This window comes from Dromiciops gliroides, chromosome 1 (genome assembly GCF_019393635.1).
Source record: "Dromiciops gliroides isolate mDroGli1 chromosome 1, mDroGli1.pri, whole genome shotgun sequence".
NCBI classification, from domain to species: Eukaryota; Metazoa; Chordata; class Mammalia; order Microbiotheria; family Microbiotheriidae; genus Dromiciops; species Dromiciops gliroides.
The window spans coordinates 585,724,910-585,796,998 of record NC_057861.1 but is presented as its reverse complement, the minus strand read 5'-3'; positions in this window follow the sequence as shown (position 1 = coordinate 585,796,998).

The window sequence follows — 72,089 nt, the reverse complement described above, 5'->3', positions numbered from 1 at the left end:
AGAGAGTTATTTGCATTTTGGCTCTAATCCTTACCCTCAGAATTTATGACTGAAGCTCTTTGTACCCTTATCATGGTTACTCTATAATCTTCCTATAAAGTTGATCCTATTCTTGCCCTTTTCCCCCTTAGAATTCCTACCATGGGAAAAATGATTCCCTTAATGCAGACTTGGTCCAACTCTTGGCAGGGTCCCATTTTCAGCACCCTTGCTGTGGCTCAGATAAAAAAAATGTTCTAGGTTATGTTTATCCACCCAGCAGTATAGCAAAGTATCCAGCCTTCATGGGATATTTTGTTCCTTATAATTTGCTTATTTATGGAGATCTAGATGTGCTCAGCTGTTAAATTGCAAAACAAATGACAAAAGCACACTGAAAATTTTTCTCTGGTTACTTCTTAAGACAAAAATCCATCCTTTACTGTCTGGTATGTTCTGGGAACAAATCTTCTTAGCGGCAGGATGGTAAACCATGGTATATGGGTCATAAACTATGGTATAAACAAACCCTGGCCATCTCTGCCTACTGGAGAATCATATGATTGTAAGAGTCTTAAGGAGCAAGAAGTAGATTTGGTTTTATCAAAGATTTTTCAGTTTATTTCTTCTTAAAGTGAACAGGATCATTGTGGTAACCTATGAAGAGCTAAAAATGGTGTCTGCTCTAAAATATTAATCCTACTATGTAACATTGTGCCATTATAGTTTCAATCCTCTGAGCCTAATGATTTTTGATTTTCAGGAATCTCCTCTGGATAGTGGATAGTATGTTATACTTGAAGTCAGGAAGACCTGAGGATAAATTCTGAGATGGACAAGTCACTTAACCTATCTCATCCTCCTTTTTCTTATCTGCAAAATAAGGGCATGGATTTGATGGTCTCTAAGGTCTCTTGCATGTCAAAATCTATGATCTTTTAAAATGCAAACACCCCTGCATTTGCTGTGCAAAATTGGTACAGAAGGGGTTCTTGAACTTGATAGTGCCTCCAAGCCAGGAACTATCTGAGAAGAGGTGTGGGAAATGAGGTTAAACATTACTCTACCAGTTTAGTGATTCATCAGTAGCTATGGTAAAAGATTTTGTGAGAGTTTCAGTAAAGGAGATGAGAAATAGTGAGTATTCATGATTTCCCAGTCCCGTATAAACATAATTATAGTCAATAAAGTTATTTCATTCAAAAGTTGCATTAACAGAAACATATCATCAAGCATGAGGGAGGCAATAATTTTATTTCACTTTGTTCTGGCTAGAACACAACTGGATTATTATTGTAGTTAGCCCTGGGGGACATTTTAGGAAAAATCCTGATAAGCTGAAACATGTCTGGAGGGGGATGAACAAGATGGTGAGAAAACGCTAAACCAGATTGTACAAAAAATAGTTGAAGAAATTGGGAATAATTATAGGATCCATAGATTTAGAGATAGAAGAGATCTTAGAGGTAAATCTCTTCATTTTGTGAATGAGGAAAGTGAGATCCAGAGAGAATATTAAACTTGTTCAAGGTCATACAAGTAATCCCAGGGTTGGGAATAATAAGAATAATAGCTATAATTTATTAACTATGACACATTATAAGTAATATTACATATTGATAGGCATTATATAGAATTTATAAATATAATATATTAAATATAAACAAAGGTTTGCACTTTAAGGTTTGCAAAGCAATACACAAATTACTATCTCATTAGATCGTACAACATCCCTTGGAGATAGTAATATCATTATCCCCATTTTAAAGGTGAGAAGGTCTAATGTAAATAAAGATTAGTGACTTGTCTATGGTCATATAGCTAGTAGGTGTCTAAAGTGACATTTTAATTCAGGTCTTCCTGACTCCAAGCACAGTGCTCCATCCACTGCCACACCAACTACCTAACAAGCTTTCTGTCTGCATATCCAGCACTCTCACCTCAGCACTCTCAGCTACTCTAGAGATGTTTAGCTTGGAGAAGAGCAGGCGTGGGGAGGAGCTGAAAGGGAGATAAGGCAGACTGTTGCTGATTAAATTGGACTTTCTCATACAGCAGAGCCTACTTTCCTCCTCTAAAAATGTAGGAGCCTTGTGTTCTCTTCTACAGCTGTGCGACTTGAAGGAAGAAGAAGAAGGACAGGGAGAGAGAGAGGTGGAGACACAAAGGGAAAGGGAAGAGAAGGGAGAGAAGGAAAGGAGAGAAAGAGAGGGAGGAGAAGAGAGAGAGGGAGGGAGTGAGGGAGGGAGAGAGGGAGAGGGAGAGGGAGAGGGGGCGGGGAGAGAGAGAGAGAGAGAGAGAGAGAGAGAGAGAGAGAGAGAGAGAGAGAGAGAGAGAGTAAGAGAGGAGTACATGGGAAAAGGACCCACATGTACAAAAATATTTGTAGCTGCTCTTTTTGTGGTGGCAAAGAATTGGAATCCTCCTACTCATCATTTCTTACAGCACAATAGTATTCCATTACATTCATATACCATAACTTATTTAGCCATTCCCCAATTGATGGGCATTCCCTTGACTAAAAATGGCTTATTTCTTAAAAAAAGAAATTATGAGGCAGGCAGATTTCAGAAAAACATGGAAAAACTTATATGAACTGATAGTGAGTGAAGTGAGTAGAACCAGAACATTGACCACAGTAACAGCAATGTTTTGTGATGATCAACTGACATAGACTTAGCTCTTACCAATACAATGATGCAAGACAATTCCAAAAGACTCATGATGGGAAAGTCTCTCCACATCCAGAAAAAGAACTATGGAGTCTCAATGCAAATTGAAGCATACTGCTTTCACTTTTTTTGTTGGGTTTTGTTTGTTTGTTCTTTCATGTGGTTTCCCCTTTTTTGTTCTGATTCTTCTTTCACAACATGACTAATGTGAAAATATATTTAACATGATTTTAATGTACAACCTATATCCTATTGCTTGCTATCTTGAGGATGGAGGAGGTGGGAGGGAAGGCAGGGAAGGAGAAAAATTTGGAACTCAAAATCTTACAAAAATGAATGTTAAACTATCTTTACATGTAATTGGAAAATACTATTAAAAAAAGAGAGGAGTACATGATGGCTTTCTTTGAGTAGGTGCAAAGTTAGAAAGATGTAGAAAGATTACACTTATTCCACTTGGTTGCTGTGGGCAGAACAAAGAACAACAGGTTACAGTTGCAGAAAGGTAAATTTCAGTTTCATTGAAGGAACTTGGCACTTAACAATTAGAGTTGTTCTAAAATAAAATAGCCTTGGGAGCTAGCATGTTCCACCTCGTTGGAGATCTTCAATTGGAAGGTGCCTGAGTCCTTTTAAGAGATGTTTGTAATAGGGAAATTCTTTTTGTTTCTTTTGAGACTGATGGTTTAAAATGTTTATTGTGCCTTTTATTTCTTAAAATTAATATTTATATATTTAATAATCTTATATTTAATGTAATTTAAAATATTTTAATCAGCAACAGTCTGCCTTATCTCCCTTTCAGCTCCTCCCCACTGCAATTGAAAAATAAAGAAAAATAAAGCTTCTGTTACAAACATGTATCGTCAAGCAAAGCAAATTTCCACATTGGCCATTTCCCCCTCTCCCAAAGTCATATTTGAGGTCCCTTTTTAACTTTAGGATCACAGAACCATAGCTTTAGAGCTGGAAGGGATCTTATCAGTCACTTAATCCAATTCCTTCATTTCATATATGAGAAAATTCCAAAGATGTTAAGTGACTTGCTCAAAGTTACACAGAACAGAGCTTGGATTTGAATTTGGAGTCCCCAGACTGTAAATCCAGAGCACTTCCCATTATAATACACTCATAATGTTCTATAGATCCATAAAATAGGTGGTTGGATTAAATAGAGCTGTTTGTATGACTGAAGTAAATCTCTCCCTTCTCCCCTTTACCCAATATTTTAGTTTGGATTATTGTCATAGGTTAGGTTCTAAGAAAGAGCTATCCCACAGACAATTTTTTTTTATTGTCTATTTTGCTTAGTTGGTGCTAATAAGGCCTAGGTCTTGGATTTCATCCCAGTGTGGACCAGTTAACTTCACAAAGAGAGAGGTTCTGTTTCCAAACCGTGCATTGAAACACTTGCAGGTCACCCATTTCACAAATGGTTTCATAAAAGAATTGGGGAGGGGAGACCAGAGAAGACAAAAGGTTCAGGGTAAACCCATTCACTCTTAGAAAAACAACTCAAAGTAAATGTCCCACTAATAACAGATTGTAGTATCTTTGTATATAGGGAGGACAAAAATATGACTTATTTGAATTGAGAAAATTTTGTTGTATTTTGTCTTTTTTTTTTTTGGTGTGAGGCAGATGGGGTTAAGTGACTTGCCCAGGGTCACACGGCTAGTAAGTGTTAAGTGTCTAAGGCCAGATTTGAACTCAGGTCCTCCTGATTTCAAGGCCAGTACTCTATCCACTGCACCACCTAGCTGCCCCTGTATTTTGTCTTGTATTTTCTTGACCCTGTGGATATTGATTGGACAAAAATTTCTTTGGATAGTTGAGTCCAAGAGTCAGTTCATTTCCTGACTAATAAATGCCCTTTCCCGAATGCACAGAAAAGAGTGACTTCTGTAATGGATTTAACCTTTGCTGAAGGTGGACAAGAAAGGAACAGATGGGATTCCATAGAACAACAATGGTACTCACCGAATTATGGCTCAGAAAGTAGGAGCCTCACAGTAATACTCTTCGAGGCTGAAAGGAGAAATGAAATAAAAAGCATGGACCAGGTTGGTAGCCACTCTCTTTTTTTGGTGTGATACGGGGAAAAATTGACTCTGAAGTCAGACAACATTAAATTCAAACCCCATTTCAGATGCTTACTGTCTATGTGACCCATAAGTAAGTCACTTTACTTACAATGGGCCTCAGTTTTCTCATCTGTAAAATAAAGAGATTAGGCCAGATGGCTTCTGACGTTCCTTCCAGCTCTATATCTATGAGCCAATGAATAAATGAGAAAAGCATTAGTAAGTGCTTACTAAATGCAGAGACCTGTGGGATTAAAAAAAAAAAAAGCAAAATGGCCTTGAGGAGCAAGATGTTTCGGTCAGCAGAATCATTTACAAGTGATGCTTTCATTGATGCTCTCTCTTTCCTTTACAAATGTTGCATTAGAGATAAAAAATATTTAAAATGTGGCTATACCTGAAAATTCCCAGGGAAAAGAATCCTGTGTTTCTCATCTTTTGCCACAAGATGGTGCTCTCATCTCTGCATTAGAAACCAGGTCAACCTGTTGGTAAGACATTGTTATGCTATAGAAGGCATGAGGATGGAGCTATTTTCTTGATCCATATTTACTTTACATTTCTATGCTAATGTGATGCAGTAATGTTATTTTAAATGATGAGAAGGTATCAAATAAATCTTATTGAATTTGCCAAGAAGTAGGATGAACCTGGGAGAGAAGAATGGTGCCCATTATTTAGAGGGAAATAAGAGGATACCCCACTCCTTTCTTGGGGGGACCCAAAGAATTTGCTTACCAAAGATTGCTTTTACATTTCTTTGGATCTATTTATATATTTTGGTTGTAAGATTTCTCTGGCAATGGGCCTCATTAAAATCTCATTTTCTCATGTCAAGAACATGTCCAGCCAGCTAGTTTGTAGTTCCTGGTAATTTATAAAGAATCCATGCCACCATGAAGAATGCTAGGAGCAGATAGTTGATAATGAGACAGTATGGCACAGTGGAAAGATCACTTGCTCTGAAGTCAGAGGACCTGAGTTTGAATCTTGGATCTGAAACTATCTGAGTATCCTTTGTCAAGTTAAAAAATAGCGGGGGGGGGGGGGGGATAGTGGCTCTAGAAGACCTGTGAGGGTTCTATCCTGCACTAAATATATTTAATCTGTGATTCCTGGGAAATTTACCTTGTGCAAAGCCTGGTTTTTAAAAAGAGGTAGAATGACATAAAGGAGAGAGTGCTGATCTTGGAATTGGGAAGTCCTGGGTTCTAGTTCCACCTATGTCACTTACCACATCTTTTTGTCAGAGCCCTCTGGGGTAGTAGAACTATTACTAACCTGGGTATCTCTATAGAGTAGGGCTAAATATTTACCTATAGATAGTTATTTGCTGTGTGACCATGGAAAAATATGAGCCTCAGTTTCCTCAGCTGTAAAATCGGGGGATTGGGCTAGGTGTTTTCTAAGGTTCCTTCCAGCTCTAAGTCTATGATTTTATGAATTTAATAGCAGATCTTTTACTTACTGATTTCTTAATTACTCACTGATTTTAAATCTTCATTTTGGGTTGGCATGGTGGTGCATACTTGTAATCTCTGCTACTGGGGAGACTGAGGCTGGTGGATTACATGAGCTCTTGAGGGGTCTAATGGATGTGATGTCTGCATTAAGTTAGGGACCAATACAGTGAGACACTGGGACCTGGGGGTGTGGGGGTGGGATTAGAGTTGCCTAAGTTGCAACAAACCAGCCAAGGTCATGAATGGAGCAAGTCAAACCTCCCATGTTGATCAGTAGTGGGATTTGTTCTGTGAGTGGTAGCTATAATTCTAGCATTTACCAAGGTAGGGAGACCAAGTTAAAAAATACTCTTTGGCAGCTAGGTGGCATAGTGGATAAAGCACTGGCCCTAGATTCAGGAGGACTTGAGTTCAAATCCAGTCTCAGACACTTGACACTTATTAGCTGTGTGACCTTGGGCACTTAACCCTCATTGCCCTACCAAAATACTCTTTATATTTCTTCCAAATGATTATTTCGTATTTATTTTTGCAGTAGATCATCCTATCCCTCATATTTCCATATACCAGGCATTCAATTTTTAAAAGGGGAATAAACATTTACTACTCATGCCCCTATTCTTCCTCAACAAATAACCCTACCAACAGACTGCATACTCATTCTCAATGAATATTCTAAACACTTTTACTAAATTCAGTTGTTGGATCGGGGGAAGCACCCAATACAAATACTCCAGAAGGAATATGACCAGGACAAATTATAGAAGGGCCATCACCTGCCTCTCATTGAAGCCTAGTTTTTTTGGCTGATGTGCTATACTGTCATCAATCAGTCAATCAATAAACATCTATTAAGTAAAAAGCCCTGTTCTAGCTGCCAAGGATATAAATACCATAAATGAAAGTATCTCTACTCAAAAGGAGCTTATGTGCTAACATATGAATGGCTATGAAGGAAAGAGAAAGAAGGTAATAAGCATTTATTAAATGCTGCCTATGTGCCAGACACTGTGTTAAGTGCTTTACAAATATCTCTTGATCCTCACAATAACCCTGAGAGATAGATACTATTATTATCCTCATTTTACAGATGAAGAAATCGAGGATGAGAGGCTTAGGTGATTTGCTCAGGGTCACACAGCTAGGAAGAATCTGAGGCATGATTTAAGCCTGGATCTTCCTGATTCCAAGCCCAGCACTTTCTCCACCATGCTACCTAGTTGTAAACATATGTATATCTAGAATAAATATGAAGAGATGTCTATCAGTTGGGGAATGGTTGAACAAATTGTGGTATATTATCATGATGGAATACTACTGTTCTATAAGAAATGATAAGCTTGATGATATCAGAAAAACATGGATGAACTTGCATGAAATAATGAAGAGGAAAATGAGCAGAACCAAGAGAACATTGTATACAGTAACAGCAATGTTGTTCTGAGAACAACTTTGAGTGATTTAGTCATTTTGATTTATAAATACCCAAATAAACTACAAAGGATCTATGAAGGATGACATTATCTACATGTAGAGAAAGAACTTATAAATAGAAGTATGTATAGAATGATCTAACATATATATATTTATACACACACATATATGCATATTTGTGTCTGTAGTTATCTGTAGGGTAGGGGAAGGGAAGAAAAAAGAAAAAAGAAATTTAAATGATAACTTTATTTTATATATATATATATATACATACATATATATGTATATATATATATATTTTTTTTTTTTTGGTGAGGCAATTGGGTTTAAGTGACTTGCCCAGGGTCACACAGCTAGTAAGTGTTAAATGTCTGAGGCTAGATTTGAACTCAGGTCCTCCTGACTCCAGGGCTGGTGCTCTATCCACTGTGGATAGAGCACCTAGCTGCCCTATTATATATTTTAAAACAATAGTAAGTGGTACATAATAGATTTGCAGTTTCATGCCCAATCATCTTTTTAGCATAATGTGCTATAGAAATATTTGCTTTATTCCATAAATAAAAAATAAAATAAATAAAATTTAAAAATGCAAAAAAAGGAGAATAAGTATAATTACATACCCAGCATATTAAGCCAAGAGGGAAGGAGAGGGAACATGGAGAGTAAAAGAGAGTCCAGGGAAGAAGAGAGGAAGCCCCTTGTGGCCCAGTCTTTTTAATCCTCCTTTTGGTAGAGGCAAGTCACCATATGTTGATCTAAGCTGATTGGTTAGCATCATTCAGCTCCATGATATTACTGGGGGCGGGGTGGTGTCTAGAGATCAAATTCCACTCATCTAGGTGTGCTTCTTCCCCTAGTTAATCAAAAGAATTCAATCTGCATTCTTTTTGTTAAACTGAAGGCTCATCCCAGGCTGGATTATGGTGAGGGGGGAGAGAGAGCTAAAACTGATGTCTGGTTTTCTCCTAGAAATCCATTATTAATAATTATTTTCTCACAGTACACCTATACTACTAACCTTATTGTCCCACTAGCTGCCTGACTTATCAGGATCTCCTTTCTAAGATGATGTACATGTTTAGGCCTGTAAGCCTGTGATTAGTGGGGAAGTCAGGAACACAATACTTTAATAATATGTGATATCAATCAATAATAAATGTTTACTGCCAAAAGTGGTACAATAGCCATTAATATATAATTTAGTAATATTTTAGAAAACCCAGCCTAGTCTCCCAATAATTTAATAACACAGTACAGAGGCCCAGAAGCTGCCAAGTAGCACCATGGACAGAGCTCTGGACTTGAGTCAATGGAACAACTGAGTTCATTGCTGGCTTCATACAGTAACTGTGTGATCCTGGTTAAGTCACTTAAATTCCTGTCTGCCTTCAGTTGCCCTCAGCTGCAAACTGGGGATAATAATGGCACCTTTCCTCCAGGGTTATTATGAGTGGCAAATGAGTGATATTTATAAAGTGCTTATCACAGTGTCTAGTACATAATAGGTGCTTAAAATGCTTATTTCCCTTCCTCCCTCCTGCCTCCCCCCACCCCCCAAAGAGAAAGTTTCCCCAGGAGGAGAGGGTGATCAACAATGTTATATTGTTGACTTCATTAACTTACTAAATTGCTAAAACTCTCAGGTAAGGGGCAGCTAGGTGGTGCAGTGGATATAGCATGGGCCCTGAATTCAGGAGAACCTGAGTTTAAATCTGGCCTCAGACACTTGTCACTTACTAGCTGCGTGACCCTGGGCAAGTCACTTAACCCTCATTGCCTTGCAAAAAACAAACAAAAAGCAACAAAATAAACAAAACCCCCTCAGGTGAACAGTTATTTATTGTCTGTTCGTGCCTTGCCCTAACTGGTACTTGTGAAACTGATTTTTGGAAGCCAAGGGTTTACATTTGTTTTTATTCAGTTTTATTTTATTAGGTTCAGCACAACATTCTGGCCTGCCATTTTCTTACATGCCTTCTTGTTGTGTTGTTAATAATGGAAAAATCAGGGCAGCTAGGTGGCGCAGTGGTTGGAACACCGGCCCTGGAGTCAGGAGGACCTGAGTTCAAATCCGGCCTCAGACACTTAACACTTACTAGCTGTGTGACCCTGGGCAAGTCACTTAACCCCAATTGCCTCACTTAAAAAATAATGGAAAAATCATAATCTTTGAATTTTCTTTTGCTTTTTGTTTAGCTTATTTTGATCTAGATCTTTATTTTCATGGATGTAACATTCTTTAGAGGAGGAAACTTCTGCCAATGCAGAATTACAACTTTTCTGTGAGTTATTATTTTAGAGAATTGCTCAGGACATTGAGGTTAATTGTGTCAGTGTGTCAGAGATGGAATTTGATCCCACATTTTTCTGAATTTTTATAGATTTTAAATTAATGCAATTTTATAACATACATTGTGAAGAACTATCCTCATTTGGGTCATTTGGCTCTGTTGTGTCTCATAGCTAACTCACTGTATTTCTAACCCTGCTGACAGAAAATTTGTAGTGTCATATATATGCCTTTTATGGAAAGTAGCATGTCTCTTTTCTCTGGGGTACTCACTCCATGTACTTTGAGTCATTGTATGATTTTAGTTTCTTTTCCCCTTCATTCTATCCTGTATACCACTGTCAGACTAATCTTCCTCCAGAATAATTATTTTTTACAAGAATTCACTAAACCCTTTTTTTTGTTTGTTCAGCACTGTTCAAGGTAGCTATTTTCATAATGTGATTTTACTGTTGCTTTAAATTTTAGTACTGCTGTAATACCTCTAAAGGCTCTCTATTAACTACCACATCAAGTTTAAACAGTCTGGCCTTCATACTGGCCTTATCCTACTTATTCAACCTTAATTTCTAGAACATACGAACATAAATCCTTTACTCCAATTGGAACTATAGCTTTATTATCCTAGGTACATATTCTTAATTTCACATGTTCAATAAGTATTCAGTGAATGAGGTCCTGTGCTATATACTACAGGAATGAACGACATCAGTATTGTCATTTGCAAGTTTAGTATCTGCAATTTAAGTATCTAAAAATCCTTTTCTGGTTCTAGGAGCATGAAGTTTCCTCCACTTGGAATGTTTTGACCCATTTTCTCTTTCTTGTGCCCCAAAATATTTACATTCTCAGGAATCCTTACTCTTCAAAGTGGTGGTGGTTTGTAGCAAGATCAGCTGTCTTAAATTAAATATCTTTTGGCAGACTGACTACATAGTCTGTTTCCCTTTTTTAAAAAAATAATAAACATTTTTATTTAAAGTTTTGAGTTCCAAATTCTATTTCTCCTTTTCTCCTTCCCCTACACCCTCCATGAAGTGGTAAGCAATCAGATATTGATTATACTTGTGAAATTATGTAAAACATTACCATAGTAGTAATTTTGTATAAGAAAACTTAAATTAAAAAATGAACATGAAAAATAACATGTTTCAGTCTGTGTTCAGTTAATATCAATTCTTTCTTTGGAGGTAGTTTGCTTTATCATTAGTCCTTTGGCATTGTCTTGGATCATTGCATTGATGAAAATAGTTGTTATACACAGTTCTTCATCAACAATATGGCTGTCTCTGTGCACAGTGTTTTCCTGGTTCTGCTCACTTCACTCCAAATTCATTCATATAAGTCTTTCAAGGCCTTTATGAAATCAACTTGCTTGTCATTTCTTTTAGCACAGTAATACTCCATCACCATCATATACCACAGCTTGTTTAGCCATTCTCCAATTGATGGGCATTCCTTTGATTTCTTATTCTTAGCTATTACAAAAAGATCTGCTATAAATATTTTTGTATAAATTGGTCTTTTTCTCTTTTTGGGGGATGTCTTTGGGATATAAACCTAGTGGTATTTCTAGATCAAAAGGTATGCACAGTTTTATAGCCCTTTGGGCATAGTTCCAAATTGCTCTCCAGAATGGTTGGATCAATTCACAACTCCCCCAACATTTTTCCCACATCTCCTCAAACACTCAGTATTTTCCTTTTTTGTTATATTTGACACTCTGATAGGTGTGAGGTGATACCTCAGAGTTGTTTTAATTTGCATTTATCTGATCAATGGTGATCTAGAGCATATTTTCATATTATAGATAGCTTTGATTCGTATCCTTTGTCCACTTATCAATTGGGGAATGACTTGTATTTTTGTAAATTTCACTCAGTTCTCTATATATTTGGGAAATGAGGTCTTTATCAGAGACACTTGTTTTAAAAATTCTTTCCCAGTTTTCTGCTTTCCTTATAATCTTGATTGCATTAGTTTTGTTTGTACAAAAGCTTTTTAATTTTATATAATCAAAATTATCTATGTTACATTTTGTATTGCTGTCTATATCTTCATTGGTCCTAAATTCTACCTCTGTCAAAAAATTTGACAGATAAACTATCCTATGCTCTCTTAATCCATTTTCTCTTTATATTCAGTTCCCTCTCATTTTTTGATCTGGTCCTGCAAGGATCTTCACCTTTTCTATGAAGACTTTCCTAATTGTATAACTCATATTGGTTTCGCCCTTCCCTGGACTTCTATTAGTTTTTAATTTCTGCATGATACAATTTAACAATTATATATTTCTAAATTTTAAAATTTATTTTATTCTGAATTTAAGAAATAAAATAAGTATCTCCATAACATAATAGAATAGAAAAAAGATGATTGTACATGATACTCTAAATCTATTGCTTTTAAGTATATAATAAAGTTATCATGTAACTTTCTTTTTTCCCCCTTTTTCCTTCCCTCCCCACCCCCAGAGCTTGTATTTCACTGAACATAGCCTTTGGGGTCACCCTCATACCCCATATCTCTGAACTTTTGTAGACAGCTTTATAACAAATCCCCTTTCAATTAAAAAAAGGCTGGTGTAGGGGCAGCTAGGTGGCACAGTGGATAGAGCACCGGCTCTGGAGTCAGGAGTACCTGAGTTCAAATCCGGCCTCAGACACTTAACACTTACTAGCTGTGTGACCCTGGGCAAGTCATTTAACCCCAATTGCCTCACTAAAAAAAAGGCTGGTGTACTTTTAGGGATCAGGGGAAGGGGAGGAGTTAGTGAAAATCTCTCTGCAGGGGACCAAGGTTTTGGAGATTGATAGTTTCTGGCTTATGTAGTACAAGGAAGTCTCTTATAGTTCAGAGGCAATGAGCTTCGCCAATGGTTTGTAAACTCCGTGGGGTGGGGTGGGGGAGGTCACATTCAAAACTTCTTTAAACCATGACTTCAAACCCCAGATCTGAGTTTAAACAGATTGGGGTAAATCTCAGGGCCTTTAAACCATCATATGTTAATTTCCCCCTCATCCATAGGGAAACCTAAAGTTTCTCCTGGGAGCATCAGAATTAGGCTTGTTTTGCCCCACACAGGGTTTTACCTGGGAATATCAGAATTTGACTTCTATCTGGTTTTCTCGAAAAAAAAAAAGTGGAAAAGAACACTCAGCTCCAATGCAAGCACTCAGGCTAACAATACATCAAATGTAGAACAGGTTTTGTTTAATCCAACAAAAATCCAATTTATACCTAAGCTCATAAATGTGCAATTGATAGAGTACTGGGCCTAGAGTCAGGAAGACGTGCATTCAAATCTGGCCTCAGACATTTAGTAGTTGTGTGATGGGGTAAGTCATTTACCCTCTGTTTGCTTCAGTTTCCTTATTTGTAAAACGAGGATAGTGAGGGTTGTTGTGAGGACGAAATGAGATAATTGTAAAGCATTTAGCAGTGCTTGGCACATAACAAATTCTACATAAATGTTATTATTTTTATTATTATTATTTTATTGTTATTGTTATTAAGCATGCAAGACAACTTTCCTTTCTCCAGTGAGATGTACCTCCCCCAGGGAACTATATATACAGTCCCTCTCATTTACTGAACTCTGCTATGCTATTCCTTTGTTTGAGACTCCTTGAATATGTAAAGAAGTTTATCTTGACAGTTGATTGGCTACTAAAGATTTGTGGGTTTGCTCAGGTTAAATAAAGCTTGTCCTATAGTTGATGTACTGTTACTTTGAATATTTGCAGAGGGTTCTTTTTTCTCCTTTTTAGGAACCCAGTCACATCATGAATTCTGATGTTACCAGGGGAAACAGGTGAACACATGAGCCAAAACTATTGAGAAACCTCTTTTCCTTTTCCCCCAATTGAGTGTTGGCGTGTAAATGAAGATATGAGGTTCTGAATCATGGGTTATACCTTTGGAAGGGAAAGCTGGGTGGTGCAGTGGATAGAGCACTGGCCTTGTAGTTGGGAGGACCTGAGTTCAAATCTCACCTCAGACAATTACTAGCTGTGTGACCCTGGGCAAGTCAATTTACCCCAATTGCCTTAAACATTCATCGCTAGTCCTGATATATATCTTGCCACTAGCCCCAGATGGCTCTACAGGAGAGAGTGAGGTTGGTTATTAGCCCTCCCTTACTTCAATCTACTTCACTGCAAATCATGACATCACCTCCTGATGTCATGGTCCTCTTCCAGATTGAAGGACAGACAACAAACAAACTTTTGGAACTCATCTGTTGTTGATTCAGATTCCTGTAGTTTCCAATGTGGCCCAGGGAACCTTTTGTTTTTGCAAAAATTGCTTCAGTTTTCTTCCATTTCTGGTTCTTCCTTTCCCAGGGTGATGAATACCTCTTCTTTCCATATTTTTCCTTGGAGAGCCACAGGGTCGTATTACTAAGCTCTCTTCCAGGAAAACTGAGTCTTTGTGTGTTCTACCAACTTTCTGACCATCTTTGTTCAGATTCTTGTCATGTGTCTCTCCTTTTCTATAGTTCTACTTTTAAAGGTCTTATCCAAGGGCATAGCTGTAGACATGACTCAATCAACCATGCTTACTTAATATGATGTCAATGGCAAATGAGTAACCAGGGCAAAGCAAGGTCATACCTTTCCAGAAGACCTCATCAATGACAGAGGAAAAAGTTTCATGCATGAACAAGGAGGTAACCTTGACAAGCCGTTACCCTTGTTAAAGGAATCTCACTTTGTTTAGGAGACACACCAGGGATCCTAGAGGGGCTTAATGGACTCCCCTTGGGTATATTCTCTGTACTCCTTTTGTTTTTCCACAACATTCTGCAGAAACTGCTCAATAAGTAGTTGACTGACTGATAGATTGATTAGAGAATCAATCTAACACAGAGAAGCAATCCAATATAACTATGAGCTTAAAACAGCACTAAAGCTTTTGGGACCCCCTGTATATAATGGAAAGAATGTTGAACCTGGAATCAGGAAATAATTGGGCAAGTTACCTAACTTTTTTCATAAATAAAATGGGCATCGTAATACATGTACTATGTACCTTATAGGGTTGTTCTACACAGGCTTGTAAACCTTAAAGCACAATATAAATATGTCATTATTGATTCTAGAGTTTAACATGCAACAGATGTATTAATTGATGGAAAGAAAGGTTTCTCCTAACTGCTTATTTTCACCCAGCTAACTCTGCTTAGAGCTTCTTATTATGGAACCCTGAGTCACAGCATTTTTGGAAAGGAAGAGTCTTTCCCCTGCTCCCCAAATCAATGTCACATGTATTATAGCTTACTTCTCTGCCTCCAAACCCTACATTCTCACTCCCCAACCACTCAGGACCAGAAGAGGAAATTTACAAATAAGAAAGTTTCCAATACCTGGACACATGATTCTTTCAGTTATAGAATTTGTTTTAATCACTTTGGGTGCATGTGTTCAATCTATAGGTATGCATCATACAAGACCAATAAAAGTGTACAGAATAATACATACAAATTATCCTGTGTATAATATAGATTGTGTAAGTATATATAAGTTCAGAGCTGGAATGGACTTTAAAAATCATCTAACCAATCCCCTCTTTTTTCAGCTGAAGAAACTGAAGAACCTAGAGGTTAAGTGACTTGCCCAGAGTCATACAGGTAATGACAGAAGGAGGATAGGAATCCAGGTCCTGACTCTAAAGCCTCTGCTCTTTTCACTGTACCTCACTGTCTCTTTCTAGAGTTGCTGTTGTTGCATGGTCTGGGGACCCTTAGAAGATTCTGAGACCCTTTCAGGGGTCTGAGAGATCAAAACTATATTCCTAATTATTGTTAGACATCTTAATTTCTAATATGGCAAGTATCAATATATATATAACTCGCATAAACAAAAGTCCTTTGGGGGAATCTATAAGAATTTTTAAGAGTTATACTCTTGAGACCAAAAAGTTTGAGAACTTTTTTTTTTGAGAACTCTACGCCATCATATAATACACTTGTATTCAGTAGATCAAATCCATAGATCACACACAGACTAATAGTATGTAACATCACATATTACAATTGCAGATGACCTTATACATATATGTATACAAAGATACATATTTTCATCTGATTATTAAAGATTTAGTTTAGGGAAATGTCTTTTACACAAATTTCAGTAGGTGTAATAACTGAAATTGACTATGTAAACTGAAAACTTAGGATCTTCCAAAGGTTTTTGAGAGGGGTAATCCAGAGGTCTGCAATAAATACCTTGCATAGATAATACATATTTATCAAATTGAACCCCCTCTTCTCTCTCCATCCCTTTGCTTTATTTTTCTATGATTAGGGTACAAGAAGAGATAATGTCCTTGATCAATTCTCCCCAAACACCCGCACCCCAATAAACCAAAATTCTTTTAAAACCAAAATAAAGGACTGTCAAGAGATGACAGCTTGATTTCATCCCTGCTCCAGCCTTTTGAAGTGTGATTTCTTGGCAAAAGTCAAAAGCTATGCATGCCTGTCACTTTAGACATTGCAAAGAAGCTTTATTAAGGGACTTGCTGACAGAAGGAATGGCACAGTTGGGTTTCTAAAGTCTTGGAACATCAAGGATGTCAAAAAGCAGGATACGAACTCGAGTCTTTCTGACTCCAGGTGCAATGCTCCATCCATTGTATATCTTGCTGCTTCTAAACATTTTATTTTTCTTGGAGGAGGGATGTCTGGGCCTATGATTTCATTGGTGTAGGAAATATCTTGTCAGAAAACTCCCTCTTTCAATGTGGAATTGCAATTTATAATTTTGGGGGCAAGGAACAGAACCTGATTTTTTCCAGTATCATATGAGTCAGAAGTAGTATTTGAACCCACATCTTCATGACTCTGAGACCAGCACCTTATCCATTATATCATGCTGCCTCAAGACAGAGATTGAACCAATCTTCCTTAAATATTAATCTTCAGGCCTAAGCCAAGATTTAGTTTTACTCCCCAAATGGTTAGGGTTATTTATGTTATGGTCAACATTGCAGAACTGTGAAGCCTCACTTTGAATTAGACAATTTTAAACTGGTTAGATGTAGAGCACATCAGTGGGTACTACATCTGTGTTTGAAATATGGGGATGAAAATTGCAGCAATTATGCTGGTAAATACAATAAAAATAAATCAACTTGAGTACCTCAGCTGAATCACTGCTTGCTATCCTAGCAAATATTTCTTCCAGCAATCATGTAGAAGGAATGTGAGGACAACTGTCTCTGGAGGAGGAGGCCTTTCTGGACTTTTGGGACAGTTGTATTTTTTCCCCAATAGTATTTTTTTTTTTTGGTGAGGCAATTGGGGTTAAGTGACTTGCTTAGGGTCACACAGCTAGTAATTGTTAAGTGTCTGAGGCTGGATTTGAACTCAGGTCTTCCTGAATCCAGGGCTGGTACTCTATCCACTGTGCCACGTAGCTGCCCCTCCCCATTAGTATTTTAAATGACTCTTTAAAACAAAACCTTATGTGGTAATAATTGCCCACTTCATTTTGGGATTGACTCTCCAAATCTAAGATGTTATAGTATTATAGACTGAGAGATGGTTATCTAGTCTAGCATCCCCCTACTCTCCGCACTTCATTTTTTTTTGTGGGGCAATGGGGGTTTAAGAGACTGCCCAGGGTCACACAGTTAGTAAGTGTCAAGTGTCTGAGGGCCGGATTTGAACTCAGGTCCTCCTGAATCCAGGGTTGGTGCTTTATCTACTTCGCCACCTAGCTGCCCCCTCACTTCATTTTTATAGTTGGAGAAACAGAGGTCCCATAGGTGCTGAAGTTGTTTGCCTTCCAGATACAGTGTAGTGTTCTTTCCAACTATCAAGCCAGTTTCAGACTGGCTCTGAATATATATTTCACACTGGTTATTTTATTTCGGATCACTTTCAGGTTACTTCAGACAAGTTCATATTGGTTTATACAGATCACAACTTCCCTTCTATTCCCTTCTGAGGAAAATTAATATTATGCTGTATTGTTTAATAACCAATATCACTATGTGATCCATCTTTTTTCTCTTATTTTGTCAGACCTCACTTGTGAAGGGCAGGCAATTTCTGAAGGACACGATCCCAACAATGTGATCACTCCAACCCCCAAGGCATCTGATCCTTAAGCAGCTTGGCCTAGGCTCCTTCCAAGTGGGACTCCACTTCTGTTTACCCCACAAACAGAAGCCAGCTTGAGTTAGGCCCTCCCCAGAGGATATGTTCTTCGTCCTTGCTTTTTCTTCATCTAAGTTGTTATTGACCAGGTCTACAAGAGGGAGACCAAACTGGGGAGATCCTGTTGGGGGTGTTTTTTTGTAGCTAGGTGCAAGATACATCTGGTCTCATAAGCAACTAACATTCCTAAAGTGTGAGAGAGGGGTGTAGTCAGCCAATCTAAAGGCAGTCCACTTCCCTAGCTAGCTGCAGACTAATCTTTTGCACTAGGAGGATTAGTGCTATCTCCCTCCCACCCTCATTCCTCCCCTCCCCCCTCACCCCAGTTTGAAGTAATAGGAAGAGCTGAGAAACTATTGGCCCACTTCCTCATTCAAATGGTCCACCAGTTTGGGATTTCTTTGCCTCGTCCAGGGGAGGTCCAAATGATGTACTGTCAGGCCAATCAGGAGAAAACACACCTAGCTTTATGAACCAGTGTTTGGCCCTCACTTTAGGTTTTCTGGCACAAATTGGGAGGGAGGTCAAATACCCTTTTTACTAATAGGGTCAGTAACCCTATTAATAAACTGTTATCTTGCTTGGAGAATTTCCTCAGTTTACCCATTTAAAAATTTAACTTGTGACACTTTTCTATTTTTGTTTATAATAGTGCTATCCTCCAAGTTCCCTAGGCCCTAGAATCACCTTTGGCTCTTCCTGCTCCTTTACCATCTACATTCAATCAGGGGTCCAAGTCCCATGCCAACATTCTATTTTAGAAATGTCTCTCAGTTTCAGGTAACCAGCATTTAGTAAGCACCTACTATGTGCCAGGGAACTATGCTGAATTCTAAGCATACAAAGAAAGGCAAAATTACTATTCCCTGACCTAAAGAAATTAACAGTGTGATGTGGGAGACAACATGCAAATGACCATGTATAAACAAGATATACATGGGATACATTGGAGATAATCTCACAGGGAGAATATTAAGATGAAGGAGGACTGGTAAAGGCTTCTGGTAGATAGTTGAACTTTACCTGAGATTCGAAGGAAACCAGGAAAGCCAGGAGCAGACAGGCATAGGGGACAGCCATTAAACATATTCTGCCAGGAAATAAAGTGCTACAGGTGAGGAATGGTAGGAGCTAGTGTCACTGGATGGTAGAGCATGTTGGGAAGAGTAAGCTGCAAGAAGATTGGAGAAGTAGGAAGGCGCCATGTAGTGAAGACCTTTGACAGCTCTAACAACAAATTTTGCAATATTGCGCCCCCCCCCCCCAACCACTCTAATTCAGGACCTGAATTGGCTCCCAGGATCTATATGCTTGGTAAATTATATAGATAATCTTATTGTTGTATCTGCCAACATGACTCATCTGTGGCATATATCTTGTGTGAATCTTCTCCAGGTCTTCTAATAAGTTCATTACAGGGGGCTTACCCTACATGCCTGTAGGCCTTCCTTGCTTTTCCTGACCCATGGAAATAAACATGAAATGCATGGGACCATTCACCAGTTATTCCTTACTTTCACACCTTTTTTACATCTTTTTTTAGTTCAAACATTTTCTACTGAAATTCTTGTTTTCAGTTCCTTAAAATTTAATTGTTTATGTATTGTAGCTTCCTCACATCCGCCATGTACCTCTCTGCTCCCCTCTCAGGGATATTCATTTTTAATTCTTCATGGACTGTGGTATTCTATGACATCTAGACATATAACAACACTAGTAGAATATTCATATTAAAAAACAGGTCCTTTGTCTTTTGGGAGAAGTTTTGGGTCATTAAAGGAGCTTTTCATTTTCTGAAGACATCCTTTCAGACTGATCTCCTCCTGTTCAAATTTTGGGTCCACTTCATTGTTCACTTTTATAATTTATTGAAGATATGTGTAGTAATGGATAAATACTATAGATGTTGATGTACCTGCAGGCATAACTCAGACAATAGACATTGTTCACCTACTTGGTTTGCCCTATGTGGATGGTTAGTCCTTATCTGATGTTTATGATCACTGAATAAGATTCTCTCTTGTTAGATCTTTCAAGGGGTACCTGTTTTCCATCTTTATTCTCTTGGTTATTTTGGGGGGGCTAAAAGCCTTAATTTTGTTTTGTTTTGTCTTTAAACACTTTTTGTATCTTTTCCTCCTTAAGATGCCATGTGAAACAAGCCTATAAAGACTTCCAAATTATTTTAAGGGATATGGATATTTCTAGGAGGCTTTGTAATTTTCTAGTGCTTGACCGCAAACAGTGAAATGCTATACTCATATGAAAGCAAATAGAAAACCTTGATCATAAGGAATCCCCCTTCACCTTCTACTCTACCCTGAATCTCCTCATTAATAGTAGTGAAACACATTTGTTCATACATATATTTCCATCTTTCCTTTCTCACCTGATGTTCATGAATAGAGAAGATCCTCTCTGTTATATCTTTTAAGCAAAGGAGATGCCTATTTTCTCCATCTATATTATTTTGGCTACCTTATCTGGAATTAATAAGCCTGAGATTTTTTTCCTAGACTTTTGGTATCTTCTCCTCAAGATAACTTGCAATATCTTAAAGTTACCTTAAGATACCGTAAAGTTATTTTAATTGTGTTGCCTCTAGCACTGATCACCTTAATGTACATTTGGTGTCATTCAAATGCTTTTTTTTTTTTTTTTGGTTTCTCTAGTGTCAATAGAGTGCAATTGTGGTAGATCTACTATAAACAGTGATACATTTTAAAAAAATTAAAGTTCTTTGAAGATCTTTTCCATATTTCTTCTCTTTGAGGTCCTCATATTTTTTACCTTCTTGTTTGTCAAACTTCCTTAAACTGGTTTTGCCTTCTTCTGTATGAGGGCTAAAATTTGATATATGGAGTGTTATTTGGGTGACTTGCCTTAATATTGGGGGGACCTTTTAGGTTTACCCTCTCCTTTGAATTGCCCTTTTTAGATATTTCTCCCAGGCCAATAGAAAGGAGCCTCTAAGATTTAGTTCACAAAGGATCAGATTTTATTACTTGGGAATCAATTAAACAACAAAGGTGAAACTAATAAAAATCACAAGATAAGGAAATAGGAAAATAAGAAATACAGATAAATATTCTTAACTCTAAACTTAACCTATGCAACTCCAGACCATTCCAATTAAGCTAGTTCAAAGAAATTTAGGGTTCTTCTGTAATTAACCTCACCAACCCTTGACAATCTACAGTTGCTCACACCACGCTTGAGACAGAACGAACACGCGCCACCTCAAGGGGAGTCGCCAGACAGAGAGACCCGAGAGCGAGCTCGGTGTTCCGGAAGAAGCCTAGCGTTTTGGAAGCAGCCCCTCCCCCTCCCTTCAGGGAGTGTTCAATCTTTCCTTCCCCAAAAGGGGAGGTCCTTCAAAAACTGCCTATGGAGAGTTCTCCTTCTCAGTTCAGTAGCATACATAACCTTGGGGTGGGCCAGGTGTGGCCCCTCCCAAATGAGTTAGCTAAAACTGGAATATTAATCTTCACCACAAATAATTTTTACCACAGCTGTTTCTCTCTGCTTTAGGAGTTGATATTTCTCTAATCTTCTACAAGTCTTATTTATTAGATTTTCTAAAAACATTTATATTTTAAACTAGTATTGCTTTTCATTGTTACATTTTGGTAAAGTAAGTCAGATATGGTTGGGATATGTTTTAGGCTCATTTGGTCTCTTTGTTATGGCACTTGATTTACTGTGCTTAAATTTCTGTATGAAATTATTTTAGTCTATATCTATTTACTTTCTACCATCCACTTTCAATTTTTCATCATTAATAACTTGTTTGACAGTTTAAGATTGAGTTTGTTTCAATTGTACATTTACCTCCTTATTTTTGTTCTTTGCTTCAAGCTTTATTCTAATTTTTATTTTTAAAAAGTCAGTGGTCTGACTGTGCACATATAGATTATTTGTTAATGACTCCTATATTAGGAACAAATTGTTTCCTGTTGATAAAAATATAATTGATTTCATTTTAGAATATTATGCTTTGTTTTTTCATGTCCAACACTTGCCTATTTGTAGTCATGAAGCTTTTGTGTAGCCTACAAGCATTGGTTCTCGTGTTCCCTTATCCATATTATCACTCATCTCCATTTTAATATATATACACTGTAATGGAATGTATTAAATTTGATTATTGACAACGCTATGCTAAGGTTTAGTAAAAAATCCAGCAATTCAAACAGTTTAAAGAAGAGAATCCAGCTTTTCCAGACCAGAATCCAGCTTCCTCCTGATGACACCTTACCACTCCAAGAAGACAAGAGAACTGAAAAAAACTTCCAAAGACTTAATTATTTTTTACTGTTTCATCTAAGAACACCTGTTCCTAGAAGAAAGAAAGAGGGGAGTGTGATGAAATAATGGGATTTAGCAGATACTCAAAGGACCCACCTGAGATTAATTGAGACTGAATTTAATCAAGTGAGAGTGATTGACTGCTGATTAAGCCTACTTCAAGTTAATTGGACTGTAATCAGACCTGCTTAGCCCTTAAGAAGGTATTGTTCTCAGAAACTAGACTGTGAACTCAACTTGAGAACACCTTCAAAGCCAATGGATTTGGATGACACCAACCACTCACCCTTGAAGCAAGTGTGTAAGGACCGCCTCTGTTCCAGAACTATAAAAAAGCTTCCACAGTCAGCTTGAGAAGGAGTTCCTGATTAAAAACAGACTTGTGGGAGAGTTCCTGATTAAGCAGGCTTGTGGAGGAGGACTTCAGGAAGAACCCAACCAAGCTGGAACTCTAGGCTAGGTAGGACTTCTTTTTCATAACCTTCTGAACTCTTTGTAAATATCTGTATGCTTTAATAAATGTTTAATGTCCCCCCCCCAAACAACAACATCACAACACACATACTCATGCACACATATACATATAATACACATATACATGCATGCATGCATACATACTTACATGCATACATATATATCAATTCTCTCATATCGCCACCTGTGCACTGGAGTCACCAAATAGCAAAGTATCTTTGGAGGGTCTTACATAGAGTTCTTCATAGAATTTGTCTTCATCCTTTACAACACATATTTGTACATAAACTTCAGGGTGTTTTTCTCCCAAATACATATCATGGGGGGGGGGGACAGCTAGGTGGCACAGTGGATAAAGCACTGGCCCTGGATTCAGGAGGACCTTAGTTCAAATCTGGCCTCGAACACTTAACCCTCATTGTTCCACAAAAAAATAAAATAAATATCAAAATAAGTTTTAATATTAATTTGGGAAATAGAAAATGATGGTAAATGGCTAGTAGCTAGAATAAAATGGTGGTTGTAGATCATCCACAAATTAGATCACTCTTACTAGGGTAACCGAGCACAATGAATTATATATTTGTTTATGGATGATCTTCTTAAGGTAGGAAATGGACTAATCAGGAAAATTTGATTTCATAAGAGAAGGGAGAAAAGAAAAGGCAAGGGTTTCTGATTATAATATTATTTGGAATTCTCTTTCCCATATCTTTCACTATGAATGGTAATGGGGTAAATGGAAGGCACATATGGATGGTACCTGATAAAACAGGCCAACAAAAGGAAAAGTTTGTGTCAGGAATATCTTCTGAGTTTCACATGTACTGCCTATTTCCCACCAGCTACTCTTTCTTCTTGTCTGCATCATTCAGCTTCTTTTCTCTTGGATCCTGTCTGCCCTCTTGCATTTAGGGGGTTTATGAGGGTTGCAAATTATGCATAATTTTTGCTTATGTTGATCTCTTCTTGCCTGGTTGCATCAATGTTCGTAGTAGGAACTTATAACCAAAGAATACTTGACATTGAGATTATGGATATGAAAGATGTGGAAAGCAAATTAGATGGGTAGACAAAAGGCCTATATTCTAATCCCAGCTCTGCTACTCACCAGCTAGGCAACTACATCTGGAGTATTGTTTCTAGTACAGGTCACTAGAGTGTAAAAAAAGAATCGAAGGAACAGACTGAAACATGCTATTTTTCACTTTCATTTTTTTCTTTTTAATAAAGTTTTCTTGTATAAAATGACAAGTATGGTAATGTTTTACATAATCATACATGTATAACCCACATCTGATTGCTTGCTGCTCAGGAGGGGGAAGGAAGGGAGGGAAGGAAGGATAAAAAGTGGAACCCCAAACTATAAATAAAAATGGTTATTATATTAAAAAATACATTGATAAGCTGAAGACCATAGGGTTCTTACCATATGTTGCCGTTTAGTCATTTCAGTTGTGTCTGACTCTTTCTGACCCCATTTGGGGTTTTCTTGGCAAAGATACAGAATGGTTTGTCATTTCCTCCTCCAGCTCATTTTACAGATGAGGAAACTGAGGCAAACAGAGTTACTTGCCCAGAGTCACACAGCTAGTAAGTATGCTTTAGTTAGCAAAAATAGAGTAGAAAAGGGTAGACTATTGGTGGGAGTGGGCGTCTATATTCCACAAAGCAGTCAAGTACATCAAGCTAACCCAACCAAAATAGACATATTATATAACAACATGCTATTTTTCTATACCTAATTGGTTCCCCAATTCCCTATTATGTTTACAAAACAAAATGTATTTCACTTCTTATGACAAATAAAACAAAACTCATAGCCTTAACAGGCCTGGGATGAATAGGACTTTGGCTGAAGGCTCTGAAATTTTAGAAGCTTGCTTGTGTACTTACCTCCTTTCAGTAGCTAGGAATATATATATATGGCAATGAGGGTTAAGTGATTTGCCCAGGGTTACACAGCTAGTTAAGTGTCAAGTGTCTGAGGCTGGATTTGAACTCAGGTACTCCTGAATCCAGGGCTGGTGCTTTATTCACTGTGCCACCTAACTGCCCCCGCTAGGAAACATCTTAATGGAATACCTACTTATAAGAATAATTAGTTAAATTAAGATGCTATCAGATGACTCACATTCTCTGCAGAACTCCGTGTAAGTGGTCCTCAACCCAGTAGAGTTCTTCTCCTCTACAATTCTATCTTTCTTCTCATAATTTCCAGGGTTTCTTCCCATAGGGGTTGATTCCTTGGCATCTTTGTTTCCAACATATAGTACTCTGTTTTGGATTTCTTTCCCCACAAGCTTTTATGACTGAAGTCTGTCTGAGTCTCTTCCTGAGGTCTTTCCTCTGAAACCCCAACAACTGGATTTGTCTTACTGTTTACCTCAGGCTGATACATTTTATTATTTGCCCCAGGTACCAGGATTAATAATTGTAACTTTCTTTCTTTCTGTTTTTTTAATAATTGTAACTTTCACAAAACTTCCACCTATTCAAGCCAATTGAAAGGGAAGGCTAGTTTGAATTGGTGAAATGCCTGAATTATAACTAGCCTTTTAAAAGAAATGCAATTGTGTCATTCTAGTACAGCAGCATCAGGTACCTAGGTAACAAGATGCTGCCAAGGACAAGTCCTCTAAACTTGTCCTTTGAATAGTTCAGAATCATTCTTAATTAGTCCAGAAGGCATATGTGTACAAATCATCTGTAATATGAAATAGTTGCCCAATTGGATGTGTTGAAGGATATAAATAATTTTCAAAAGAATTCCAAACTATTAACAAGTTTATGAATTTTTTTTCAAATCACTAATAGTAAGAAAAATGCAAATCAAAACAACTTTTAGGTTTCATAACAATTTGGCAAAATGAGAAAAGATGGAAACAGTCGATTTGTGAGGGCCTTTTTTTTTTTTTTAGGGCAGTGGGGGTTAAGTGACTTGCCCAAGGGCGCACAGCTAGTAAGTGTCAAGTGTCTGAGGCCGGATTTGAATTCAGGAACTCCTGAATCCAGGGCCAGTGCCTTATCCACTGCACCACCTAGCCGCCCCTGTGAGGGCCTTTTGAAAGAGAGTCATACCAATACGTTTTCTGTCAAGTTGTAAATTGGTCTAGGCATTTTGGAAAGCAATTTAGAATTATGGTAAGAAAGTAACAAAAATGTCTATGCCTTTTGACCCCAAAAATCCAACTCCTAAGCACAGATCCCAAAGAACCAAAGATAGAAAGAAAGGTCCAATATATACCAAATATTTATAACAACATTCTTTGTAATAGCTAGAATCAAAACAAAGTAGATACTGGTTGATTTGGGAATGGATTAACAAATGTGGTATATGGATACAATGGAATAGTAAAAAATAATGAATATGAAGAATACAGGAAACCACAGGAAAAATTGATGGTAAAAGAAGACACTGGAAAAATACTTCTCTGATAAAGTAATTCTTTCCAGAGGTAAGTTACTATTGCTGTAGAACACATTGAATGTTGAATTTGGTTTTTACTAAGCTGCTCCACCCTTTCCCCTTCTTTCTTTTTTTTGTATTCTTTGTTGTAAAGATGTAGAGAAAAGGGAGAGGACCTTATTGATTAATGAGAGCGATGTAAAAATAAATATGAATATAAAATAATCAAAAATGAAATTGGAATATGTTTAAGAACCTTTCCAACTCTAACATTTGATGAATTTATGAAACTTTGGTTGTTGAAGCTGTTTGTTTCAGTTGTTTCCTACTCTGTGAACAGACTCATATTTCCAATGCATGCTCATCATCTTCATTTCTACTCTCTAAAGGAAAATGAGAATGTTTATCTCCTCCTTTGATTAGGAAGTCATCAGGTTCTCAGGGGTCTGCAGGTCTGTGGACTGCAGCATACCTTGGCATCGTAGGGAGGCTCATCTAGCCTCTTAGCATGGCAAGGCCTCTTTTAGCCTTTTACAGTCTCTAGTTTAATGCCAGCTCATTTTTAGTTTTACCTCATGAGTTTTTTTTTTTTTTTTTTTTTGCGGGGCAATGGGGGTTAAGTGACTTGCCCAGGGTCACACAGCTAGTAAGTGTCAAGTGTCTGAGGCCGGATTTGAACTCAGGTACTCCTGAATCCGGGGCCGGTGCTCTATCCACTGCGCCACCTAGCTGCCCCTACCTCTTTGTGTTTTAAAAAGCAACCAGGAGGTAGTTGGCTTTTTATTATAGAATCATAATCATAGAATTTTATAGTAAGAGACCTCAACAACAATCTAGTATAACCCAAATCTCCCCCAAAATATAAACCTCAACAAGTAGACTTGGAATGTCTTACAGATTGTTGAAGGAAACTTTGTGGAGAAGGAACCAATCATTCTCAACAACTGCTGACAAACTCCAACCTTTGAGGCAGCCAAGTCTGTCTAGCTGAAGCAGCAAAGCACCCTGAGAGATAACCAGGAGGCAGCAGATTCCAGGAAGGTCAAACCACCTTCATCACCACCACCACCAAACTTAGGGCCTATAGGCTCCTACAAAAGTCCAATTAAGCCAGAATCAGGTTAAAATATAATTGGGGGGGGGCAGCTAGGTGGCGCAGTGGATAGAGCACCAGCTCTGGAGTCAGGAGTACCTGAGTTCAAATCCAGCCTCAGACACTTAATACTTTACTAGCTGTGTGACCCTGGGCAAGTCACTTAACCTCAATTGCCTCACAAAAAAAAAATAAAATAAAAAATATATATATATAATTGGGAATTTTATACATGTATGATTATGTAAAGCATTACCATATTTGTCATTTTGTATAAGAAAATTTGATTAAAAGAAAAAAATGAAAGTGAAAAATAGCATGCTTCAATCTGTTCCATCAATATCAGTTTTCTTTGGAGGTGCATAGTATGTTTCATCAATAGTTCTTTAAGATTGTCTTGGATCACTGTATTGTTGAGAATAGTTAAGTCATTCGTAGTTCTTCATCAAACAATATTGCAGTCTTTGTGTACAATGTTCTCTTGGTTCTGCTCACTTTACAATACATCATTTCATACATGTCATTCCAGGCCTTTCTGAAGTCATCCTGCTTTTCATTTCTTAGAGCACAATAATATTCCATCACCATCATATACCACAGTTTGTTTAGCCATACCCCAAGTGATGGGCATTCCTTTGATTTCCAGTATTTATCTACCACAAAAAGAGCTGTGATAAATATTTTTGTACAAATAGGTCTTTTTCTCTTTTTGGGGATATCTTTGGGATATAAACCTAGCAACAGTATTGCTGGATCAAAGCATATGAACTATAGCCCTTAGGGCATAGTTCACAATTGCTCTCCAAAATGGTTGGATCTTTTCACAACTCCACCAACAGTGGATTAGCTTCCCAGCTTTCCCAAATCCACTCCAACATCCAATATTTTCCATTTTTGTTATGTTTGCCACTCTGATAGGTGTGAGATGATACCTCAGAGTTGTTTTAATTTTCATTTCTCTGATCAATAGTGGTCTAGAGCATTTTTTCATATGGTTATAGATAGTTTTGATTTCTTTGCCTGAAAACTGCCTGTTCATATCCTTCGAAATAATAATTAAATAAAACTCAAATAATGAGTTTTTGTTCCAAAAGCATGGATCTTTTGGTTTATCATATACTAAATTACTATAGTCATTTACTATAGTGCGATTTCTATCTATTCTATTTCACTGATCTACCTCTAATTCTTAGCCAGTGCCAGATTGTTTTGATAATTACTGCTTTAAATTACAGTTTGTAATCTGGTACTGCTAAACCACCTTCTTTGATATTTTTTTTTCATTGATTCCCATGATATCCTTGAAGTTTTCTTTTTCCAGATGCATTTTGTTATTATTTTTTCTAGCTCTATAAAATATTTTTGATAGTTTGATTGGTATAGCACTAAATAAATATAGTAACTTAGGTAGAATTGTAATTTTTATTATATTGGCTCTGCCTATCCATGAGCGATTAATATTTTTCCAATTGTTTAGATCTGACTTTATTTCTGTGAAAAGTGTTTTGTAGTGCTGATCATATAGTTGCTATATTTGTCTTGGGAGGTAGACTCCCCAAAATTTTATATTTACCACAGTTATTTTAAATGGACTTTTTCTATCTATCAGTTGTTGCTGGACTTTGCTGGTAATATATAGGAATGCTGATGATTTATGTGGGTTTATTTTGTATTCTCCAACTTTGCTAAAGTTGTTAATAATTTCAAGTACCTTTTTAATTGACTCTCCAGGATTTTCTAAGTATAACATTTTATCATCTGCAAAGAGTGACAGTTTTGTTTCTTGATAACCTATTCTAATTCCTTTAATTTCTTTTTCTTCTCTTATTGCTATAGCTAAACATTTCTTTTTTTAATAGATAACATGTCTAATACAATATTAAATAATAGAGCTGATAATGGGCATCCTTGCTTCAATGGTGATTGTATTGGGAAGGCTTTTAGCTTATTCCCATTACAGATAATGCTTGCTGATGGTTTTAGATAAACAGTACTTATCATTAAAAAAAAATTATTTTTGTGGGGCAATGAGGGTTAAGTGACTTGCCCAGGGTCACACAGCTAATAAGTGTCAAGTGTCTGAGGCTGGATTTGAACTCAGGTCCTCCTGAATTCAGGGCCAGTGCTTTATCCACTGCACCACCTAGCTGCCCTTGGTACTTATCATTTTAAGGTAAGCCCCTTTTATTCCTACCCTCTCTAGTGTTTTAAATATGAATGGGTGTTGTATTTTGTCAAAGTCCTTTTCTGCATCTATTGAGATAATCATATGATTTCTGATGCTTTTGTTATTGATATGGTTATTTATGTTGACAGTTTTCCTAATATTAAACCAGTCCTGGCATTCCTGGTATAAATCCCACACGATCATATTGTGTGATCCTTGATATAAATCCTGTAATCTTTTTGTTAGTATTTTGTTTAAAATTTTTGCATCAATATTCATTAGCGAAATTGGTCTATACTTTTCTTTCTGTATTTTGGCTCTTTTTGCTTTGGGTATCAGCACCATATTTGTTTTATAAAAAGAGTTTGGTAGGACTCCTCTTATTTTTTCAAATAATTTATTTAGTACTTAGATTAATTGTTCTTTAAATGTTTGGTAGTATTCACTTGTGAATCCATCTGGTCCTAGGAATTTTTACTTAGGAAGTTCATTGATGCTATACCAATCAAACAATTTCTTTTTCAAAAATTGGGCTATTTAAATATTTTATTTCTTCTGCTAATCTGGGTAATTTATATATTTTTAGATATTCATCTATTTCATTTAGATTGTCAAATTTATTGGCATATAATTGGGCAAGAGAGTTCCTCATAATTGTCTTAATTTCCTCTTCATTGGTGACGAGTTCACCTCTTTCATTTTTGATACTAGTAATTTGGTTTTCTTCTTTCCTTTTTTTGATCAAATTAACCAATGGTTTATCTATTTCATTGTTTTTAAAAATAAAATCATCCTATAGTTTTGTTTATTAATTCAATGTTTTTTTTTTTACTTTCCATTTTATTAATGTCTCCTTTGCCTTTCAGGATTTCCAATTTGGTGTTTAGTTAGGGATTTTTAACTTTTAAATTTTTTAGTATTTTTTAGTTGCATGCACAATTCATTGAGCTGCTTTTTCCTCTATTTTGTTGATGTAAGTATTTAGGGAGATAAATTTTCCCCTAAGAACTTCTTTGAAAACTGCATCCCACAAATTTTGATATGTTTTCTCATCATTGTCATTTTCTTTAATGAAATCATTGATTGTTTCTATGATTTGTTCTTTGACCCACTTATTTTTTTAGGATCAGATTATTTAATTTACAATTGGTTTTTAATCTCTTTCAATTGTCCATTATTGAATGTAATTTTTATTGCATTATGATCTGAAAAGGATGTATTTATTATTTCTGCTTTTGTGCATCTGGTTGTAAGGTTTTTACATGGTCAATTTTCATGTAGATTGCATACACTGCTGAGAAGGTATGTTCCGTTCTATTACCATTCAGTTTTCTCCAGAGATCTATCATATCCAACTTTTCGAGAATTTTATTCATTTCCTTGACTTCTTTCTTGTTTATTTTTTGGTTAGATTTATTCAATTCTGAGAGGGGAAGGTTAAGGTCCCCTCACTAGGATAGTTTTATTATCTATATCCTCTTGTAACTCAACCTCTTCAAAAATTTAGATGCTATACCTTTGGTGCATATATGTTAAGTAATGATATGACTTAATTGTCTATGGTACCTTTCAGCAAGATATAGTTTCCTTCTTTATCTCTTTTAACTAAATCTATTTTTGCTTTGGCTTAGTGTGAAATCATAATTGTTACCTCTGTTTGCTTTGCTTCAGCTGAAGCATAATAGATTTTGTTCCATCCCCTTACATGTACCCTGTGTGTATCTCTCTGCTTTTAATGTGTTTCTTGTAGACAACATATTGTAGGATTTTGGTTTTTAATCTATCCTGCTATCTGCTTCCATTTAATGGATGAGTTCATCTCATTCACATTTATAGTTATGATAACTAACCCAATATCCCCTTCCTTGTATCTGTTCCCCCTCCCCCTTTTATAATCACTGTCCCTGGTGCTGGTTTGCCCTGGAAACAGTCTCTCTGCTGGGAGGTTACAGGGGTTGGAACTTGCTGTTGACCAGTCTTGGGTGGGGCTTCACTACTGGTCAGTAGTGGGGTCAAAGCTTCCCTGGTGTTCTGTACTACTTTGGGGTACCTGGTGAGGGTTCCTGCTTTGCTGGCCAGACTGCTCACCTGCCCAGGGACCTTCTGGTTTGCAACTTGGTGGAGCCTCACTGGTGGTTTGTCCTAGACTCAGAGCCTGCTTCAGGCTCCCTACTGTGAGCCCAGAAGCTTCTGCTGCTGCTCCTAGACCTCACTTCCCTCCTACCCAGGTAAAACAGACCTTTCCTGCTGGGCTGGTAGTCTATTTACCTGCTCCTGGGATACTTCAGAGGCAGTTTTATGTTGGTTTGGAGGAGAAATCTGGGAGAGCTCCAGTGGGTTGCTTCCTCACACAGCCATCTTGGCTCAGGAAATCTGCGAATTTTAAAAATAAAACAAATAAAAATACAACAAAATACAAATCTTGTTAGTTTTTAATTTTCTAAGTCAATATGTGGCTGCAAGGATTATTTCTCTGGTGTTTGACGCCACTGTTTTTTTTTGTTTTTTGTTTTTTTGCGCGGGGCAATGAGGGTTAAGTGACTTGCCTAGGGTCACACAGCTAGTGTCAAGTGTCTGAGGCTGGATTTGAACTCAGGTCCTCCTGAACTCAAGGCCAGTGCTTTATCCATTGCGCCACCTAGCTGCCCTGATGCCACTATTTTAAAGGGATCAAAACCTCTTCCCAAATCTTTACCTGAGCCACCATTCATCACTTGAGACAAAAATGGGGCAATTACCTGATTTCCTTTGTTTATAAAAAGTCAGGCACAGAGGTGGTACTCTAAAGGTGGGGAATTTGATTGGAAAGTAAACAAGCATAAGTAAGCAATCTCTGGCCACTCTGGCTTCAGGTGGGGCGAGTCAGACTTCTGTCTCTCAATGATCCATTGATTTAAAGTTGGAAGAGACCCTACATCTGGTCCAACCCCCTCATTTTACAGGCAAGAAACTGAGGTCAAGAGAGGTTGTGACTTATCCAAGGTTATATATGCAGTAAATTATAGAGGTGGGATTTGAATCCAGGTCCTTTTCCTTGTAAACCCTAGCATATTTTGAACTATAGTACACTTCTATCTTTTCCTCTCTAATGGAACAGGAAGCAGGATGAGGCTGGTAATGGACCATTAGTCCTGAATGTCACTGTCTTACTATTTCTTACCATTGTCTTGGAAAATGGAGAGGTGATGTCAGAGGAGCCAAAGTCTAGATAGATACCAGATATAGCTTGTCAATAGCACCTTCTTCTGCCTGACTTGAGATGGATGAATTCTTCTCTTCTAATTTTCTTTTTGCAGAAGCCTCCAATGCCAGGTTCAAAGAGATCTCACGAAACCGGTGAATTCTGGGTTATCATATGCTTGAATCTTCCATCTTTGTGGTAAATGCTGTCTTGTGGGGTAGCACTGAAACCTAGGGTTCCACAAAAAAGAGATGAATTTGAGACTGATACTGAATTATTAACTTACCTTTAAATAGAGACTACCATGGCAGTTATAACATTATTTAATAAACCTCACAGAGGAGTTAGTGGAAGTTAGGATGGGAAAACCTAACCAAAATCCAACCAGAAGTGGAAATCAATCTTTGAAATTTAATAAAAATTAGTGAGAAAAAGCTTGGCTTATATCCGATATTTTAATTTGCTATTGGGTGTCTTTATTTATATAACTCTGTGTTAGGTCGGTTGGATAATTTTATCATGATCGAGTTCCTTTCTTTTGTAGCCTTCCAAACTTGTCTTTGATCTAGAGTTTTTTGAATGTTTCCTATCCTAAATATGTTTAAAGGAATCCTAGAAGTGGGTCTGCTTTAAAGCTGCAGAGCCTAATGTAGAAAGCCTGAGTGAATTTTAATTTAGTATTCTCCCAGAACTTCAGGTTGGTGAATTACAGATGACTTCCTCCATTCCTTCTACTTCTTTCACCCAGGTATGCTCTCAGATGATCTTTGCAGTTGATGAAAAGTGGACCTTTGGATTGTAACAGCCTCGATGATAGGATTGTCTTAAAATCTAGCTGAGCATTTTGGTTTTATTTAGACCTGTGACTCCATTGATGTAGAGAACTCTCAGTAAAGAAGCTCCTTCTACCAATGCAGACTGAAACCCTTTAAATGTTTAAAGTTAAACAAATATTTCAAAACCTCCAAGACTTGCTGCATTTACACACATATCAAAGGATGAAAGCTTTGCTGCAGGGTTAGCTGACCCTATCAGAGGAAAATTCTAAATTTAGTTTTTCTAGCTCTTAGCTTTCTTTATTCTCAAGATCTGGCTTGCTCTCTCTGATCCTTTGTACTTTCTGGAAGTCTCTGTTTTAAGTATCAGAATACCCACTGAAGGTCTAATTAGCAGCCCTTTAAGGGTAAGAATGCTAAATCTCTGGGAGGCCATGGAATCCATACTTACCAAATAATACATATTACCCAGGGCCCCAAATAACTTAATAAACTTCCAGTTTGGTGCTTTACATTCCATGTAGTCTTAGACACTGAGATGCTTTGAGTTGGATCCATGCAGGGAAACACCAAATCAGAGGCTTGACAAGCATCCTGATATCAGAGTTGTAAGTAGGGTGGAGTGACTGGAATTTTATTTCAGGGTACTAGATTTAGAGGCCACTCTAATTACAGCCCCTTAAACATTGTAGGAATGACAGAGCTTAAAAAAAAAAAAGAAAGAAATGACAGAGCTTAGCACCTAATTGCCAAGAATGCTTAGATGGCATCTGGAAAGGGTTCCTCCTCTGTCCTGCCCTATTTTCTTCCTATCTTCCATTAAAGGATTTCTGTTTCTATTACAATGTGCTATCTCTCCTTCCTTCATGCCCCCATGAAGGCTTCTTTGTACTATTGTTTTTATAGGCAGAAGAATTTCTCATGTCATGATAACTGGTATCTGGAAACAGAGACCAAATTCTGGTCCCGCTAGTTATTGCCTGTATGACTCTGGACAGATCACTTAAACTTTCTTGGCTTTTGTAAAGAATCAATTGTTATTTGAGGTTTTTATGCCTCAGCGCACACTGGCCTGGGGCTCCGCAAACCGCACAGTGCTTCACCCACTGGTTGTAGCTGTTGCCAGGGCTCTGGCACCTCACGTCATCACCACTCGCTGAAGCCTACATGAACCTGGCAAAATTATAATGATTGGAAGCCTAGTGAGGGCAGTCATGTGACTGTCAGAGCGGCCATCCCATTGGCTGGGGCTGTGTGGGGTGCTTCTAGGTTTGGGGGAGGAGAATTGGGCATTCTAGGTGGAAGCTGGAAAGCAATAGGTGTTCTGCTGCGTATTTTCAGCAGATTCCTGGGAGGTGGTATTTTTTTCAGGTATTTTAATTTCCCTTTCCCCATTTTATTTCCTTTCCCTTGATCCTACTGACCCTGTTTGTATTTTGTTTTGTTTTTTTTTTAAGTTTGTTCTTGTTAAAATAAATCTTGTTCTGTTTTGAGGGAGGCTGCCGGTCTCCTTCCTTGCCCCAATATTGCGGTGAGCCGCTAAGCTAGCACTCCCCAATTAAAAATTGGTCCCCACACTTTGGTTTCCTTATCTATAAAATCGTTATGTTCTCTTAGGTTCCTTTCACCTTCAAGGCCTGTGGTACTAAAGTGAAAGAGTCTTTTTTCCCCTTAAACTTTTAAAATTGTGAACTTAAATGCCAAAAAAAGATTATTTCCATATACCTAACACTAAACAAGAGGACTATATATAAAATTGAGTTTCCTTTTCAGACCAATAGTTCTATTAAGGGGCTAAAATTCTAGCTAGTCTGTCTAAAATAGCTAATGAGTGGTCACCAATAAATTATAAGCTTTAGCAAGAGTTAGACTTTTAAGCATTTATTAAGGAGAATAAGAATTTGGTAAAGAGAGAGAGAAAGGCCTAGATTCTTCTATTAAAGGAAGAGAGCATTCCAACCTCCGTTCTCTGCCAGAGTCCACATGAAAGAGAAAGTCAGAGTGCCAGGCTCCCCCTTCTTCCTCCTACAAGCAAACGTCACGCATGGTCTTGCCCTCAGAGACCTTTACCTCATGGTGGAGCTTTTCTACAGTATATCTCCAGCAGGTGGCATCATTCCAGTTGTTACATTTGGAAAAAAAAAGTATATAATGTGTTTCAAAATTGTTCTGTCAACTTTGTACTTATCTGTACATCCTTCTGAACTGCCTTCAGTTCTCTTTAGTTCATTTACAAATGCTTAAATGGTTATCTCTTTTTTTTTTTGAGCATTACTATTGCTAATCTCTACCTTCCCCTGAAAACCCTTTCAATGGAAAACTGAAAGGGGGAGAGAAACACATGAGTATAGTAAAGCAAAACAAATTCACACATTGGCCATCTCCAAAAATGTATGTCTCTTTCTACAACTTGAGCCTGTTATCTTTCAGGTAACATGTTTTATCATAGTTGATGATTGAAAGGATCAATGTTTGAGTCTTTCAAAGTTATTTTTCTTTAAAATGTTGTTGTCCTGGTGGCACAGTGGATAAAGCCCTGGCCCTGGATTCAGGAGGACCTGAGTTCAAATCTGGCCTCAGACACTTGACACTTACTAGCTGTGTGACCCTGGGAAAATCACTTAACCTTCATTGCCCTGCCCCCCCCCAATGTTGTTGTCCTTGTATAAATCATTCTCAATGTTCTACTCACTTCACTATGACTATAGTTCATACTATCCAAGAATCTCTGAAATTATTTCTTATCACCTTATGGAATGATAATCTTCTATTACATTCATATGCCACAATTTGTTCAGCCAGTCTTCCACTGATGGAAACCCCCTCAGATTCTAGTTTCTTATTTTTCCCTTTTTAATCCTTTCTCCATAAGGATCAGGAAGTTTGTTTTGCTTTTGACACCTCTCTCTTTTAACCCTACTTTTCCTATCTCTGTATCCCTGTTGAATGAAATGTATTTCTACACAAAACTCTATGTGTATTTGTCCTTTTCTTTGTTTCAGCTAAATTTGATCATTTAATGCTTATCTTATGAACTCTTCATATTTGTATATTCTGGCTTTCATACATTCAAAATTATGAGAAATGCCAGTTTCTATTTCTTTACTCCTTTCTATACTAGGGTATTCCTTTTATATTCTCTTCTCTTTTCCTTCCTAAAATCTGCAGAACAGAACCATTCCATTCCCAAGTATTCTGTTTTTCTTATTTAACTCATTTATTATCTTTTGAAGATACTGAGGTCTTGAAGAAGCACCTTTTCCCCCTCCCTCTTTTACAATATAGATATTATGTCATCTTATAGTTCATTCCAGTTCCTCACTTAAAAAAAAACCTTTCTAGGTTTCTATTCACTAATTTTTACTTTAAATTTCCTATTTAGCTCTATTTTTGTTATCAGAAATGCTTGAAAGTCCTTTTATTCCATTAAAGGTCTGTTTTCACCCATGAAGGATTATATTAATCTTTCTAGGGTAAGTTATTCTTGGTTCTAAGCCCATATGTTTTGCCTTTTAAAATATTATATTACAAGATTTCTCATTTTTAGTAGAAGCTTTCCAGGTCTTGTGATCCTGAATGTAGTTTCTTAGTACTTGGACTCCTTCTTCCCTGATGCTTATAGTATTTTGGATTTTGGTTATGACATTCTTGGGTCCTTTCCTTTTAGAAGGTGATAAGTGTATTTTTTTCTGTCTTTACTTGGCCCTTTAGTTATAAGAGAGCTAGGCAATTTTCTTTTATGTTTACTTGAAATATAACATCCAGGCTTAAAAAAAAAAGTCATGGTTTTCAGGGATTCAATTTTTTAGGTAGGGTTTACCATTTTCTCTTCTACACGATTTCTTCTTCTTTCCTACAGAGATTTATTTTATTTTATTTTTTACCTTTTGCTTTATTTCTTCTAAATATTCATGTAGTCCTTGTGGAAAAGAGATTTTTTTTTCTCTTCAGTCTTTGCAGTTGTTATGGAATTACTTTCTCCTGTTAGGCTTAATTTGGGGGGTATTTCTAGATCTAAAATATTTTTTTCTCTTCTTGGTGTTTTCTTTGGCTTACTCATCTTTCCTCCTTTAGGCCCTGATTGGGACTTTATGGCCGGGTCAGGTTCTGTCCCCTCATACACTTTTGGGTGCAGTGGTCCCTGCTTGGTCTCATCCTGGAGTATCTGAGTTCCTGTGCTAACATTCATCTCTTGGAGTTAGGGGAATTTTGAGGTTCCGAATCTTGGTACTTCAGGGCTTTTTCTGGAATCTCAGGACAGAGTATAATGACTGTGGAACTTTTGCGCACTGAGGCTTTCCCAGGCTTTGTGCTGCCATGCCTCAGTACACGCTGCCATCGCTGGGGTTCCCAAGGTCCCCTCTGTTAGTATGACACTCCTGGAGCTTTCTGATCTCACTCGGGCTTTTTAGGGGAGCCCTTAGGTCTTCCTGCCTACACAGAACCCTGCAGGCTTGACCAATCTTGTTAGTCTCAGCTTCTGTTTGGAGGAGACCAATTTGTTTGCCTGAGCTTGCTCTCTTTATTCATTGGATTTTTGCATCATTAATCAGTATGGTTCAAATTTCAGATATTTATTGAATTAGTTATGTAGAAGCTTGGTGTTCTGCAACTATTCAGGTAGCCATCTTGGATGGAATTTGAATGACATATTTTTGAATCTGAAGTTTCTCATTTATGTGACAAGATACTCAGGTTCCTTTCAAAAGATTGTCTTTGTGGAGAAGGATGGAGGCATCTGGTCTGAGAACAAAGAATGCATCTTTTTTTCTGGACTATATTGTGATAATACAAGGCTAGCCTACCACAAAGCCCTCTAACTGTTTATAGAAGTTGCTTTTAAATTCTATTTAGTGTAGGAGGATCCTTGCCTAGGATACAGAGTCTGTATTTTGGGCAACTTTTTGCTTATGGCACTATTGGGTAAAGGAGGGTGATGTATACAGTCAATTTATTTGAAACAAAACCTAAGGGTCATATCCAATTCATGCCCTCATTTCCAAACATCCAGACAAAAAGCTGAGACTGCCTTTTCCACTCACCCACACACCCCTCAGATTGCCCGTTAGTGACTTCTTTTTCCCTTCAAGACTGACCTTGATGTTCATCTTAACCTGATTTTACATGGATAAATAGGGAAACTGGGGGAGGGAAGGGAAAGGTGAGTGCATAATGTCATTTTTTTCTTCTCTCATTTCCCTAATAGGCTGTAGTGATGGCCCTGAATGTGAAAATGAAACTTTAAGGAACAAGGCAGAAGCTGGCTAAGTATGAAAGTTATCCACCTGACTGTACTTAAAAATTTTGAAAGCCTCTCAATACAAATTGGAAAGATTATGTGCATTTCACTCTTTTGTCTTAAGAGTTGTAAGGCTTAACGAGAGTGACTGGGACCTGCATGCATTTGTACTTAGCTTTTTGTAATAGATGTGTTCTTGAATATTTGCATGTCAAGTGCATTTTTATAAACTGAATCTTATTTTAGACTCATTTGGGAAAATTACTTTTTTTCTGGAGAAGTTTTAAAAAATTGCTTTAAATAATTTTTTTTTTTGGTTGGGAAATGAGAGTTAAGTGACTTGTCCGAGGTCACATAGCTAGTAAGTGTCAAGTGTCTGAGGTTGGATTTAAATTCAGGTCTTCCTGACTCCAGGGCCAGTGCTCTATCCACTGCGCCACCTAGCTGCCCCTTAAATAATTTTTATACCCTTAACTCTAACTAAAATGGAATAAATATACATTTATAGTTATTCATGCTTAAAATTTAAATTCTATATACAGTTTGTCATAAACTTTTACTAGTTATGCCAGCAGTAACTTTTCCTAGTTTTTTCCTTTTTTTTTGGTGAAGTGCAATCTAATAAGTTCCTATGATAAATCCTTTTGTAAAGAGAATAGGGATAGAGATAGGAACTGTACCTGCAGTTTCAATGATATAGGGAACCAATGAGGTTGCCTTTACCAATATGAGTTGACCCTTTCTGTACAACATGTACTATAGGAAAGTTGACCAGAGAATTAGGATTTACCCAAGGTCACGCAGTCATAATTTATTAGAGGTAGGACTTGATACAGATTTTCCTGGCTTTGAGACCAGCTCCCTTTCCATAAAAACATACTGCCTCTTCAAAATGAATAGCTTGTCCTTAAAATTTTCATTTAATTGAGTTTTCCACCTATTTGTTATCTATTAGTGAGATATACTCATACAGTTGATTTTGTAACAGTAGCAAGGCACCGGTGAAGGAGAACTGGAAAGTGGCATTTGCTAGACAATTTGAACCACCATCCTCATCACCTTGACCATCATCTCCCCTAGCCTCTGATAGAGACAGAGAGGCCATTTGGTTGGATCTCAGAGTTCAGAAGAGGAAGTCATGCCCAATGATGCTGAAAAATAGATTTGGGCCAGGTTGTACAGGGATGTTGACAAATGATTGGATATTTGGGGTGTTAGGAATATAATGTGGATCATGGGCCAGCAGAGAAGATGGAAAAGGATTCGTCACACAGTTTAGAAGTGAATGAGGAGGGGGAAGCTAGGTGGTGCAGTGGATAAAGCACCAGCCCTGGATTCAGGAGGACCTGAGTTCAAATCTGGCCTCAGACACTTGACACTTACTAGCTGTGTGACCCTGGGCAATTCACTTAACCCTCATTGCCCTGCAAAAAAAAAAGAAGTGAATGAGGAGAGAGTAGTGTCATGAAAAACCAGAGAGGAAAGAGTATCCAGAAAGAGAGGGTTGATAGCAGTATCAAATACAATAGATAGGCTGAGGAAAATTAGGTCTACAAAAAGACTATTCAGTCTGTGAATGAAGAGGTCATTGGCAACTTTGGAAAGAACGTTTTCTGTTGAGTGATAAGGTTGAAAGTCAGATTGCAAAAGTCTGAAAAGTGAGTGAGAGGAGAAGGATTGAATGCAACTAACAGAACTTTTTTTTAAATTATAAAAGTATTTTATTATTTTCCAGTTACATGTAGAGATAGTTTTCAACATTTATTTTTATAAGATTTTCTAGTTTCAAATTTTTCTCCCTCCCTCCCCCCTCCCCAAGACAGCAAGCCATCTGATATAGGTTATATATGTAAAATTACATTAAAAATATTTCTGCATTAGTCTTGCAGAATCAGAGAAGAAGAATCAGAGAAAAAAAAGGAAAAACCTCAAAAAAGAAAAACAACAGCACCAAAAACAAAAGAAATAATATGATTCAATCTGCATCCATATTCCACAGTTCATTTTTTCCCCTGGATTTGGAGAGCTTTTTCCATCATGAGTCCTTTGAAACTATCTTGTACTGTTGTATTGCTGAGAAGAATCAAGTCTATCACAGTTGATCAACACATCATGTTGATGATACTGTGTATAATGTTCTTCTGGTTCTGCTCATCTCACTCATCATCAGTTCATGCAAGTCCTTCCAGGTTTCTCTGAACTCCTCATACTCATTGTTTCTTACAGCACAATAGAATTCCATTACATTCATATAGTACAACTTGTTTAGCCATTCCCCAGTTCATGGGCAACCCCTTAATCTCCAATTCCTTGCTACCACAAAAAGAGCAGCTTTAAATATTTTTGTACATGTGGGTCCTTTTCCCTTTTCTTATGATCTTTTTGGGAAAAAGACCTAATAGTGGTATTGCTGGGTCAAAGGGTATGCACAGCTTTATAGCCTTTTGAGCATAGTTCCCAATTGCTCTCCAGAATGGTTGGATCAGTTCACAGCTCCACCAACAATGCATTAGTGTTCCAATTTTTCCACAGCTTCTAAAAGAGAACTTTTAAGGAGTCTGACCAGGAAAGAGATAAGATATAGAGTGATGGCTTGAAGAGATGTTAGGGTTGAATGAATGTTTTTTAAGGATGAGGTGACTGGGGTATGTTTGAAGGTAGTGGGGATGGAACCAGTTGATAGGGAAAAGTTGAAGTTTTGAGACATGGAGGAAATGGAGAAAATGCAATCTGCTCTAGAAGATGGGAGAGTATGGGATAAAATTCAAATGCAGAGCAGTTGGACTTGGCAAAGACAAGAGTCACCTCTTTTTCAGACGCTGGGAGAAAAAGGAAAGAACAGAAAATTATGTTTATGAGTTCTGAGGTGAAGAAAAAGGGAGGAGAGGGAACTAACATCTAATGGTCTCAAATTATTTTCCAGTAGAGTATTAAGCAACATGCTCAGCCAAGACAGGGGGAGGAGGTATGCAGTGTTTGATGAGGGAAGAGAAGATATGGAATCATTTCCGTGGGGAGTGAGATAAGGGGTCAATTTTGGAGGAATAAATGGACTGATTTCCTGTAGTGAGGGACCAGTTGAGGTTAGATAACATGAATTTACATTATATAGATCAGCATGCTTGTGAGACTTGTGTCTTGTGAGTAGAACCAGAATAGGTGAATGGTAATGCTAATACAAGGCTGAGATTTGGCAAGAGAAATCAAGGGGAGCAAGAAATTAAAGGGCAGAGGACAATGCAGAATTTAAATGGGTAGTTAATGGGTTAGAGTTGGAGGAAAAGGAAAGTATAGGCAGAGCAGGGATAATGATCTCACTACTGAGGGGTGGAGGGATGGAGGATTTCTATGAGATTGAAAAATGGGGAAGGATAAATGACAGATACAGGAATGTTAGGCTTTTCAATTAGGAAAGTAGGTGCTAATAAGTAATGACAAGATCTAATATGTGGCCATGTCTATGTGTTGCTGAGATGTTTTGAGGGATATTCAAATTTTCTAATATAAAAACAGGAGTTAGGGAGGAGAAGAAGATGGTAGGCCAGGTGCTTAACTCTTTGAGAAAGGAGGGAGAATGATTTGGATGGGGGGTGGGGAGCTCAGTATACTTTAGCTACAAAATTTTGAATTGGGTAGAAAATATTAATTTATGAACTTAAAAAAAAAAAGGAAAGAAAAAGCCTTGAGTGAGGAGGCAAAGATAAAGTCTGGAAGTGACAATGGGAATCAAGGAGTATTCTGTCTCCCCTTTCAGGACTCATATGTTATAAGATATGTGAGAGTATAGCTTAAGATACATTGTTATCAGAGGGGAGCCAGATCTCTGTGAGACCCAACAGATGGAAAGAATGTGTGAGAGAAAGATTGCCAGGATGAAGGGATGCTAAGTGGAAGGATGGCTCGTAGGTTTCCATAGAGAGCCAAATCTAGAAGTTGGTGGTATCTGCTTAATCATGGTCTTAGCACTGGCTCCTCTGTCTCAGGGACAAGAATTTCCCCTTCTCCTATTCACCCCTTTCCTACAAGAGCAGGCTCAATTTCTCAGGAAGATGGTTCATCCCTTTTCCTGGAACAATTGTACTACTAATGCCCTCCTGTCTTTGCACTTTTTTTCTGTTCCACCACCAAATCTTTTGTGCCCCATTCTTACTTCTCCTTTCCCGTCTGAAAGAATTTCTAGTTAGGGCTCTACTTGGATGGGTTGGTATGTCCTGGTCTCTGACAGTTAAGACAAAGCAATCAGGTAAAGGGCTTTTTCATTGCTCCCCCTATTCCCTTTTCTCTTTGTTATGATATTCACTATGAGTAGTAAATGTATAATGCAGTTCAGTAGCTTAGGAGCTGGGAAAAATTAGATAATAGATTCATAAATCTAAAACAGAACTCAGATGCCATCTACTGTAACCCTCTCAAATTACAGATTAAAAAAAAAAACTGAGGGCAATTCCTTGCCCTTCTCTATCATAGGGAGAGGAGAGAATTTGAACTTATTGTAAAAGATATTGACCTAAATCCAATTTCTGATGAACTTTTTCAGTTCTTCCTGGAGTTCTTGACTTTTTTCTTTTGTTAACTTATCAGAGATATGTAAATTTTCCTCTGAGGATTACTTTAGCAGCTTCTTATAATTTTTGCATATTGTCTCTTATTTATATCTTTAACATAACTATTTAATTTTTTATACAATTTACTATATGGTATAGGTATAAATAAAAAGTTTTATGCTTGAATTAAAAAATTAAGTTTATAAGTACACAGTGGAAAGGCATCATTAGATAATTTTTATTGAAAAAGATCTGAGGTTTTAGCCAACTAAAAGTTCAGTACCCATAAATACTATGTTATGGTATCTAAAAAAGTTCATGTGATCTTGCTGCATCAAGAGGCACAGATTTAGGGGCAGCTGGGTGGTGCAGTGGATAAAGCACCAGCCCTGGATTCAGGAAGACCTGAGTTCAAATCTGGCCTCAGACACTTGGCACTTACTAGCTGTGTGATCCTGGGCAAGTCACTTAATCTTCATTGTCCCACAAAAAAAAAAAAACATTTATTAAGTGCTTACTACAGGTCAGGCACCATGTTAAGATTAAGGATATACAGAAAGGCAAAGACACTGTCTCTGCCTTCAAGGAGATGACATTTAAATTGAGAGGAAACATGCAAATAATCATATATAAGATATGATAAATACAGGATAAATTGGATGGAGTTTCAGAGGGAAGGCCCTAGCCTTGGGAGATGCATAGGTAGAAACAAAAGGGAACAGCAATAAGGCAAATATTCCTGAATGATAGTATACATGGAAGGGAATAAAGTACAAGAAAATCGGAGAAAAGGTTTTGATTCTTAATGACTTTAAAAGACAAAAAGAGGATCCTGGAGATAATAGGGATGCAGTGGGATTCATTGAGCAAGCAGTGCCCTGGTTAGATATGTGTTTTAGGAAGATCTCTTTGACTTCTGAGTGGAAGATGGACTGGAATTGGGAGAGACATGAGGCAGGGATATCAACTAGCTGGGTATAGCAATAGTTACAGGTGTGAGGTGATGAGGGGGCTAGACAAAGGTTGGAGTCTGTATCAGAGGAGAAAATGAGATGTATACTAGAACTTTTTTAAAGGTAGAAATGATAGGACCATGTGACATGTTGGATTTGTGGCCACAACACCTCAGTTTTGAGTATAGGTGAAAGGGAGGATTCTGATACCTATACTATTAAAAGGTTTGGATGAAGGGAAGGATAATAGTTGTCCTTAACTATTCAAAGGGCTATTCTGTCAAAGAGGGATTATATTAGTCTTATTCAGAGAGGGCAGTACAGGGCAGCTAGGTGGCACAGTGGATAGAGCACTGGCCCTGGATTCAGGAATACCTGAGTTCAAATGTGGCCTCAGACACTTAACACTTACTAGCTGTGTGACCCTGGGCAAGTCACTTAACCCCAATTGCCTCACCAAAAAAACACACAATAAAACAACAAAACCAAACCAAAACAAGAAAAACCCAGACAGGGCAGTACTAGGAGTAAAATGAGTAGAAATTGCACAGAGAATTGTACTGGGGTCACTGCTTGGTTAGTCCTTTGCTCACTGCATGATTCTGCTCAACATCTTGGTGTGTAGCTTCTATTTCCAGTTTCTGGCTTTGACTTAATTCTTCAGTTAAGGTGCTACCTCTTTTCCCAAAGGAAGAAGAAGAATGGGCTTTGTCATATCTCTTTTATCTTAGAGCACAGAGGTTTTATCCTTCATGTCTTTTTGAAAACCCCTATATACTTAATATCAGTTTAGAGAATGAACTCTTAGCTGTTTTCTTCCCCAAGGGAAAGTCTGCCACTTCTCAGAACATTAGCTATAACATACCCTTGCTTCCAGATCCTCCCAGCCCTTGGAATACTTATCTGTCTGTAAGCTAAATACTACTGTTGGGCTTTAAGTCTATTTTTTGAATAGTAACTTTCTATTTATCAAGGGTACTCTCTCTGTCCTGAGCCTCTATCTGACTTACAGTTAGGAAGTCCTTTTAAAATCCTTGTTTAATGTCTAATTGACAAGGAGCACTCATTTAGAATGATATTAGAGACTATTCTTCCAACAAAACACAAAGGAATTTTTAGGTCTCAGTTCCCTCCCCCCATGCCAGTGTTCTCAAATTTGAGAAACTTTTGGTCTCCTACAAAAGTAAATGAGAGGGGGCAGCTAGGTGGCGCAGTGGATAGAGCACCGGCCCTGGAGTCAGGAGTACCTGAGTTCAAATCCGGCCTCAGACACTTAACACTTACTAGCTGTGTGACCCTGGGCAAATAACTTAACCCCAATTGCCTCACTAAAAAAAAAAAAAGTAAATGAGAGGAGGAAAGGAACAGGGAAAAAAAAAGTTCCTTTAGGTGGAGCCACTCTAAGACACACCTTTCAACACAATCATTTAATTTTTTTTTTGCCTATAGGCTAATACCAAGACTTTTCAGGTCATATCCTATACTTATTCTGGTATGGGTTAGGCTAGATTGCTTCTGAGTTCCCTTACAACTCTGAAATACATGATTCTTTGTGATTCCATATATACACTTAAGTAAATACAGTAAATTTGAGGAGAAAGAGCATGATCAACTGGGGGATAAGGAATGGCAGAGTAAGTTGGATCTTAACTGAACCTTGAATAAAAATAAGGATTCTAAAAGGCAGCTATAAGGAAGGACTGCTTTCTAGGCAATGGAAGGGGGAGATTGAATGTTGAGTTTAGGTAATTACAAGTTGTCCATTTTGGCTGAAGTGTGGAGTGTTCAAAGGGGCTTAAAGTGGAACAAGATTGGAATGGTGGCTTGGAGCTTGATTATAGGGGGCCTTAGCATCCAGGCTGAAGAATTTATATTTTATCCTAGAGTTAATAGGTTATCACTAAAGGTTTTGGAGAAGGGAATAATGTGGCCAGACCTGTGCCTTAAGAAGATTATTTTGGTAACTTTGTGGAAGATAAAGTGAGATGGGGAGAGACCGAAAACAGAGAAACCAATTAGGAAGCTATTACAATATAAGAGGTGGTGACTGTATGAATGGAGAGAAGATCAGAGATATTATGGAGTTAAGAACCAGCAAGCCTTAACAACTGCATAGACTAGGAGGATGAGGGGAAAACAAGAATCAAGGATAATTTTTAGGTTATATACCAAGGAGACTGGGAGAATATTAATACACTTAACAGAAATAGGGAAGTTTGCAGAAAAAGTGGTCTTGGGGCAGGGTGGTGGTGGTGGAGATAATCAGTTTTATTTTCTTCTTCCCTACCTCCAGCTCTCATCTTGCATCTTTTCCTTTAACTTTTAGAAATTCCCAATTTCCTTAATTATCTCTAATGAGACAGGGTTTCCAGTCTCCTTACTGTTTGTCATCTTCTAGAGTTCTGGTGTGCCAATTATCTCTCACAAAGTTCTATATTAAAAGTGCTTTGTAATTTTTACATCTATGCATATATTCAATTGTTATTGCTATCCAGTGACCTCTCCTGTATGGTTATCATTAAGAAGTAAAGGAAATTTTTATGGAGACATGAATAAGGCATTGGACTTGAGGCCTGGGTTCAAATTCTGCCTCAGACACTTACTAGCTATGAGACACTGGGAAATCACTTAATTTCTCTTGGCCATAGTTTTTTCAACTGTTAAATAAGGGAGTTGGATTCCATAGCCTCTAATATCCCTTCTGACTAAATCTGTGATTCTATAATAAGAACTTAAGGTGAGATCTTTTGCATCTTAGGAAGGGTTTCTTGAAGACAGGAAAGCTTGTAAGACAAAGAAATGGAATTTGGTTGGCAGGATGACAAAGAGTTGGGAGTGATGCTTTGGAGTAGGGATTACATCCATCACAAAGTAAGAGGGTCCTCTAAGACTTCTGTAGGGACTAAGTTAAGGGAATGAGGGGATGGGTCTATTGGGGGAAAGACAGGAAGCTGGGGTTCTGAGGAGGAGAAAGCAATATATTTCATTCATTCTTCCATCTGAAATCCAAGGGGTTGATATGACTTTTTGGTAATTCAAAACTTTAATGTAATGTCTATCTAAAACAACACTGATGCTTGGTCCAGTGCCCAATATTATCATCATTTATGGAGTCTTTTTTTCCCTGTGGCCAATGCAGCAAATGAAGTAATTTAAAGTATAAGAAGCAGAGCTCAGGCCACGTAAATTAAGTTGGAATTGCACTGCTATTACTCTTGGTTTTAAATGAGAAGTGGGAAATGGCTTCTTAATGGTCAACACAGCAGTGTTTATGGGAGGAAGGGAACAGAAAACACCCTAGCACAGTTTAAGATCCTGAAAGGAAATTAAAAAAAAAGAGAGAGAGAAAAGAAAAGAAATTAGACCCAGTTTAAAACTTATGATTCTATGACCTTGGCCTCCACATGATCTCCAACTTAGGTTAAGTAGGCCTCAGGTGTCAAAATTTTTACTATTATTTTCCTTCCCAGCTATAGGTGTTCTTCTTCTTGTTGTTCATTTGTTTCAATCATGTCCAACTTTTCATGACCTTATTTGCTTGTTTGTTCTTTGGCAAAGATACTAGAGTGATTTGTCATTTCCTTCTCCAGCTCATTTTACAGATGAGAAAACTGAGATGAACAGGGTTAAGTGACTTGCCCAGAGTCACACAACTAGTAAGTGTCTGAGGCCAGATTTGAGCTCAGTAAGATGTCTTTTGACTCCAGGTGTGGTACTCCGCACTGCACTGCCTAAGGTGCTCCTGTGCATAGTAAATTTATGGTGGTTGAACTGGAGTTTTAAGGTAGTGTTTTAAGAAAATCTTCTCTTGCAAAACTCTGTGGGGGTGAATCAGAAAAGCAGGGAGTGAAGAGACGGGGATCCCAATCTAGAAGCTAGGTGGCCCAATGAAAGGAGCATTGGGCTTGGGGTCAAGGAAGACCCAAGTTCAAATCTGAGCTCAGATACTTTGTATCTGGGTAAGTAGCTTAACTTCTGCCTCAGTTTGCTCAACTGCCTAATGGGGATGATAATAGTGCCTGGCACTTCCTTTCTTCCTGTGTGGACTTGAGTGAAACACTTTAGATTTCTGGGCTTTAGTCTCCACATCTATAAAGTAAGGACCTTTTCTACAATGTATCAGGCTCAAAAAGAACTTATTAAATTGATCAGAAAACACCATCACCACCTAAGTTTTTGGGTCACTTTGTTTATGTATTAAACTGAATTGTTGAACTAAATCATTACTACATAGGGTAGTTCTATTATAATCTGTGTTTTGAAAACATGAATTTGTTCCAACACAATGAATGTATTAGGGGACATTTTGAATATAGCTTGAATTTTGAATTTTGATTTTGTATGTATTTGATTTCTTCTGTGAGAAACATTGAGGATGCGAAACACCAAACCACTTCACACTAACTCACAAGCTGCCACCTTTCTGATGCCCATTTTTGTAATCAAACTTCTGGTCTTTGTCAAGGTAAAGTGTGCATATTTTCTGGTGCAGTAGGAGTTTTGCCTTATTTTTCAGAATTCCTCATGTTTGTCATTTCTTACTGAACAAGAATATTCCATTACACTGAAATACCACATTTTCCTCCCAGCCATTCCCCAATTTATGGACCTCTATTTACCCTAAAATTAGATAAGCGTGCCATCTATTGTCTTCATCCAAGTAAGAGATAGTCAAGAGTGGAACCTTGCAACCTCCTATGAAAGGACTCTTTCTGGGTTGACTAAAGTCCATTAATTGGTACTCTGGTATGACCTTTTAACAAGCTACAAACCTTCCCAACTATAATATCATCCAGACTACACCTTTCCATTTTTATCTAAGTAATATCTTCAAAGCTTTCATCAAATTAATTGCTGAAATCTAGGTACACTGGGTCTACCATTTTCCTATCAACCTGCTCACCCTTCTAGGAGTGTTTATGCATTAAAAAGGTAACATAGGAGAAACCAACTAAGTGAATTTCCAACAATGGAACTTTCACTTCGATTTAACAAGCATTTATTAAGTTCCTGCTCTGGTCCAGACATCTTGCTTGGCACTGGGGATGTGTGTAAAGACACAGTCATAGGTCTATGAAAGGGCTAATTTTTGACACAGGTCCTTTAGATACCCCTAAAATAGGAACTAGTCCTGCGTCTACTATATGTGGGAGGGAAAAAGTCTTGGCTATTATTTTCCGTGTTGATATTGACTTTATGCTGTGTCACAGCTTTCTGCTGTTTTGTTCAAATGATACCCTGCTTTTATCTCAGAGTGGTATTTTAAATTCTGAGTTGCTTTCATTAGGGATGTGCAGGTAGTAAATTACCTGCTGTGGCAAACTATGTGCTTCTAATTTAATTGCCCTCCTTTTGTGGGCATCCGACTAGTTAATTGTCAGCCTCAACTTTCTCTCCCTCCTCCTCTTTTTTTCCCTGACTGCTTGGCATTGGCAGGAGAATGAGGAACTACATAGAAAGATGGGTTCCCTAACACAATCATTCATCTCTGAGTGCTGGGGACCTGCTACCCCAGGGGATGTTAATACACTTTACCTTTTGTAATCTGGGTTTTTTGGTAACACACCCAATTAAATCCCACAGTGGGAGCTAAGTCTCCTAGCACTCCAGTGCCGATGTATGCTATAATAAATAAAGTGGCTCAGCAGCCACAAACATCAAACTACCAAGGAAAGTGGGCATGACTTTTGCTCGACCCTTAGAGGCCTGCTGGTTGTACCCTTACATGCAAGGAGGTGGGTCATAAATATCCCACAATGTGCAATAAGCCAATATCCCTAACTTTAAGAAACAAACAACTTTTATTTTTCTTGAGAATTGAGTACATGTTCTGAGTAACAGAGAAGGGCAGCTCTTTACAGGAGGAGATATGAAGAAAGTAAAAAGCAATAGTTAACCAACAAATCCTCTTATTTTATCTATGCTTGGGATTACTATTCAACGTAGAAGTGGGGAGTACTTCAAGAAAAAAAGAAAGAACATGACTAGGAAGTAGAGTGTTCCACTCCCCTTGGGATCCAGAGGTGAATTCCTAACTCACCATAAGATAGATAGTGGTAGCAGATACATCTTTCATCATTTCCCTGCTCAAAATCCTTTAATACTTCCTCAGTGATTGAAGAGAGGAACAAATCGAAAATGAAATTCTGAGGTCTTTTATAGTACCTTTCTCTTCCTATATTTTATGGGATTTACCTGCCTTTCTCATGACCCCCCCCCCCCATTGTAAGCTTTTAGAGAGCAGGGGCCATGTCTTAATTATATTTTTATCCCTGAGTTGAACATGACAGATACTCTATAATGATTTGTTGAGATAAGGTAGCTATTCAAAGGGGAAAAATGGGTTATTTAGTGTCTGCAAAATAAAAGGAGAGAAGGGGCAGCTATGTGTCAGAAACTGTGATAGGCACCGGTGGTTGTTGTTTGTACTTCATTCGTTTTTTTTTTTTTTAAGGCAATTGGGGTTAAGTGACTTGCCCAGAGTCACATAGCTAGTAAGTGTTAAGTGTCTGAGGCCAAATTTGAACTCAGGTCCTCTTGAATCCAGGGCCAGTGCTCTATTCACTGCACCACCTAGCTGCCCCTTTTCCTTCATTCTTTTTTTTTTTTCAGGAAGAGAATTTTTTAAAAAAGAAAAGTATTTTATTATTTTCCAGTTACAAGTAGATATAGTTTTCAACATTTGTTTATATAAGATTTCCAATTTCAAATTTTTCTCCCTCCCTCCCCTCTCTCTCCCCCTCCCCTAGACAGCAGGTAATCTGATATAGGTTTTATATATATATATATATATATATATATATAAAATAACATTAAACATATTTCTGAATTAGTTATGTTATAAGAGAAGAACCAGAGCAATAAGGAAAAACTTCAAAATAGATAAACAACAGCACCAAAACCAAAAGAAATAGTATGGTTCAATCAGCATTCATATTCCACAGTTCTTTTTTTTTTCCTGGATTTGGAGAGCCTTTTCTATCATGAGTCCTTTGGAACTTTCTTGTACCATTGTATTGGTGAGAAGAATCTAGTCTATCACAGTTGATCAACACATCATGTTGATGATACTGTGTATAATGTTCTTCTGGTTCTGCTCATCTCACTCATCATCAGTTCATGCAAGTCCTTCCAGGTTTCTCTGAACTCCTCCTGCTCATCATTTCTTACAGCACAATAGAATTCCATTACGTTCATATACCACAACTTGTTCAGCCATTCCCCAGTTCATGGGCAGCCCTTCAATTTCCAATTCATTGCCAACACAAAAAGAGCAGCTATAAATATTTTTGTACATGTGGGTCTTTTCCCCTTTTTATGATCTCTTTGGGGAAAAGACCTAATAGTGGTATTGCTGGGTCAAAGGGTATGCACAGCTTTACAGCCCTTTGGGCATAGTTCCCAATTGCTCTCCAGAATGGTTGAATCAGTTCACAGTTCCACCAAGAATGCATTAGTGTTCCAATTTTTCCACAGCTCCTCCAGCTTTTATTATTTTCCTTTTATTATCATACTAGCCAATCTGATAGGTGTCAGGTGGTACCTCAGAGTTATTTTAACTTGCATCTCTCTAATCAATAGTGATTTAGAGTATTTTTTCATATGGGAATAGATAGCTTTGATTTCTTCATCAGAAAACTGCCTTTTCATATCCTTTTACCATTTCTCAACTGGGGAATGAATGACTTGGATTCTTATAAATTTGATTTAGTTCCCTATATATTTTAGAAATGAGGCCTTTATCAGAAGTACTGGCCATAAAAATTGTTTCCCAGCTTTCTGCATCCCTTCTAATTTTGGATGCATTGCTTCTGTTTGTACAAAACCTTTTAAATTTAATGTAATCAAAATCATCCATTTTACATTTCATAATATTCTCTATCTCTTGTTTGGTCATAAATTGTTCTCCTTTCCAAAGATCTGAAAGGTTAGACTATTCCTTTGTCTCCTAATTTACCTATGGTATCACCTCTTATGTCTAAATCATGTACCCATTTGACCTTATTTTAGTATAAGGTGTAAGATGTTGGTCTATGCCTAATTTCTGCCATACTATCTTCCAGTTTTCCCAGCATTTTTGTCAAATACTGAATTCCTATCCCAGAAGGCGGAGTCTTTGGGTTTATCAAACACTACATTACTAATGTCATTTATTACTGTCTCTCCTGTACCTAGATTATTCCATTGATCCTCCACTCTAGTTTTTAGCCAATACCAGATAGTTTTGTTGACTGCTGTTTTATAGTAGAGCTTCAGATTTGGTATAGCTAACCCACCTTCCTATGCATTTTTTTGATTATTTCCCTTGATATTCTTGACTTTTTGTTTTTCCAGATTAATTTTATTATTATTTTTTCTAGCTCTATAAAATAATTTTTAAGTAGTCTGATTGGTATGGCACTGATTAAGTAAATTAATTTAGGTAGAATTGTCATTTTTACTATATTGTCTCGGCCTATCCATGAGCAACTGATATCTTTCCAATTATTTAGATCTGATTTGATTTGTGTTTTGTTTTGTAATTGTGTTCATAGAGTTCCTGGGTTTTTCTTGGCAGGTAGACTCCCATGTATTTTATATTGTCTACTGTTACTTTAAATGGAATTTCTCTTTCTATCTCTTGCTGCTGAACTTTGTTAGTCATGTATAGAAATTCTGATGATTCATGTGGATTTATTTTATATCCTGCTACTTTGCTAAAGTTGTTAATTGTTTCAAGTAATTTTTGAGTTGATTTTCTAGGATTCGTTAAGTATACCATCATATCATCTGCAAAGAGTGAATGTTTTGTTTCCTCCTTGCCTATTCTAATTCCTTTAATTCCTTTTTCTTCTCTGATTGCTAAAGCTAACATTTCTAGTACAATATTAAATAATAGAAGTGATAACGGATATCCCTGTTTCACCCCATATTTTATTGGGAAGGCCTCAAACTTATCTCCATTACATATAATGCTTGCTGATGGTTTTAGGTAGATACTGCTTATTATTTTAAGGAAAGCTCCACCTATTCCTAAGCTCTCTAGTGTTTTTATTAGGAATGGGTGTTGTATTTTGTCAAAAGATTTCTCTGCATCTATTGAGATAATCATATGACTTTGGTTAGTTTTCTTATTGATGTGGTTGATTATGTTAATAGTTTTCCTAATGTTGAACCAGCCCTGAATTCCTGGTATAAATCCCTGGTCATGGTGTATTATCCTGGTGATCACTTGCTGTAATCTCCTTGCTAATATCTTATTTAAGATTTTAGCATCAATATTCATTAGGGAAATTGGTCTGTAATTTTCTTTCTCTGTTTTGGCTCTGTCTGGTTTAGGTATTTATTATTTAGGTATGACACCATATTTGTGTCATAAAACAAACTTGATAGAACTCCACCTATTTTTCAAAATAATTTGTATAATATTGGAATTAATTGTTCTTTAATTGTTTGGTAGAATTCTCCTTTAAACCCATCTGGTCCTGAGGATTTTTTTCTTAGAGAGTTCATTAATGGATTGTTCAATTTCTTTTTCTAATATAGGCTTATTTAAGGATTTTATTTCCTCTTCAGTTAACCTGGGCAGTTTGTATTTTTGTAAATATCCATTTCATTTAGATTGTCAAATTTATTGGCATACAGTTGGGCAAAATAGTTCTTAATTATTGCTTTAATTTCTACTTCATTGGTGGTAAAATCACCCCTTTCATTTTTGATGCGGGTAATTTAGATTTCTTCTTTCTTTTTTTAAATCAAACTAACCAATGGTTTATCTATTTTATTGTTTTTTCATAAAACCAACTCTTAGTTTTATTGATTAATTCTATAGTTTTCTTGCTTTCAGTTTTATTAATTTCTCCTTTAATTTTCAGGATTTCTAATATAGAATTTAATTGGGGATTTCTAATTTGTTCTTTTTTAGCTTTTTAAGTTGTATGCCCAATTCATTGATCTCCTCTTTCTCTTTTTTATTCATGTAAGCAGTTAGAACTATAATATTTCCCCTAAGCACTGCTTTGGCTACATCCAATAGATTTTGGTATGTTGTCTCATTATTGTCATTATCTTGGATAAAGTTATTGATTGTTTCTATGATTTGTTGTTTGACCCATTCATTCTTTAGAATGAAATTATTTAGTTTCCAATTGATTTTTAGTCTACCTTTCCATAGATTTTTATTACATGTAATTTTTATTGCATCGTGATCTGAGAAGGATGCTTTGACTATGAGGTTTTTGTGCCCTAATACATGGTCAATTTTTGAAAATGTGCCATGTACTGCTGAGAAGAGAGTATATTCCTTTCTATCCCTATTCAGTTTTCTCCAGACATCTATCATGTCTAACATTTTTAGTATTCTACTCACCTCTTTCACATCTTTTATATTTATTTTGTGGCTAGATTTATCTAATTCTGAGAGGGGAAGATTCATATCCCCCACTAGTATAGTATTACTGTCAGTTTCCTCTTTTAACTCATTTAACTTCTCTAAGAATTTGGATGCTATAGCACTTGGCACATACATGTTTAATATTGATATTACTTCATTATATATAGTACTTTTTAGCAAGATATAGTTTCCTTCCTTATGTCTTTTAATTAGATCTATTTTTGCCTTTGTTTTGTTTGAGATAATGATTGCTACCCCTGCTTTTTTTACTTCAGCTGAAGCATAATATATTCTGCTCCAGCCTTTTACCTTTACTCTGTGTGTATCTGCTTCAAATGTGTTTCTCGTAAATAGTATATTATAGAATTCTGTTTTTTAATACACTCTGCTATTCACTTCTGTTTTATGGCAGAGTTCATCCCATTCACATTCACAGTTATTATTACTGTATATTCCCCTCCATTTTATTTACCCCCTTTGTACTTTCCCCCTTTCTTTCCCCCTCTTCGTCCTCACCAACGTTTTGCTTCTTACAACTGCCTCCCCCAATCTGCCCTCCCTTTTTATCACCCCGCTCCCTTTTCTTTACCTTTTTCTCCCTTGCTTTTGCCCTCCCTTCTATCAGTCCCTCCTTTCCCCTTGACCTTTTACTTCCCTAAAGAATAAGCTAAGTTTCTTTATCCAAATGAATGTATATGTTATTCCTTCTTTGAATCAAATCTAGTGAGAGTAGGGTTGAAATAATGTTCATCCCTCCCTTCTTTCCCTCTATTGTAATAGGTTTTTTTTCACCTCTTCCTATTATATAATTCACCCCATTGAACCTCCCTTTCCCTCTTCTCTCTATAAACTCCCTTTTTAACCCCTTAATTTTCTTGATATTTATATTTATACCCTCTGTGTATAATCCTGCTGTCTGTCCAAATACTTATACAGTTCTCAAGAGTTATAAGTATTATCTTCCTGTGTAGCAATATAAACAGTTTAACCTTATTGAGTAACTTTTTCCCCCTGTTTACCTTTTAAAACTTCTTTTGAGTCTTGTATGTTAAGATTGAATTTTCTATTGAGATCTGGTCTTTTCATCAGGAAACCTTGAAAGTCCCCAATTTCATTGAATGTCCATCTTTTCTCTTGAAAGAGAATGATTAGTTTTGCTGGATGATAGATTCTTGGCTGCAATCCAAGCCCCTTTGCCTTCCGGAATAATGTATTCCAAGCCTTGCGATCCTTTAATGTTGAAGCTGCCAGGTCCTGAGCAATCCTGACTGTGTCTCCATGATATTTAAATTGCTTCTTTCTGGCTGCTTGGAGTATTTTCTCCTTCACCTGATAATTCTGGAACTTGTCTACAATATTCCTTGGAGTTTTCCTTTTGGGGTCTCTTTCAGGAGGTGATGGGTGGATTCTTTCAATGATGATTTTATCCTCTGATTCTATGATATCAGGGCAGTTCTCCTTAATAATTTCCTGGAATATGGTATCTAGACTCTTTTTTTGATCATGGCTTTCAGGCAGTCCAATGATTCTCAAATTGTCTCTCCTGGATCTTTTTTCTGGGTCAGTTGTCTTTCCAATGAGGTATTTCACATTTTCTTCTATTTTTTCATTCTTTTGATTCTGCTTGACTGATTCCTGGTATCTCATTGAGTCATCATCTTCCAACTGTCCAATTTTAATTTTTAAGGTATTATTTTCTTCAGTGAGATTATTCACTTTTTTCATTGTTTTCTTCAGTCAATCTTTGTGCTTCCTTTTCCAAGTTGCTGATTCTTTTTTCATAATTTTCTTGTGTTGCTTTCATTTCTCTCCCCATTTCTGTCAATTGATTTTTTTTTTTTTTTGGCGAGGCAGTTGGGGTTGAGTGACTTGCCTAGGGTCACACAACTAGTAAGTGTTAAGTGTCTGAGGCCGGATTTGAACTCAGGTCCTCCTGACTCCAGGGCAGGTCCTCTATCCACTGCGCCACCTAGCTGCCCCCTGTCAATTGTTTTTAAAATCCTTTTCGAGCTCTTCCAAGAAGACTTTTTGTTATTGGAACCAATTCATCTTCCCTCTTGAGGCTTCATATGTCCTCATCTGAGTTTGTGTTTGCTTCTTCTCTATTGATACTGAAGCTCTCAATGGTGAGAGATATTTTTTTTTGTTTCTTATTCATACTGCAGCTTATTATTATTTTTTTAAAAGCTGAAGTCTGTTCTGGGGGCACCAGGGTCCCTGTTTCAAGCTTCTTGTGCTGGGGTATAGGGGCTGTGTCAATGGCTTTCTACACTGAGGCCTCTATGGCTTGTGGATTTTTCACCACCCTGGGCTTGCTCTAGGTACACTGGGATGGCCAGGCCTGGTCCCGCCTGCCCTATGGGTGGCCCTCTAGCTGGCAGCCTGCCCTCTTGGCTGGTGCTGGTGGGTTTCACCACTGGCCTGCTGCACCACCAGATTGTTGAGCCAGGATACAGGGGTCTCAGTTACTTGGTTGTGGCCCACAGCTTCCTGCTGACTTGCCCCGACCCCCTATGCTGTGCTGCTGTGTGCTGCGTCTCCCTTTTGCCCGAGTGAGACTGACCTTTCCTGAAGTCTTCTAAATTATCTCTGTCTGGAAGACTGTGTCTCTCTGTCTCTTTGCAGGTTCTGTACTTTCAGAATCCTTCCAGAGGCTTGATTTAATGTTCTTTTTGAGGGAACAGAAGGAGAGCTCAAGCAACTCGCTGTCTTCTCTTCGCCATCTTGGCTCTGCCCCTGTTCAGTTCCTTAACTTCTTTCTTGTTTACTTTTTGGTTAGAGAGGGGAAGATTATTATCTATTTCCTCCTGTAAATCATTCAACTTCCCCTTCAAATATTTAGATGCTATACTTTTTGGTGCATATGTGTTAAGTATTGATATGACTTCATTGTCTATGATACCTTTCAGCAAGATATAGTTTCCTTTTTTATGTTTTTTAACTAGATATATTTTTGTTTTTGCTTTATCTGAAATCATATTTGCTACTCCTGCTTTCTTTGCTTCAACAGAAGCATAATAGATTTTGTTCCAGCCCCTTCCATGTACCCTGTGTGTATCTTTCTGCTTTAATTGTGTTTGTTGTAAACTACATATTGTAGGATTTTGCTTTTTAATCCATTTTGCTGCTTCTGTTTAATGGGTGAGATCATCCCATTCACATTTATAGTTATGATGACTAACCCAATATCCTCTATCTTGTATCAGTTCCCCCCTACCCTTCTATTATCACTATCCCTTTTTTTTTTTGGTGGGGCAATGAGGGTTAAGTGACTTGCCCAGGGTCACACAGCTAGCAAGTGTCAAGTGTCTGAGGAGAGATTTGAACTCCGGTACTCCTGAATCCAGGGCCAGTGCTTTATCCACTGCGCCATCTAGTTGCCCCTCACTATCCCTTTTTAAACTTCCTTATAGGGTAAGATAGATTTCTATATCCAACTGAGTGTGTTTATTATTCCCTCTTTGAGTCAACTTTGATGAGAGTAAGGTTTAATCTTTGCCCATGTCCCCATTTTCCCCTCAATTATGATAGTTCTTTCATGCCCCCTTTTTTTTGTAAGTCTGTGTGGGACAATTCATCCTATTTAATTTCTTCCCATCTTCTTCCATGCAATTTCTTTTTACCCCTTTATTTTGTTTTCTGTGGTGTCATTCCATCAGTGTCACCTTATAATTGCACCCTCTGTCTACATATACTCCCTCTAATTATTCTTATTATAAAATTGTTAAAACTTACAAATATTATTATCCCTTTAATATTCCCTTATGATCACATCTTCTCTTTATATATACTCTTAATTGCTTTAATAATTGCTCTTATAATAAAGTCATTAAGACTTATGAATAAATATTATCATATGTAAATATAAACAGTTTAACTTTATTGGATTTCCTACTGTTTGTCTTTCTTATTTCTTTTTTTACCTTTTTATGTTTCTCTTGAGTATTGTATTTGAAAGTCAATATTTTTATTCAACTCTAGCCTTTTAATCAGAAATGCTTGAAAGTCCTCTATTTCATTAAATGTATATTTTTCCCCCTGAAAGAATATATTCAGTTTTGCTGGATACATGTTTCTTGCTTTTAAACCTAACTCCTTTGCCTTCCAGTATATTATATTCTAAGTCCTGCTATTCTTTAATGTGGAAGCTGCCAAATCTCATATAAATCTGACTGTAGATCCACAGTATTTGAATTGTTTCTTTTTTGCTGCTTGCAGTACTTTTTCTTTGATCTGTGAGTTTTGAAATGTGTCTATGATGTTCCAGGGGGGGAGGGGATGTTCATTTTGTGATCTCTTTCAGGCGGTGCTCAGTGGATTCTTACAATTTCTATTTTGCCTTCTGGTTTCAATATTTCAGGGTAGTTTTCTTTGTTAATTTATTGAAAGATATTGTCCAGTTTTTTTTTCTTTTTTTGGTCATGGTTTTCAGGTAGTCCATTAATTCTTATATTATCTCTCCTAGATCTATTTTCTAGATCAGTCATTTTTCCAATGAGAAATTTCACATTTTCTTCTATTTTTTTCAGTTTTGATTTCATTTAATTGTATTTTGGTGTCTCCTAGAGTCATAAGTTTCCATTTGTTCAATTCTAATTTTTAAATAATTATTTTCTTCAGTGATTTTTTTGTACTTCCTTTTCCATTTGGCTAAATCTGTTTTTTAGGGAGTTATTTTCTTCAGTAAATTTTTGTATTTCTTTTTCATGGTTCTCTTGCATTACTTTTATTTCTTTCCCCAATTTTTCTTCTACTTCTCTAATTTGCTTTTTTTTTTTTTTTTGCAGGGCAATGAGGGTTAAGTGACTTGCCCAGGGTCACACAGGTGGTAAGTGTCAAGTGTCCATATTTGAACTCAGGTGCTCCTGAATCCAGGGCCGGTGCTTTACCACTGCGCCATCTAGCTGCCCCGTCTAATTTGCTTTTTAAAGTCCTTTTTAAGCTCTTCTAGGAATTCTTTTTGGGCTTGAGACCGATTTACATTTCTCTTTGACACTTTACCTGTAGCCATTTTGTTGCTATTGCCCTCTATGTTTATGCCTTGATTTTCTCTTGATAGGGACTATAGTAACTGTCAATAGTCAAGCTTTTGTTGTTGTTGTTGTTCTTTTCCTCATTTTTGTGACTTGATATTTTTATTCAAGTTGGACTTTCTTCCTAAATTGTCCCAAGGTTTCTGCTGAGGCCCTTGGTGTTATTGTTGGTTTCCACTGGGCTTCAGGCTTTAGCCACTTGCTAAGCTGGGTTGCTAAAGTTAACAAAGTCTTTCTGGTGGCTGGTCCTGGAAGAGTGATCGTGTTATTTGTCTCCCCCAGGGATGGTGCCTTGCTGCTGGGTTACTCTGTTAGCAGGGTCTCTCTATTAGCAGGCCCTGGAGTAGTAATTTTGTTTCCATTCTGCCCAAGTCTGTGTGTGTGTATGTGTGTGTGTCTGGGTGGGGGGGAGGTGGTCCTGCTGCTGGGTTGCTATGGTAACCAGTCACTCTGCTTTCAGGCCCTAGAAGGGTAATTTTGTTGCTGTCTGCTGAGTGCCTGGTGCTGGTTTGCCCTGGAAACAGTCTCTTTCCTGGGACATGCAGGAGTGGGAACTTGATGTTGACCAGTCTTGGGCAGGGCTCCACTACTGGTCAGCAGTGGGGTCACAGGGAGCTGCTGGTTTGTAGTTGGGTGGAGCCTCACTGGTGGATTGTCCTAGGTTCAGAGCCCTGCTTCAGGCCCCCTGTTGTGAGCCCAGAAGCTGTTGCTGTTGCTGCTGCTGGACCTCATTTCCCTCTCACCCAGGTAAGACAGACCTTTCCTGCCAGGCTGGTTGGCTGTTTCACTGCTCCTGGGACAATTCAGTGGCAGTTTGATGTTGGTTTGGAGGGGAAATCTGGGAGTGCTCCAGTGGCTTGCTTCCTCACTTGGCCATCTTGGCATGGGTAGTCCCTAATTTATTTTTTGACCTAAGCCATTTCCCATTCTGGGACTCAGTACTATAACTAGAAGGGTTCTTAGGGGTCATATAATCCACTTCTGGAGAGATTGTGTCTTGCCTAGGATCACAATTTGTTGTTATTTAGTCGTTCAATCATGTCCAGCTCATTGTGACCCCATGGACCATAGCACACTAGGCCTTTCTATCCTCTGCTATATCTCTAAATCTGACCAAGTTCATGTTCATTGTTTCCATGACACCAGGATCACATCAGTAAAAGAATCAAATAGGATTTGAACTCAGCTCCTTGGATTCCAAATCCAGTCCTTTTCCCACTTTATCAATTGTTTTCAAAGGGTTTAAAGGAAGACATGAGTTCAAATCCAGCCTCAGACTCTTACTGACTCTATATCCCTGGGCTTAACCTCTGCCTGTCTCAGCTTCTTCAACTAGAAAATGGGATATCTACCTCTCAGGTTTGCTGTGAGGATCAAATGAAATAACATTTGCAAAGGTCTTAGCACAAAAAACTGAGATGGAAAGAGGTTAAGTGACTTACCCAGGTTCACACAACTAGTGAATATCCGAGGCTGAATTTGAACTCAATTCTTCCTGACCCCAAGCAAAGTGCTCTATCTACTATGTCATCTAGCTGCCCCCTCTTTCCACTAGCCCTTATTGTCTCCTAATTCCAGCATCTGTTTTCCAGTCAGGGAGCACACAAGGAGAGTGGTCTGTTTAGGGAATAAGATTACTGTGCCAGTGTGGAGGAAGATAAGGAAATTATAAAGGGGACAATGCACACAAGAAGCCTCAAATTCAGGGCATAACACACAAGATACCAAGGAAATTCAATTTAATTCAACGGATATCTACTTAGTGTCTATTAAAGACAAGATTCTGTGCTAGATGATGAAATAGAGTAACAGATGAGGAAATAAGAGAAATGGGCATGGGCCTTAACACAGATAGGTACAATGGAAAGAAGGCTGGATTTGTAGTCCAAGGCCCTGGGTTCAAATCCCAGCTCTGCCAATTATTACCTGTGTGGCCAGAGGTAAATCACATAACCTTTCTGGGCTTCAATTTCTTCATCTATAAAATGAGAGGGTTGCACTAGATGACCTCTAAGGTTCCTTCGGGGTCTAAATCAATGTTGCTGTGATTCTCTTGGACAGTTATTATTTATTTATTTTTCATTTCTCAGAATCTTTCATGTCCATTGTTTCTTGTGGTACAACTATTTTCCATTATATTCACATGCTTCAATTTCATTATATTCACATACTTTATATTTTCATTACATCCACATATTTCAATTTGTACAATCATTCCCCAGTTGATGGTTACCCACTTTCTTTCCATTTCTTTGCTATAGTAATAAAAAGTGTAGTTATATTCTTGGTTCACATATATATATATATATATTCTTCCCCTGTATAATTACAAAAAATAAATTTTATTTTACTTTCAAATGAAGGTCTACTTTCCCTCCCTCTTCCTTCCCTTCTTTCATTGAGAAAGCAAGAAAAAAGAGTCCGTTGGAGTACATGCAGTGCCCTGCAGCCATAATCCCCCACTTCTTCAAAGAATGGGAAGATAAGTAATTTTTCATTTATTCCTTGGAGCCAAGCTTGGTCCTTATAGTATAACTAGGAATTCTTGTGTCTGGGGCGGTTTTTGCGGAGCTATTGTTGGGGAAGGCTAAGGCAGCCACTGCATCAGGAGAAAGGGCAGCTTATCCTTCAGACAGTCCTGTTCACATCCTTTTGGAAGTGGGAAGGAAGGAAGGAAATCCTCAGGCAGGCACACTGTAGTGAAATTCAGGCTGTTAGAGAACCATTAGGAAAAGTGGTTAGCAACGGAAGGAAGCCAATGGATTTGACATTTTGGGGCAAATCTGTAGTCATTCTGTCCTTATGATGGCTCTGTTTATTTCACCTTCCTCCCCTTTATGAACTCCACGTTCTGACCAAATTGGCCTATAATTCTTCCTTGGACTCAGCATTTCCTCTCATCTCTGGGCCTTTGTCACTCCTGTTGAAAATGCACTCTGTCCTCATCTCTGCCTCTTAACATCCTGAGCTTGTCTTATGGCTCAGCTCAGGGGCCATCTCCAATGCTAAGCCTTTGCTCATCCTCCAATGACCTGTGCTTTTTACTTTCTCAAATTGCCTTGTACTTCCATATCTGTCTACACATTACATTTGCTCTCTCCCCACCCCTCAATGATATAATCTGCTTGAGGCCAGAGACTATTATTTTTGTTGTTGTTGTTGTTTGTAGTTGTTTGTATCCCTGCTGCTTAAAACAGTGTCTGGCACATAGCTGGGTACTTAAAAAATATTTGTTCAATTGATTTATAGGGGTGGGAGTTTTGTTTCAAGACAAAGATGATGGTGGTACAAGAAAAGGAAATAGAGTAATTTTAAATGGGGCATCTCTTAATATTTCTATTCCATAAATTAAAGATAAACTAAATTAAAAATTTTTTAAAAAGAAAAGGGAATAGGTCTAGAGAAACTGTGGTCATTTTTGGAATTGGGTGGTAAGACTAAGAGATAGGAAGAGGCAATTGAGAGTTTTGTTTTCTTTTTACCAAGTTGCTCTCTCTCTTGTTAAAGCTATTTTCCTTCATTGACAGTGTTGGACAAAGTCAGATAAAAAGAATAAGGAAAAGGTGTCTGCTTCCTCCTAGAGATTCCTCTCAAAATCCCTGAACCTGAGGCAAAAACTTTTACTCCACTATGCCCCTACCCAGATGGAAACAAGGCTTAGAAATGCAACAGTTTGGTTGGTTTAGTAGACTGGTATGAGTGGGTTTTAGTCCAACTATAAATAAGGGCATCAGACTATTTTGGGCTTTGTTAGAAGGAAAGGATTTGTCAGGGGCATGCTGGGATGCTATGGAGAAAGAATAGGAAGCAGATTTCTGAGACTGGAGAGAATGACCAACTTCTCTTACTTCATAATGTTTCCTTTGCTTCAATATTTTCTTGCTTTATGTCAAAACAAATAGAAGGTGTAGGCAAAGGTAGTTTATATCCTTCCTGCCCTTGAAAAGGCTAGAATATTATTTGCTTACTTCTATATTCTTCTTTTTTCTCCCATTACTCTCAAAGTCTAAAAGTCAGTTGGGAAGAGGGAAAAGGGAAGGAAGAAGAGGGTTGATCAGGAAAGAGTCAGATGTAATTTTAAAAACTCTGCTTGAGTCTCCTAGGTTTGGTGCATTTAAGAATGACCGAGGGAAAGAATGAAAAACCACTGTAAAGTAGAGATAGCATCAATAAATTTTTCTAATAGGAGGAGAAAAACAAAAGTTTCTGTTGTTATATATTGCAGCTGTTACTAGCAACATTTGCCTCTGGGGCTGCACAAGCCATAGCCAGGTCATGAAACTTTTAAAGGGAGTGAAGAGAAGGGGTACTTAATGGCAGCATCATTGCTGACCTGGGTCAGGCAGATGACCACCCTTTCTGTCATTCCCTTCCCCCTCACCCTCCACACATTGGAGGTGACACCACATGGGAGGTGGTGGTTCCTTCTCTCATCTATGGGTGGAAATGTGTGTGTGTGTGTGTGTGTGTGTGTGTATATCTATGTATCACTGGAGTCATCATGGGAAGGAAATCCCCTTTTCATAGATCCTTTTTTTTTTTTTTTTTTAGTGAGGCAATTGGGGTTAAGTGACTTGCTCACGGTCACACAGGTAGTAAGTGTTAAGTGTCTGAGGCCGGATTTGAACTCAGGTACTCCTGACTCCAGGGCCGGTGCTCTATCTACTGCGCCACCTAGCTGCCCCCTTTTCATAGATCTTTAAGAAAACTTTAAGCACTTATCCCCAAAACCTTTTCTCCCCATACCTAACAATCAGTTTTCCTGCCACCCAAGTCTTTACTTTTATTTACTTTCTTCTAATAGAAGTCCTGGTTATTCACTTTCTCCTAATCAATAATTTAACTCTACAGATGTAGTGAAAAAATAAATTTATATGTAATTATTTCTATAGCAATCACTTCAGATTCATCTTCTCTCTTATACAGACTGATTTCTTCTTCTTTTGTTTTTATCATAAAAGTATTTTTTAATATTCTAATTACATGTAGAGATAGTTTTCAACATTTGTTGAAGATTTCTAGTTTCAAATTTTTCTCCCTTCCTTCCCTGCCTCTCCCCTCCCCAAGAAGCAAGCAATCTGATATAGGTTATATCTGTATAATCACATTAAACATATTTCTGCATTACTCATGCTGTGAAAGAAGAATCAGAGCAAATAGAGAAAACCCTAAAAAAAAAGTAGAACTAGTATGGTTCAATCTGCATCTAGATTCCACAGTTCTTTTTTTCTGGATTTGGAGAGAATTTTCCATCATGAGTTCTTTGGACCTATCTTGGACCACTGTATTGCTAAAAAGAGTCAAGTCTATCACAGTTGATCAACATACAATGTTGTTGATACTGTGTACAATGTTCTCCTGGTTCTGCTCATCTCACTCAGCATCAGTTTATGTAAGTCCTTCCAGGTTTCTCTGAAATCTGCCTGAAATCCGGCAGTAGTTTCTTATAGCACAATAGTATTCCATTACATTCATATACAAACAACTTGTTCAGCCATTCCCCAATTGATGGGCAGCCCCTCAATTTCTAATTCCTTGCCACCACAAAAAGAGCAGCTATAAATATTTTTGTACATGTGGGTCCTTTTCCCTTTTCTTATGATCTCTTTGGGGAAAAGACCTAATAGTGGTATTGCTGGGTCAAAGGGTATGCACAGCTTTATAGCCCTTTGGGCATAGTTCCAAATTGCTCTCCTGAATGGTTGGATCAGTTTATAGCTCCATCAACAATGCATTAGTGTTCCGCTTTTTCCACACATTCTCCAACATTTATTATTTTCCTTTTTTGTCATATTAGCCAATCTGATAAGTGTCAGGTGGTACCTCAGAGTTGTTTTAATTTGCATTTCTCTAATCAATAGTGATTTAGATCATTTTTTCATATGGCAATAGATAGCTTTGATTTCTTCATCAGGTAACTGCCTGTTCATATTCTTTGACCATTTCTCAATTGGGGAAGGACTTGGATTCTTATAAATTTGATTTAGGTCCCAATATATTTTAGAAATGAGGCCTTTATCAGAAATATTGGCTATAAAATTGTTTCCCAGCTTTCTGCATCCATTCTAATTTTGGAAGCATTGCTTCTGTTTGTACAAAACCTTTTTAATTTAATATAAACAAAATCATCCATTTTGCATTTCTTAATATTCTCTGTCTCTTGTTTGGTCTTAAACTGTTCTCCTTTCCATAAATCTGAGAGGTAAACTATTCCTTCCTCTCTTAATTATCTATTGTATCACCTTTTATGTTTAAATCATGTACCTCTTTTGACCTTATTTTAGTATAAGGTATAAGATGTTGGTTTATGTCTAGTTTCTGCCATACTATCTTCCAGTTTTCCCAGCAGTTTTTGTCAAATACTTAGTTCCTATCCAGAAGCTGGAGTCTTTGGGTTTATCAAACAGTACATTACTCAAGTCATTTATTACTGTCAGACTTCTTTCTTCTAAAGAGATCCTAGACTCTTTCAGTTACACCTGTTTAAGAGTACTGTACCATATCTTATTGGAGATTTGAGAGATTTTCCTTTCCTCTCCTCTCCTCTCCTGTCCTCTCCTCTCCTCAGAAGCAATCAGAGCTAAGTGACTTGTCCAGGGTCACATATTTGAACTCAGGTCCCCCTGACTTCAAGGCTGGTGTTCTAGCCACTGTGCCACCTAGCTACCCTGATTTGAGAGAGTTTCAAGAGTAACTGACTATACCTGAATTTCACCTTACTTAACTTTTAGAGCCTAACTTGTATGAAAGAGCCTGTTTGTTGTAACATAAAATAATGCATAAGTTCATTGGAGAAGTATAAAAATATCCTCATGAGGAATTTGAGGGAGAAAGAAAATTTGTACCTTCAACTTAGAGGTTAAGTTCTAAAAGGAACAGAAGAGGCTGTCCAGTCTAACCCCTTCATTTTCTAGATCAGGAAAGTGAGACCTCAGGAGGTTAAGTTGTTTGCCCACTGACACAGAGATAGATGCCAAAGGAACAGCTGGAGGAGGGGAACCCAGATCTCGTTCACTTCTTAGCTATTGTCAAGCCTCTGGCTTGACTTTATTTATTATTATTTTTTTTTAATTTTTGTAAGGCAGTGGGGCTTAAGTGATTTGCCCAGGGTCACACAGCTAGTAAGTGTCAAGTGTCTGAGGCCGGATTTGAACTCAGGTCCTCCTGAATCCAGGGCCGGTGCTCTATCCACTGCGCCACCTAGCTGCCCCTCTGGCTTGACTTTAAAGCATAGGTGGTAATTCACAAAGGTAGGGGTAAGGCAAAGGTACAGAGCTGGAAAAAGATGGGCAATGTGTGGAGCAACAGACGATGAGCTGAGACAGGGGAAGACAATAAGTTTAAGATAGAAAAAGCACAGAAGAGACAGTTTGTGGAGATACCTTTTTAGGCTAATGAGGTGGATCTTTTCTTCACAGGCAATAGAGGGCCATTGGAAGATTTGGACTAGAGGAGTGACATCACCAAATTGATTACATTGGAAGTCAGGTGAAGGATAGGGGGCAGCTGGATGGTGCAGTGAATAGGGCTTTGGGCCTAAAGTCAGGAAGACCTGAATTCAAATCTGGTCTCAGACACTAACTTGCTATCTGACCCTGGGCAAGTCACTTAAGCCTATTTGTCTTAGTTCCTCATCTGTAAAATGAACTGGAGAAGGAAATGGCAAACTACTCCAAAATCCCAAATGGGATCACAAAGAGTTGGACATGAATGAAGAACAACAATAACAATATAATAATAATAATAATTATTATTATTATTATTTGGAGGGGAGAAGGTAACAGAGGCAGAAAGTCTAGTTAGGAGACCACTGTGAGAGTTCAGGTCAGGGCTATTGAGGATCTGTATTAGGGTTATGGCAGTAGGGAATAAAGAGAGACCAATGACTGAAAGGCATATTTTAGGGATAAAACCAACAGGATTTGGTAGCTGATTACATATGAATGGTAAAGGAGAGGAGAGAATCAAAGATAATCCCATGATAATAAACATATGAAGCTAGACAAATGATGGTACAACTATACAAAAAATAGTAAAGTCAGAAGAAGAAGATCTAAGGGGGGAGGTAAGTTCTGTATTGCATGTGTTCTTTTTTGTTTCTTTTTTCAGTTAAGTGCAAACTCTGCTACTGTGTTTGGTACAACCAGTCACCCAAGCTTACAGTGAGATGACAAAAATCTGTGACCTCTTTTCTTTCAGGGTCAAATGGGGCTACAGGAAGCTTAAAGATTGAGATCTCATGGGACTATCTAAATGGCAACACCATTAGTAACTAGACTTGTTATTGATATGTGAGAGAGGTAGAACCAGGTATTGATTTTAGTGCAAATCCAAGTGACCTGTACTTTTATCCAATTATTTGGTCATTCATTCATTTAACAAATACTAAACATCTACTGTGTACAAAGTACCCTGCTAGGTACCGTGCGACATTCCTTGGTCTCAGCTCAAATCAGAATCCAAATCAAATTATTGGAGTTATTCCAATTCAAGCAAAAAAAACCAAAACAAAACAAAACCCAACACCTTACACAAATCTTCTCTTAGAAAAAGAGTGAACATTTCAAACTATGGGCCAGTGGATAGAACACCTAGAGTTAGGTAGATCTGAGTTCAAATTCAGCCTTAGATACCTACTACCTGTGTGACCTTATGCAAGTCACTTAACCTATGTTTCATTTTCCTCATCTATAAAATGGGGACAATAGTTGAGCATCTGCCTTCTAAGGTTGTTGTCAGGATCAAATGAGATAATATGTGTAAAGTGCTTAGCACAGTGCCTGGCACATAGTAGTTACTTAATAAATGCTTATTCCTTTCCCCCTTCCTAGTGAGTTTGACAGAAATTCTTGGAAAAATCCTACAATGTGTTATTAGAGGTTCATGAGTATTTTGAAATAGAACTGCTGGTGATCACTAACCAGGCTTCATCAAAAATAGGTGATGACAGGGGGCAGCTAGGTGGCACAGTGGATAAAGCACCAGCCCTGGATTCAGGAGGACCTGAGTTCAAATCTGGGCTCAGACACTTGACACTTACTAGATGTGTGACCCTGGGCAAGTCACTTAACCCTCATTGCCCTGCAAAAAAAATAGGTGATGACAGCCTAATTTAATTTCTTTTATTGATAGAATTATTAGACTGGCATGTTGATGGCATTCCCTTTATTTGCCACCCAATTTTCTTTTGAAATCACAGATCTAGATAAAAAACTAGACTTATAGATTAAGGGAGGGCAGCTAGGTGGTGCAATGCCAGGTGTAGAGTCAAGAAGACCTGACTTAAAATCTGGACTCAGACACTTATTTAGCTGCGTGGCTCTGGGCATGTCCCTTCACCCTTGTTTGTCACTCTTTCATTCTAGTGATGCATTTTACAAAGCCTTTCATGAAATCATTGTAGACAAGATGGAAAGCTAGAAGATATTATGGTTAGCTTGTTTCAGAACAGGGTCCATGTAAACTTGGAGGCAGGGCTGTAGTAGAGTGTCCCAGAATCTGTTCTTGGTATTATGTTATTCATCAAATTTGTAGATGATCAAAACTAGAATGGATAACATATTTAACATATCAAATAATAAAATCAGGGTCCAAAATGAGCTTATTAGGCTAGAATGATGGGCTAAATATGATATGATGGCATTTAACAGTGATAAATATAAAGTCCTATATTAGGTTAAAAAATCAGTTGTTCAAGTACAGAGAGGAGTCTATAAGTGGAGAAAGGTATGGCTAGATAGAAGTTTTTCTTTTGGGGATCGAGCTGATGGAAAATATCCAGAGGTTTTAGTATATTGTATGAAATGGTCACCCAGAAAAGCAAATTTGATTTTAAGTTATTTCTAAGAGAGATCATGACCTAATTGTACTCTTCCCTAGCCTGTCTACATCTGAACTCTTGGGTTACATTCTGGGTGCCATACTTTTAGAAGGACATTGACAAACTGGAACCAGTCCAAACAAGGGTAAACATAATGGTGGGGGTACTGTAGACCATATCATATAGAAATTGATTGAAGGTTCTAGGTATGTTTAACCTGGAGAAGAGACCTATGGATGACTTGATAGTTGTTTTCAAGTACTTTGAAGGATTGTCATGTGGAAGAGGAATTAGTTTGTTTTTGTTTTTGTTTTTGTTTTTGCTTGGCTTCAGAAGAAGAATGGATGGAAGTGGAAGACAAGCAGATTTCAACCTAATTTAAGGAAAAGTTTTTTAACAAGTAGAGCTTCTAATAGTAGAATGGAATGCCTCTGGAGGTAGGAGTAGGGAGTGTTTAGATGAAGGCTATATGACTGCTGGTTAGGTATGTTGGTTCTCGTTCAGGTATGGGATGTACTAATTAACTTTTTTTTTTTAAGTGAGGCAATTGGGGTTAAGTGACTTGCCCAGGGTCACACAGCTAGTATGTGTTAAGTGTCTGAGGCCGGATTTGAACTCAGGTACTCCTGACTCCAAGGCCCCTAATTAACTTTTGACATGCCTTACTTTTCAACTTGGAGAGTCTTTGATTTAGTAGACATAATAGGAGGAAATTACATAAGTTTTCTGGATGGGTGACCTCTTGCCTTTCCTAAATTTTCTCCTTCCTTGCCCCTGTAAGAAGAAACGATTTAGAGCCCCAGCACCAATTCAACAATAACCTGCAACTGGGCATGGATTTTTTATGATTAGTGAACATGTAGAATCGGTTCATGATAATAGGAAGCATATATATGTATATATTTTTATGTGTATATATATGTTTATACATATGTATATGTATATATATATATATATATATGCACTGCTTTACAAATATCGCATCATTTTATCCTCACAACAACCCTATGAAGGAGGTGTTTATATTATCCCCATTTCACAGATGTAGAAGCTAAGACAGAGAGATGAAGTGATTTTCCCAGGATCACACAGCTAGTAAGTTCCTGAGGAAGGATTTGAACTTAGGACTTCCTGACTCCAAATCCAGTGTTCTATCAACTATGCCACCTAACTACTTGTGAATATTCTTTGCTAGTAAACTATGGTGTATTATCAGGGAGCATGTGAGAAAATGAACAGATATCAATACTTGGGCAAAGATATGTACTTGCACTGAAAATGGTAATTGATTTGTCATGAGATATATATATGGATGCTGAATGTGTTAAGGATGTCATGAAAACCCTAAAAAACCTTTAAACTAGATAGCCCTTTCCTTGAAAGCTATACATGAGGAGCTTTCAGATCCTACAGGGGCAGGGTGTGTGTGTGTGTGTGTGTGTGTGTGTGTGTGTGTGTGTGTGTGTGTGTGTGTGTGTGTAGTTTTGATTCTTGATATACCTGCTGAACATAGACCATCACCAGGACTCAGAATGAAATGACCATCCAAATGCATCAGTCAAATGAGATAATATTTGTAAATAGCTTAGTGCAGTGACTGGCACACGGTAGGTCCTATATAAATGCTTATTATCTTCCCTTCCCCAGTTTGTTTCCTTGTTGTCCACCTTCACCCATTCTTCATGACAAAAGGAAAGCAATCTCCCGTTGAGAAAAGAAAGAAAAAAATGAATTAAGGGAGGAAAAGAATGAGTCATTGGCCACAATTTTAGAATTAGAGACACATTTTTTTGGTCTGGGTATGATAAAGAAAATAGATGCTTTGGAAAGAGACATAATTTCTTAGAACTCCAGCATTTGATGGAATGACATAGACAATTTAGTAGAAATTGAAAACAAATTGCTCAAAGAAACAGTGGCTTTTACTTACATAGACAACATAATTCTTTAAGGCTATTAGGAGACCATGGAAAATGATGTTTCACCTGGATAAAATAAATTAGAATCCATTAGCAAAAGACAGAGAAGAGCCCTTGTGAATGTTTGCATGAGCTAGAGTTGGCTGATGATGTTGACCTTGCAAGTGCAGCAGAAAACATGGAAGGCTATTCAGGTATTTCCAGTGTATCCAGGGATGTATCCTTGATGGTGATGAGATGGTATAATGAAAGTTTGACATTTGAAAAAATCAGAAATCTTTCCAGAGATGAAACATTTCTATAACTATCTAGGTCTTTAAAATTGAATTATAAAATGTTTCTAAATCAATATCTACTATAAGCATTGAAAGACATGAATAGAGTCTAATTTAGAATATGCTAACTTCTTTTTAAAATTAAACTGAGACCTGTTTCCAATAGTAATGAAGAATAATAATAGCTAGTATTTATCTAGCATTGTAAGATTTGCAAAGCACTTTAAAATATTCTTATTTTATCCTCACAACATATCTGAGAGGCAGGTATTATTATTATCCCTATTTTATAGCTGAGGAAACTGAGTCAGACAGAGGTTAAGCGACTTGCCCAGGGTCACACAGCTAGTCAGTATGAGAAACAGGATTCAAACTCAAGTCTTCTTGACTCTAAGTTTAGTGTTTCACCCATTGTACCAAATAGCTGCAAATAT